Source organism: Salvelinus sp. IW2-2015, linkage group LG2, assembly GCF_002910315.2.
Source record: "Salvelinus sp. IW2-2015 linkage group LG2, ASM291031v2, whole genome shotgun sequence".
In the NCBI taxonomy this organism is placed as follows: Eukaryota; Metazoa; Chordata; class Actinopteri; order Salmoniformes; family Salmonidae; genus Salvelinus; species Salvelinus sp. IW2-2015.
In genome coordinates this window covers 34,995,436-35,046,674 of record NC_036839.1, presented here as the reverse complement: position 1 = coordinate 35,046,674, position 51,239 = coordinate 34,995,436, and the positions used below count along the sequence as shown (strand labels likewise).

The 51,239-nt window shown below is 44.2% G+C and overlaps 1 protein-coding gene across 2 annotated transcripts; it reads left to right on the top strand.

The window, feature by feature from the left end:
- The first annotated feature begins 15,195 nt into the window (after positions 1-15,195).
- LOC111979005 (atypical chemokine receptor 3) lies at positions 15,196-29,855 on the top strand. 2 transcript variants are annotated; one of them, XM_024009276.2, is made up of 2 exons: positions 15,196-15,340; positions 26,828-29,855. In XM_024009276.2, exon 2 carries the CDS (start codon positions 26,878-26,880, stop codon positions 28,012-28,014), a length of 1,137 nt encoding a protein of 378 aa, XP_023865044.1. In that variant the 5' UTR covers positions 15,196-15,340; positions 26,828-26,877; the 3' UTR covers positions 28,015-29,855. The 2 variants fall into 2 exon arrangements, with proteins under 2 accessions (XP_023865044.1, XP_023865052.1); XM_024009284.2 differs by having other exon boundaries at positions 15,196-15,367.
- Positions 29,856-51,239: the final 21,384 nt, after the last annotated feature.

The window sequence follows — 51,239 nt, the reverse complement described above, 5'->3', positions numbered from 1 at the left end:
CTGATGTCCATCCAGGTTTGATTTCTATTGATAACTGTGGCTATTTTCACAAAAGAAATCCGAAACCTAATCCTGCTATCCTCGACCTGCTCAGTTTTCCACCAGAAAACACCAGAAAATTTCCAAAAAGAGTAGAACCAGCTCACCTGCTTTTAGATTTTCAATGTTCTTTTTTTAAAGGAATAGTTTCACTATATTAAAATGAGAGTTCATGTTGGGGTTGACCTTAAAATGAGTGACAGACGTAAATKAATCACTAATTACATCTTCAGAAATGACTTCGTCAAAGCAACAAAATAACTAGRGCTTTACAATGATGGTGAAACGGAGGGACAGGTCAAAATGGTGGATTTTGGCAGTTTAGCAAGCCTTTATTCGCATAAAAATGTGAATGCTGCATGTGGTCTACAGTATGTTACATCATTTAATATATAAGGCTTTTAWAATTCAATGTTGGTGCACAGTTTCTACTTAAATTATCAAAGGGATGCAAAGGCACTCTTTCCGTGGAACGATCCAGGAAAAGCCAGGTGAACCCTCATTTGTAGAGGTCATACTCAGGTGAATGAAGCTCGAGACATAATGTCTTTTCTCCAGTTATTAAACTGTGATGATAGAATGATAGACATCCTCAGGCTGGATGAGATGTGTTCAAGATTACAGTACATAGGGGCTCTGAGTGACTGAACAAGTGAGCACTACTGGAGAGGGAGAAAGAGTGAGAGAGAGAGAGAAGAGAGCGAATGCGAGATAGGGAAAGACAGAAAGAGAGAAAAAGTTGTCACTGTCTCTCTTTCGCTCTAAGACATTTCAAGCGAAAGGTAAACTAAGAAGAGGTAAGAAATAAGTATTTCACACCTGTATACCTCCATAACAAAGCGGCTTGGTAAACTCTGGCCTTTCCTGCATGTTTGACATTTAGTCATTAATCAGGATTCAACTGTGGTCTATTCATGGTCACTGTGAGGGACACAGTCAGTGTATGGAATGTCTTTATGACCGTGCTACATGACAGGAACACACTCTCTCTGCCAAACATACACCTGCATGAGTCTGACCCAGAGACACAACATAAGATCACATGACTCTCCTCCTACACACACGCAAAACAACAACAGGAGAGTGTGTCACGTTTTCTTATGACACACACAACGACATGACATCCACAGAAATACAATATCTATGATAACACCTGATATCTCTTCACCACACAAAAGCATGTAATTACGTATGTTGTCTCATCGCTAGGAGTTGAGGAGGGTGAGAGAATATGTGGAGAGTGAGAGTGGGGGTGTGGTGAGAGGACAGAGGTAGAGAGGGGGTGAGGTTGTGTGTAGCAGGAGGGTGGGTTGTACAGTGGAGACAGGGTTGAGAGGGTGAGGAGTATGGAGTATGGGGTTGAGGAAGGTTGGGGAGTAAAAGAGTGGGTCAGGGTGAATAGAGTACATGGGGTTGGAGAATTGGAGAGGGACCCTCTGAATGGAGATTTGTACCTCTGTCTCAGCCCCCCTTAATAACTCTTAAGGATCTTTTTTTCAATTTTCACCTAAAATGACATACTCAAATCTAACTGCCTGTACCTCAGGACCTTAAGCAAGGAAATGCATATTCTTGATAATATTTGAAAGGAAACACTTTACAGTTTGTGGAAATGTGAAATTAATGTAGGAGAATATAACACATTAGATCTGGTAAAAGACAAAAAACATGCGTTTTTTTTTGTATACCGTCATCTTTGAAATGCAAGAGAAAGGCCATAATGTATTGTTCCAGCCAAGGTGCAATTTAGATTTTGGCCACTAGAAGGCAGCAGTGTATGTGCAAAGTTTTAGACTGCTCCAATGAACCATTGGATATYTGTTCAAAATATTGTATCAAGACTGCCAAAATGTGCCTAATTGGTTTATTAATACATTTTCAAGTTCATAATTGTGCACTCTCCTCAAACAATAGCATGGTATTCTTTCACTGTAATAGCTACTGTAAATTGGACAGTGCAGTTATATTAACAAGAATGTAAGCTTTCTGTCCATATCAGATCTGTCTATGTCCTGGAAAATGTTCATGTTACTTACAACCTCATGCTAATCACTTTAGCCTACATTAGCTTATTAACCGTTCCGTGGGGGGGACACGGATCCTGTAGAGCAGTGGATCCCAAAMTWTTTATAGTCCCGTACCCCTTCAAACRTTCAACCTCCAGCTGCGTACCCCCTCTAACTCTRCAATGTTGGGTTGTATTGGAGAGTCTCAGTCTTAAATCATTTTCCACACACAGTCTGCCTGTATTTAGTTTTCATGCTAGTGAACGTGGTTGCAAAGGGCATCAGTGTCTTAACAGCGCAATTTGCCAAGGCAGGATATTCGGAGCGCAGCCCAATCCAGAAATTTGGCAGTGGCTTCTGATTAAATTCAATTATCAATGAACCGCTTGTTGCAATTTTGAYGAGGCTCTCTTGTTCAGATATCGGTAAATGCACTGGCAGGGCATGAAAGGGATAACAAATCCAGTTTGTGTCATCCATTTCGGGGAAGTACCTGCGTAATTGCGCACTCAACTCATTCAGGTGCTTCGCTATATCACATTTGGCATTTTCTGTAAGCTTGAGATCATTTGCACACAAAAAATCATACAGTGATGGAAAGACCTGTGTGTTTTCCTTGTTAATGCAGACAGAGAAGAGCTCCAACTTCTTAATCATAGCCTTAATTTTGTCCCACACATTGAATATAGTTGCGGAGAGTCCCTGTAATCCTAGATTCAGATCATTCACGCGAGACAAGGCATCATCCAGATAGGCCAGTCATGTGAGAACAAGAGTTCAGGGGCCTTGCTTTAACAGAGTTAACCATTTTCACTGTAGTGTCCAAAACATCTTTCAAGCTGTCAAGCATTCCCTTGGCAGCAAGAGCCTCTCGGTGGATGCTGCAGTGTACCCAAGTGGSGTCGGGAGAAACTGCTTGCACGCGCGTTACCACTCCACTATGTCTCCCTGTCATGGCTTTTGCGCCATCAGTACAGATACCAACAAATCTTCAYCACCAAAGTCCATTTGATGTCACAAAGCTGTCCGGTGTTTTTAAAATGTCCTGGTTTCCAGTGGTTTGCAGAAGAGGATGTCTTCCTTAATTGACCCCCCATAAATGTAACGGACATATACCAGGAGCTGTGCCAGGCCCGCCACATTTGTTGACTCATCCAGCTGTAACGCATATAATTCACTGGCTTGTATGCAAAGCAGCAATTGTTTCAAAACATCTCCTGCCATGTCACTGATGCATTGTGAAACAGTGTTGTTTGATGAAGRCATTGTCTGTATAGTTTTTTGGGCCTTTTCCCCCAGCATTGTCCCAGCCATATCCGCGGCAGCAGGAAGAATTAAGTCCTCCACAATAGTATAGTGCTTGCCTGTCCTAGCCACTCAGTAGCTCACCATATAAGACGCTTATAGTCCCTTCTTATGGTATCTGTTGTTTTTATACATGTCTACTACTCGAAATCCTCTTAATTCTCGCTCAAAAACCCACGTGGCTTATTTTTCATATTGATATGTTTTGTTCTAAATGTCTACACAAGAGTGAAGGTTTCATTGAGTTGTGAGATAGTACTTTTGCACATATAACAMACTGTGGCTGAGGAATGGCCCTACTCCCAATATAAGTGAACCCCAAATCATGTAGTTCTCATCATATTTGCGCCTCTTTGATGGTCCAACGTCTCTGTCTGTTGTTCGGTGCTTTCCCGGGTMAGGGGGCAGTAGCTCTTTGGCTTCATCAGATTCACAACTTTCAGTGTCCATAATAGCTGGGCTAACAACAAATGTAKAATTACTTTTGCTAGCATTGGATGTGCTCGTGGAAGCAAAACAACTTGTGTCTTTGACAGGTGCAGGTGTAGTACTGCTGCTAGTAGTAGTACTACCAGTAGAGCTGGAATGTGTCTCTATGGACACGGTCCTTACTTTTGTAAACTATTTATCMATTTTCGAGCAAACGGAATGAGCATCAGCTACGTTTGGCTACATTTGGCAGTGAAACAAGGCTACTCAGGCACGAAAAAACCTCACCCAAATGTATAGCTCCGTTCAGAAAATATAAATGAACATTTCGAAAATGTGAAGAAAAATATAATAATATATATATATATCTTTAAAAAATAAAGATTTGTATTTGGCGTACCCCCGACGGCATTGCAGCAGCCCTCCTCTACTGCACCCCTCATCATCAGCCCCTCTATGTAACACTCCTCAGCCTCTCTACTGCACCCCTCTATCAGCCCCTCTATTGTAACACCTCTCTCAGCCCTCCTCTACTCACCCCTCTATCAGCCCCTCTAATGTGAACACCTCTCTCAGCCTCCTCTACTCACCCCTCTATCACCCCTCTATTGTAACACTCTCTCAGCCCCTCTACTTGCACCCTCTACAGCCCCTCTATTGTAACTCTCTCTCAGCCTCCTCTACTCACCCCTCTGATCAGGCGCATGCGATAGTGTATTGGATCAACATCTCTATGCAGCCTGCTCACTCGAACACACCTCTGATCGAATCGCCGCCTCAATTGCAACGAATCTCCTACAGTCCCTCCCTGTCGATACGTCCACCCCGGTGCCTATGGCAGGCCCTCATTTCAGCCACCTCTCTCCGCCTTCCGACTACTGGCAGCCCGCTACTATCAGCCAACCTCTGAGTCAATCAGGGTAACACTCTACTCAGCCTCCTCTACCTGCAACCCCCCTCATCAAGATAGCCCCCTCTGTAACTGAGTGTAACTCTCTCAGCGCCTCATGCTCTGACCTCGACCCAACCCTCGCGTAAATACGAGCGCCCTTCTAATACTAAAACACTCTCTTTCAGACAAACTCCATTCAATATAAGCCAGCTCGCCTAACGATATCATAGGGCTGAGGTCCTCCTGCATGAACTGAGCCTAAGAGATGACAGGTATCACCTCTCCACGTGCGTCCTCATACAACACTCGCACAATTTCTGAAGTGTCAGCCTGGCCTTCATCAACTTGGGTCAAGACAACTCTCTCAGTGCTCCCATCATGCATCCCCTCTATCGAGGCCCGCTGCTAATGATACTCTCTCTGCAGCACTCCTCTTCACGACACGCGCGCGTTCGTTCAAGCCGCCTCGTATTTGTAACTCCTCTCTCCAGGCGCTCCATCTACGTGCAGCGCGCCGTTCGTATCCATCCGCCAGTACGTAGAGTTGTAACCTCACTTTCATCCTACCTAGCTGCAGCACCGCCTACTATCAGAAGACCCCGTCCTTGTAACTCTCTCTCACCTCCTCTAATCACCCCTCATATCATGCCCGCTCTACTTGTAACTCTACATCTCGAGACCGTCCTGCTACTGCACAACGCCCTGCGGATGCAGCCCCCTATGTACTCTCTCTCAGCCTCCTCTACTCGCTCTATAACACTGTTCAACAGAGCGTTATCCTCGCGCATATCTTGTAATCGATGTCCCCTCTAATGGTTAACTCCTGTCTCTACGAAACCAGTCGGTACCCGTACGTGTCATCATGCTTCAACTCATACTCAGATCCCCCTATCCCTGTGATGTCCACATTGCCTCCAGAAGTTGCGTATGATGCGCAGTTACAAAGTAGGAAACCACGCTAGAAGCGGAGGCTTAGAAACATGAAGAATTCTTCACGTCGCGTTCGTCTGTTCTAGTCTCCATTTGTATCGCCCCGAGCGGAGACTAAAGAATCAAGAACGTAGTAGTGATAGGGATGTGACAAGGGATACTGTCCCTCATCTGTTTGGATCAAAGACCCATCCTTCCATGAAGAGGGCTTAACATGAAGGATTCTTCACTCCTTCTCTTTCTTGTTTCTTTCTCTCGTGGTCTGTCCTCCATCTCTCCCTGTCTCTGTCTCTAAACCATCATGACCTTGAGCAGTGCCATATGAGGATAGTTTACAGTGACCACCCTGTCCACTGTTGAACATTACTAAACTACAAGATTGCAGATAAAAACAGCTCCTGTTGAACAAGTGTATAAGTAAACCCAAACTGAGAGAGAATGTCTTGTATGCCAGTTGAGAAATAAACAAACCCGCAGGCCAACAGAAACAGGTACCTGGGCTTAGACTGAGACACTACTTTGGATTTCCTTCTGTCTCCTTCTGTCTAACTCTGTCTCTAACTCTAACTCGGTCTCTGTCTCTAAGGTTGCATATTTTGGGGAATATTCAGAGGTGGAAACTTTCCTTGGGAATTAACGGGAATATATGGGAATTAACGGAAATATATGCAAATTAATATTAATACCATTTAAATGTAGATGGTTTTTGCATTGGATATATTTACCATATCATATGGAGACAGAAACATAAACCTTTTACCTTATCATAAGTAGACATAATTGCAAATGATTACGAAGTTAAGTTACGAATTTAACTTTAATTAAATGAGTTGACACTTCACATGGGATGATTTCACTGAACAACAAAAGAAAGGGAATATTGAATGATCCCCAGTGATCCATCGCATCTCCCAAAAACATTTTCAACATACATCTGTAAAATGATAGTCTAGAAACTAAAGCTTTGGTTGTCTTCCTCTCRGGYWTCCATGTCTTCTCCCTGGACCTCTTTAATGTCCACCTCTTGSACATCAGACTGAGRCCTCATCTTCACTGTCACTTTCCAACCTTGTTGAGGATGGCTCGTTGTCAGGCTSAAAAAKCCCCAAATTTGCCCGGATGGCTCCAATTTTTCAACCCTTGTATTGGTCAGCCTGTTGCATGCTTTGGTGTGTGTGTGTTCTCAAACAAGGACCAGTTGCACTCTGAGGCGGCTGATGTTGGTGGGATTTGGAGGATGATGGATGCAACAGGAGAAAGAGCCTCAGATCCACAAAGTCCCTTCCACCAGGTGGCTGATGAGATATGTTGGCACGACTGCCATATTATATTGCATCTCCATCCCAAAGCCCTGGCTTGAAAGTGTACTTCTCCAGACTGCCAAGAACCTTGCCCTCATCCAGTCCAAAGTGGCGAGACACGGTAGTGATGACACCATAGGCCTTGTTGATCTCTGCACCAGACAGGATGCTCTTGTCAGCATACTTGGGGTCCGTTCTATCAGCTCCCTCTACTGCACCGTTCTATCAGTCCCCTCTACTGCACCGTTCTATCAGTCCCCTCTACTGCACCGTTCTATCAGCCCCCTCTACTGCACCGTTCTATCTAGTCCCCCTCTACTCACGTTCACCGTTCTATCAGTCCCCTCTACTGCACCGTTCTATCAGTCCCCTCTAACTGCACCGTTCTATCAGTCCCCTCTACTGCACCGTTCTATCAGTCCCTCTACTGCACCGTTCTATCAGTCCCCTCTCCACTGGCCACCGTTCTATCAGCCCCTCTACTGCAACCGTTCTATCAGTCCCCTCTTACTGCACCGTTCTATCAGTCCCCTCTCACTGCACCGTTCTTATCAGTCCCCTCTACTGCACCGTTCTATCAGCTCCTCTACTGCACCGTTCTATCAGTCCGCCTCTACTGCACCGTTTTATCAGTCCCCTCTACTGCACCGTTTTATCAGTCCCCTCTACTGCACCGTTTTATCAGTCCCCTCTACTGCACCGTTCTATCGTCCCTCTACTGCACCGTCTATCAGTCCCTCTACTCCACCGTTTTATCAGTTCCCCTCTACTGCACCGTTTTATCAGTCCCCTCTTACTGCACCCGTTTTATCAGTCCCCTCTACTGCACCGTTTTATCAGTCCCCTCTACTCCACGTTCTATCAGTCCCCTCTACTGCACCGTTCTATCAGTCCCCTCTACTGCACCGTTCTATCTGTCCCCTCTACTGCACGTTCTATCTGTCCCCTCTACTGCACCGTTCTATCAGTCCCCTCTACTGCACCGTTTTATCAGTCCCCTCTACTGCACCGTTTTATCAGTCCCCTCACTGCCCGTTCTATCTGCCCCTCTACTCACCGTTCTATCAGTCCCTCTACTGCACCGTTTTATCAGTCCCCTCTACTGCACCGTTTTATCAGTCCCCTCTACTGCACCGTTTTATCAGTCCCCTCTACTGCACCGTTCTATCAGTCCCCTCTATCTGAACCGTTCTATCAGTCCCCTCTACTGCCACCGTTCTATCATCCCCCTCTACTCCACCGTTTATCAGTCCCCTCTACTGTCACCTTCTATCAGCCCCTCTACTGCCTTCTATCATCCTCTACTCCACCGTTTATCAGTCCCCTCTACTGCACCGTTCTATCAGTCCCCTCTACTGCACCGTTCTATCAGTCCCCTCTACTGCACGTTCTATCAGTCCCCTCTACTGGCACCGTTTATCAGTCCCCTCTACTGCACCGTTCTATCAGTCCCCCTACTGCACCGTTCTATCAGTCCCCTCTACTCACCGTTTTATCAGTCCCCTCTACTGCACCGTTCTATCAGTCCCTTCTACTGTCCGACCGTTCCTATCAGTCCCATCTACTCCACTATCGTTCTATCAGTCCCCTACTCCACCGTTCTATCAGTCCCTCTACGCAACCCGTTCTAACATCAGTCGTACCAGTTCTACAGTCCCTCTACTGCACCGTTCTATCAGTCCCCTCTACTCCACCGTTTAATCAGTCCCCTCCTACTTCCACCGTTCTATCAGTCCCCTCACTGCACCGTTCTTATCAGTCCCCTCTACTGCACAGTTCTAGTCAGTCCCCTCTACTGCACCGTTTTATCAGTCCCCTCACTGCACCGTTCTATCAGTCCCCTCTACTGCACCGTCTATCTGTCCCCTCTACCTCACTATCGTCCTTACGCAGTTCTATTCAGTCCCCCTCTACTGCCACGCGTTTATCAGTCCCCTCTACTGCACCGTTCTATCAGTCCCCTCTACTGCACCGTTCTTTTGCCAATTTTAACGCACACTTGTTGTTTGTGTACATGGATTTTAATAATGTCGTATGTTTTACCCCCAACACCAACTTTCAATCAATTTGTATAGCAGGACCCTCATGCAAATTGAGTCGAAGGCTTTTTTGAAATCAACAAAGCATGAGAAGACTTTGCCTTGTTTTGGTTTGTTTGGTGTCAATTAGGGTGTGCCAGGTGAATACATGGTTTGTTGTACGGTAATTTGGTAAAAAGCCAATTTGACATTTGCTCAGTACATTGTTTTTCATTGGAGGAAATGTACGAGTCTGCTGTTAAATGATAATGCAGAGGATTTTCCCAAGGTTGCTGTTGACGCATATCCCACGGAGTTATTGGGGTCAAATTGTCTCCACTTTTGTGGATTGGGGTGTCAGTCCTGGTTCCAAATATTGGGGATGCCAGAGCTAAGGATGATGTTAAAGAGTTTTAGTATAGCTAATTGAATTTGTTTGTCTGTATATTTGATCATTTCATTAAGGATACCATCAACACCACATGCCTTTTTGGGTTGGAGGGTTTTTATTTTGTTCCTGTAGCACATTCAGGTAATTGGAGAATCCAGTGGGTTCTGGTAGTCTTAATAGTTGATATCTAAGATTTGTATTTGATCCTGTACCAGTGGGAGAGAACAAGTATTTGTATACACTGCGATTTTGCAGGTTTTCCTACTTACAAAGCATGTAAGAGGTCTGTAATTTTTATCAATAGGTACACCTTCAACTATGAGAGACGGAATCTAAAACAAAAATCCAGAAAATCACATTGTATGATTTTTAAGTAATTAATTTGCACTTTTATTGGCAATGACATAAGTATTTTGAAGACATCAGAAAAGCAGAACTGTAATATTTGGTACAGAAAACCTTTGTTTGCAATTACAGTAGATCATACGTTCCTGTAGTTCTTGACTAGGTTTGCACACACTGCAGCAGGGATTTTGGCCCCACTCCTCCCTACAGATCTTTGCGCAATCTTCAGGTTTCCGTGGGCTGTCGCTGGGCAATACGGACTTTCAGCTCCCTCCAAAAGATTTTCTATTGGTTCAGGTTGGAGACTGGCTAGGCCACTCCAGGACCTGTTGACGATGCATTCTAACGGAGCCACCCTTAGTTGCCCTGCGCCTGTGTGTTTCGGGTCGTTGTATGCTGAAGACCCAGCCACGACCCATCTTCAATGCTCTTTACTGAGGGAAGGGAGGTTTGTTGTGTAGATCTCTCGATACATGGCGCCCATCCATCCTCCCCTCAATACGGTGCAGTCTCCTGTCCCCTTGCAGAAAAGCATCCCCAAACACAGAATGAGTTTCCACCTCCATGCTGTCACGTTGGATGGTTGTTCTTGGGTTGTACTCATCCTTTATTCCCCAAACACGGCGAGTGTGGAAGTTTAGAGCAAAAAAGCTCTAATTTTGTCTCATCAGACCACATGACCTTCTTCCCATTCCTCCTCTGGATCCATTCCAGATGGTCATTGGCAAACTCAGGACGGGCCTGGACATGCGCTGGCTTGAGCAGGGGACCTTGCTGTTGCTGCAGGATTTTAAGTCCATGACGGCCGTTAGTGTTTAACTAATTGGTTTCTTTGAGACTTGGGTCCCAGCTCTCTTCAGGTCATTGACCAGTCCTTGCCGTGTTAAGTTCGGGCTGAGTCCCTCAACATTCCTCATATCAATTGATGCCCACGAGGTGAGATCTTGCTGGAGCCCCGAGACCGAGGGTGATTGACCGTCATCTTGAACTTCTTTCATTTCTAATAATTGGTGGCAACAGTTGTTGCCTTCTTCATCCAAGCTGCTTGCCTATTGTCCTGTTAGCCCGCATCCCCAGCCTTGTAAGGGTCTACAATTTATCCCTGATGTCCTAAACACAGCTCTCTGGTCTTGCCATTGCGGAGAGGTTGGAGTCTGTGACTTGAGTGTGGTGGACAGGTGTCTTTTATACAAGGTTAACGAAGTTCAAACAGGTGCAGTTTACATAAGGTAATGAGTGGAGAACAGGCGGTTCTTAAAAAAAACTAGACAGGCTGTGAAGATCCGGAATTCTTTAACTGGTTGGTTAGCATGTGTGAATCAAATACTTATGTCATGTCCCGCAATTAAAATGCAAAATTAAATTATTTAAAAAATCATACAAATGTGTATTATTTTCTGGATTTTTGTTTTAGATCTCCGGGTCTCTCACAGTTGTAAGTTTGTACCTTGGAAGATAGATAAAATTTACAGACCTCTACATGCTTTGTAAGTAGGAAAACCTGCAAAATCGGCCAGTTGTATACAAAATACTGTTCTCCCCACTGTATTTGTTTTGCTCTTTATTCTTTTTAAGAAGCCAAAAAGATTGGATAAGTGGTTTTTACCATACATTCTCCATTTTGGATAGATAATTTTCTCCATTGTTGTTTAGTGTTCTTCCAATTTTCCCAGAAAAGTGCGTTAGATAGTTTGGATCTTCAATTACAATGAGCTGATTCTGAAGTGCTGTTCCTCCTTTTTTGTAGTTTGTTATTTCTGTATTGTTTTTAGTGATTCACACATAGTGAAGGCGTAGGACTCAGGTTTTCTGGGTCTCTATGTTTTTGGTTGGATAGGTGTTACTCAATTTTCTTTTAGATTTTTGCATTCTTCATCAAAACTATTTGTCATTGTGTTTGCATTTTTTCTTCGGTTTTTCTATTTCGATTTTAGATTTCATAGGGAAGCTGAAGAGGTCGAATATACTGGTTAAGATTTTATCTACTGCAAGTTTTACACGCTTCACTAATATACAGTGGCAACGTCTTTAGCCGAGGAATAGTTTTAAGAGGGATTGAATTGTTGGTTGCCTAATTGTTTTTGGTAGGTTTCCAAATGCTATTCCTTCCCATCTATAGCATTTCTAAAATGTACTCAGTTCTTGGCTTTGATGCCTCTGATCTGAGTATTACTCTGTTTCAAGTAGATGTGCATTTTGCTGTGGTCTGATAGGGGTGTCAGTGGGCTGAACGCTCTGAGAGACTCTGGGTTGAGGTCAGTGATAAAGTAGTCTACAGTACTACTGCCAAGATATGAGCTATAGGTGTACCTACAATAGGAGTCCCCTTGAAGCCTACCGTTGACTGTGTACATACCCAGCATGTGACAGAGCTGCAGGAGTTGTGACCCRTTTTTGTTGGTTATGTTGTCATAGTTGTGCCTAGGGGGGCATATGGGGGAGGGAATGCTGTCACCTGCAGGCAGGTGTTTGTCCCCCTGTGTGCTGAGGGTGTCAGGTTCTTGTCCGGTTCTGGCATTTAGGTCGCSACAGACTAGTACATGTCCCTGGGCCTGGAAATGATTGATTTCCCCCTCCAGGATGGAGAAGCTGTCTTCATTAAAGTATGGGGATTCTAGTGGGGGGATATAGGTAGCACACAGGAGGACATTTTTCTCTGTTAAGATCATTTCCTTTTGAATTTCTAGCCAAATGTAAAATGTTCTTGTTTTGATTAATTTAATGGAGTGAGTTAGGTCTGCTCTATAGCAAATTAGCATAMCCCCTGAGTCTCTTCCCTGTTTCACACCTGGTAGTTTGGTGGATGGGACTACCAGCTCTCTGTAACCTAGAGGGCAACCAGCGGGTCCGTCTCCTCTATACCAGGTTTCTTGTAGGATGACAATGTCTGTGCTTCCGATTTATTTGGTGAAGTCCGGGTTCCTGCTCTTTAGGCCAAAGGCAGATGACCTCAGGCCTTGGATATTCCAGGATGATATAGTGAAGGCTTTGTGTTCCATAAAGTGTCCAATGTTGTGTGGTTTGGCCTCAGGACAGTAAGTGTGAGAAGAGCCTGCTGAGCATCTGGTACATGCCATTGGCTTGGGCTAGTGTAAGAGTGGGGGTTAGGCCTGTTTGCCCACTCACTGCCTGGGCGTATGTGTGACTTCCATGTTGAGGCCCTCTTTGCGGGAGTGGGGTGCATGGGGTGGGCAGGAGGGGCATAGGTCTGATCTGAGGGGGCCTAAATGGGGTGAGGGTATGGTTGAAGTGGGGAGGGTGTTGATTGGTGGGGGTGTGGATGTGGCTAGGGTTGCTGTGGTCTGGATGTAAGTCCTCTTGGCGTGGGTCCTCTATGTGTAGGTCCAGGGGGGGTCCCGCAGGTCTGGGATCGTGTCTCGCTGGTCTGGGCGGGGTGTCTATTGATCTGTTGCTCCTGTGTGAAGTGTTGGGGCTACGTTTGAGAGCGATGTCCTTAAGAGTCCGGGCGAAGGCGGGCACTGCTGCCTTGTAGAGGTGGACCTGGTCATAGAGGCTGTTCAATTCCAGGGTGGAGTGGTGGGCCAGGTAAACATTTGGGTTTGAGGCACAGTCACGGGAAATACTTGCGTTTATCCGCTGTATTGTGGCAGGGTGGAAGTCTTTTCGTGGTAGCAGGGTGGAGATAACCACTTGTGCGTTGGGGAAAGTAGAATAAGCTTTTYCAATCACTCCCTTCAGTGCTGTGGCCACCTTTTCCTGCTGTGCTCTCAGGTCGTTTGTGCCTGTGTGTATTATTATGTGGCTAGGTGAACCTAGTTGGTCCTCAGACAGAAGGTCTAGGGCGCGCTGGGTGTATTATTATGTGGCTAGGTGAACCTAGTTGGTCCTCAGACAGAAGGTCTAGGGCGCTGGGTGTTTGGACACCAGAGTTTAGACACACTGTGTTTGGGACAAAGTTTTTTTTTCTTGTATATATTTCCCATTTGAGTCCATAAGGAGAACAATCTGTGTCTTGTGTATATTCCTSAGTGGGTGTGGGGGGGTTGTCAGAAGGGCTATCAGGGTCTATATTAACTCTATATCTAACTCTGTCTCTGTCTCTAACTATTTCTCTGTCTCTAACTCCGTCTCCGTCTCCGTCTATAACTCTGTCTCTGTCTCTAAACTCTGTCTCTTTCTATAACTCTGTCTCTTAATCTGTCCTCTTATCTGTCTCTCTGTCTCTAACTGTCTCTTTCTCTAACTCTGTGTCTGTCTCTAACTCTGTCTCTAAACTCTGTCTCTAAGTCTGTCTCTAAGTCTGTCTCTAAGTCTGTCTCTAATCTGTCTTCTAAGCTCTGTTGTCTCTAAGTCTGTCTCTAAGTCTGTCTCTAAGTCTGTCTCTGTCTCAAACTCTGTCTCTGTCTCTCAAACTCTGTGTCTGTCTCAAACTCTGTGTCTGTCTCTAACTCTGCTGTCTTCTCTAACTCTGTCTATGTCTCTAACTCTGTCTCTAACTGGTTCTCTAACTTTGTCTCTGTCTCTAACTCGTCTCTAACTCTGTCTCTAACTCTGTCTCTTACTCTGTCTCTAACTCTGTCTCTAACTCTGTCTCTAACTCTGTCTCTACTCTGCTCGCTTACTCCGGTCTCTACTCAGTCTTATCTGTCTTATGTCTCTACTCTGTCTCTAACTCTGTCTCTAACTCTGTCTCTAACTCGGTCTTTAACTCTTTTTGTCTCAGTCAACGTTTTTTGTCATATTTTTGCACATGATTTTGCCGGTGTTTCTTGACTATACCACATCCACTGCGTTTGACATTGTGCTCAGGATGTCAGACAGACCTCAAAGTAATAGACAGTTTATAACTGCCATACATTCTTTTCAGTTGGTACATCTTTTAATCATATTGGGTGGTTTTGGTCTCACATGTCTGGAGAGGCTGGGTTGAGCTAATTTTTGTGGTTGCTCTGAGGGAGTGGAGGGCTGTGGGTGTGAGTCTATGGGTAGCTTTATGTTGTTGACCTCAGTTTCATAAATAGTCACTAACAGTTGAGAGGAACTGAGAGAAGACGGGTGTGGACTGTGAACTTTATTTGTGTGGAAGGGAACAATACATATTTTCATACTCACAATTGAATAACACATTTTAAATACAGTATTCATGGTATAGGGTACAACCACAAGCTTGAATTGGCAAATGCAATACATGTTAGATGGGTCTATCACCCAAACCACAAGAATGAAAATGACAACAAAATTAGTCTAGTTGCTATACATTGAAATGAGGAATGTGCACACAAAAAAGTATAGATTTCTATCATAAACATATCTCAGATGATATATGACTACTATTAGCGTCTCTCTTTGGCAGTCTGCACACCAAAAATCCAGCTGTGTACAAAGCACAAACGTGTTTCAGTCTCTTGGGCAATTGTTTGTGGGATGTAAAGTGGAAGGAAATCTGACGCATTTTCCACTCTTGTAAGATACATCAATGAATGTGTTGCGGGACTTGCCTTGGAAGGCGTATCACTCACTACGCAGTATATTAACAAGTGCAGTGGGAGGTATGAGGCCAGGTTCACTATCGCTGGGAGGAGACGGGACACTCACCCACTCAGTCAAAGCCAGATAGCGGAGAGCTCACAACCACCATCTCTCCCCATCTCGGACAAAGCCTAACGTAACTGAACATCACTTCGCACTAGAGACACTGTGCCATTTCTTCGAAGAGGCCACAAGTAAGGGATTTTTTTCTCAATTTACAAGTAAGGCATTTTACATAAATTGTAGTTTATTTTGCTAACCACTTGACAGGAGCATCTCCATAACAAGAGGCTGCGGACCAAAGAGCTGCACTCCTAAAATGTCGGTTCCAGAAACACTTTTTGTTTAACCAAATGCCCAATACGCAAGTTTTATGTTTCAGCAAACACTGCATTTGTTATGCTAATGGTGTATTGTTGCAGCGGAGTTTTGGGTAACATATTAGCCTAATGTGACTACTGGCCTCTGAAACTCCTCAAGTCATCCTAGCCATAGATAGAGACATCCTGTTTCGCAGCGGGGCGCGCGGATTAGCTGTGCCCATTCAATGAGCGCCGCCAGTTTACTACACCGAGTCCCCTGGCATTTGATAAGGAATGTGGTTTGTTGTCACGGCAGATTTTAAACCTGATTACAATGGGACTGAATTGAATGTGCACTCAGATAGGCTTCAGGTCGTGTGTAAAGGTGTCGTTCCACGAAATGAGTCCCTTTTGCGACCCGTTTATATTTTATTTTGTARAAATTGTGCACCTATATTGCATTTTAAAACCCTGTCATATTAAATGTGAAGTTCCCGTTAATATTTACAATACATGGACAATTCTATAAATCAGATTTATAATATGAACAGAGACTTTATAAAGTGCAAAAATTGGCCCTCTGTGCAACCTCTAAGAAGATTTTAACCCACTCAACCCCAACATTTCTCCAATCATTTTAAAGCCCAATCATTTTTGTTGCTTTGTCAGTCATTTCTGAAGATTATTATTTATTTCATGCAGTTAATGATTAATTTAAAACTGTCACTCATTTTGCAAACTGGTCTCAGTGCATTTTGTATTATTCTGTACATACACACCCTTTAGTATGATATGCAGGGTTGGGGAGTAACGGATTACATCTAAGGGATTACAACAATTACACAATTAAAAAAAAGTGTAATCCGGTACGTTACCAACAAAAATATTGTAATCAGATTACAGATACTTTTGAAAAGCTAGATCATTACTTCGAGGATTACTTTTAAATTCAGAAAGGATGTTTGCGGATTTTTTTTTTTTTTTACACTTCTCTGTTTTCCCAATGACATTCAAATCAGCATTGGAAAAAAGCGCAAATTTAAATTTGTTCCACCTGAGCGAGTCTGATCACAAATCAGAGACCACTATGATGACACACCAAATGTGTTTGATGGATCGCGGGAAAATAGCAGGAACAGGCTTTTGTAGGCTACAGTCCAAGCTATGTCTTTCAATGATGCTGTTGGCATCCAAAGATGATCCAATTTTAATAAACGCTTGGAGGTAAGGATGACAGCAGTGGTGTAGTCTACGGCGATACAGATATCACTTATTATTGATATCTACATAGCGCATTGATGTAAATCATTGCTGCGCTCTCATTTAGCTATTTGCGCCTTACGGACTGTGGTTGTTGTGGATAGCTGTTCACAAATCTAAATGTGTATTTGAAACCAATAGTCGTTGAATTCAAGAAGTTTAAGCTGCCTATCATCATTGTTTTTGAAACCAGTGGACAGACAGTGAAAAATGCACTCTTGCAACAGCTGCACAGTGCAGATCCAAGCCTATGGAATAAAAGTGGGGCTTTTATTGCTCCATCTAATTCATGCTGATAAAATAAATAAATCCATAGGCCTAATGGACACAAGCTCAAACTCGCACACTTTTGATAGACTTAAAGAGGCAATCTGTAGTTGCTACATCCATTTTTGGACTAATAAATATCCATTGATTACTGAAGAATATAACTTATAAATGCCTCATGAGCTTAGTTCAACTGTCACACTCCATGAGAACCCAAAATATAAGCTTGTTTTCCTACAATGTTTGTAAACATTGTAAATGTAAACAAACACTGTATAGCCTCATAACATGGTTAAAACAATCATTTTGATATCATGTATGGTCAGTCTTCACATCCATAGCTCTGACTATTAATCTGAGAGTGGTTACATTTCTCCAGGCCCATCCCTCAGCTTTTTACCCAAAACAGAGGCGGGGCGACTGTTTTGTTATTGTTTCATCTGTGGATTTGCCCTTTAAACAGCTGCATATTATCAAGATATCAAAGTGTCACTAACAAAAAGATAAACAATAGACCTATAGCAATTGCAGCATATGGCATTCATTTTTCACATGTAAATAGCACTTTTCAGTAATGCTCAAAGCATGCCATTCCATGAGCGCAGCATTTATTTTTCAACTCTAATCAATGACCCCAATCAGTCCTCAATGACAACAAAATCATAAACAGAGTAGCGCTGGCTAATGTCCTTAGTTTTGGGGTCATTCTCAGGTAAAACAATTTGGCTAATCTATACTTCCATATTTCCAAGTCCTATTCTTGAAGATCAAGGGGTTTAACATTTATTGGAATKACTGGAATTTTTATAGACTGGTTTTTAATGTAAAGATATCATTTAATTGTATTATTATATGTAGTAGAAAGTGATGGGTTAGAAGAAACCTACATAACCAACCCATAAAGTAAAATGTAACATCCATATATGAGAAGCTATGTGAAGTTGAACATTGATTTATCCTGCAATAATGTCGTTCAATTGGTAACATACATTTGTCTTCTTCTAATGCCTCTTAAGGGGAAAGTAATCTAAAAGTAACGKAATGTAATCAGATTAAGTTACTGAGTTTGGGTAATCCAAAAGTTACATTACTGATTACAATTTTGGACAGGTAACTAGTAACTGCAACGGATTACATTTAGAAAGTAACCTACCCAACCCTGATGATATGTTACGTTTGGTATGGTTACATAAGACAGATGGTTACTTAAGGCAAAAACAAAAGTAGGGTGGTTGGTCGGATTGTATGGGTAGGTGTATAACGCAAACGTCTAGCAACCCAAAGGTTGCGAGTTCAACTTTCATCACATACAACTCCTAAACTTAACCTTAACGCCTAGCTAACGTTAGCCACTTAGCTAGAATTCGTAACATATCATATGGTATGCAAATTTATAACATTGTATGTTTCGCAAATTTGTTACATATTGTACGTTTTGCAAATTCGTAACATCCTGTTATGTGAACTGAACTCTCGTTTTAATATGATGACACTAACCCTTATTAAAAGAAAAAATCTAAAGAAGCCTTGAACGTCTATTAGTCAAATGTAAAAGCAGGTGAACTGGTTCAACTCTTTTTGGCCATTTTCTGGTGTTTTGTGGTGGAAACTGAGTGGGTTAAGCATAACATGTCAACCCTGTTACCCATAGATAGACGGGCTAAAAATGTTTGAACAAGAAAAAAACATTGAGGCTTGCATTCAATTACTGCTCGCTGTTGCACACAACAGGTCACAAGGGGCACGTTCACATAGCACTTTAGCCCAGGACTAAGAGCCTCACCAGCCCTGGACTAAGGGAGATTTTAGTCCGTGGCTAATGCAAGTGTTCACACTTGCACATTCTAATGTGGGATAGCACCAACCCTAGCCCAGAAGCACGGTGCCACTAAGTAGCCAGTGTGAAACGGGGTCAAGAACAACACATACAATGTTCTCTGTATAATCACAAACACATGAAATGTTCTCTGTATAATCACACACACATAAAATGTTCTCTGTCCAATCACAAACACATGAAATGTTTTCTGTCCAATCACAAACACATGAAATGTTCTCTGTATGATCACACTCACATAAAATGTTCTCTGTCCAATCACAAACACATCAAATGTTCTCTGTCCAATCACAAACACATGAAATGTTCTYTGTCCAATCACAAACACATGAAATGTTCTCTGTATAATCACACTCACATAAAATGTTCTCTGTCCAATCACAAACACATCAAATGTTCTCTGTCCAATCACAAACACATGAAATGTTCTGTCCAACTACAAAAGCTGCACTTAATTTGCACATCCTGTGATGCGTTCCTCACACTATTTTAATAAGTCAATGTATACGATTTCATCTTTCCATCTGAGGACAAAAACCTGACAAAAAAACGAAATACTTTCGTCCATGCAAAAACATTGGTTGCTATGGTTAACAAAAACGGTTGCTATGGAGGCTGGCTGACGTCTTATTTTTCTAGCCAACTGCTCCACAAATTCTACAACTGAACGGGCAGAAAACGCTCAATTGTCATCAGTTTTCATAGCTTTTCTATTGATATTTAATTGGATATATGCTAGCAAACCATTATAATAATAATATTGTTGCATGATTTCGCATAGATCAGAAAAGTTAATGTCTCGTCCATGCACAGCATTCTCTGTACAGGGGCAACATTACATTTCAAAAGCGAAACATTTTTTTCCGAGGTCTGACAGGCAGACAGGAAGGTTTATACAAACCATCGCTGTTGGAAATCGAAGTCTAGAAGCAAGAGGAAATAATGGGTTAATAAATGCCTTAATGCTTATAACATTGGTCGCTTGGTAGAGATAGAATGTTGGTTCCATGTGTGTTCGTCTGTTAGCCCAGGACGTTGGTATACAAGTGTGAATCCTTAGCCCAGGGCTAAAGTTTAGCCCGGGTTAACAAATGCTTATATGTACAGGTTAAGCCTGGGGCTATGAACAATGCAGTGTGAAAAGGCCTAAGGGGATTTATGGCTGATTTAAGATGAACTCCAACCCTGTTACAGTCAACAATGTTACTTTATTTGGCAATTAATAGGGACGTGTTATAGTCATTTTATTATTTAACCTCTTGAGATGGGAAAACATGTTTTTATGAAGTAAAAAAAAAAATCCACCAAGTTACACTACCCTCAAGGGACTCATGTCGTGGAATTACCCAAGACAATTGTGTGTTTTACTCAACATAAGTGTGTCTCACTGATTAAAATGTAGTAGTTCCCTTGCCTATAAACAATTATTTTCTGATAGAATTATAAGGCATTTATAAAATAATAATTGTGACACATGGATAATCTAATAGTATAGTAAAAATGTAATAAATGTGATTCGATTTGAGGTGCTTGGGTACAAAAAGTTCCCAATATAGCAAATATATAACTAAGACTAAAGAGTTCCGCTTCCTCATCTCATTTTGCTTTAGCAGCTACACTATATATACAAAGTATGTGGACACCCCTTCAAATYAGTGGATTCGGCTATTTTAGCCACATCTGTTGCTGACAGGTGTATAAAATTGAACACACAGCCATGCAATCTCCATAGACAAACATTGAATGGCCTTACTGAAGAGCTCAGTGACTTTCAACGTGGCACCTCTATAGGATGCCACCTTTCCAACAAGTCAGTTCGTCAAATTTCTGCCTCGCTAGAGCTGCCCCGGTCATCTGTATGTGCTGTTATTGTGAAGTGGAAACGTCTAGGAGCATCAACAGGTCAGCCGCGAAGTGGTAGGCCACATAAGCTCACAGAACGGGACCCTTGAGTGCTGAAGTGCGTAGAGCGTAAAAATTGATAGTCCTTGATTGCAACACTCACTACCGAGTTCCAGTTTGCCTCTGGAAGCAACGCCAGCACAATAATTGTTCGTCGGGAGTATCATGAGATGGGTTTCCATGGCCGAGCAGCCGCAAACAGGCCTAAGATCACCATGCACAATGCCAAGCATCGGCTGGAGGGGTGTAAAGCTCGCTGGCCTGCACAGAGCCCTGACCTCAACCCCATCGAACACCTTTGGGATCAATATGGAACGCTGACTGCGAGCCAGTACTAATCGCCCAACATCAGTGACTAACCTCACTAATGCTCTTGTGGCTGAATGGAAGGCTGTTATAGCAGCAAAGAGGGGACCAACTCCATATTAATGGCCATTATTTTGCAATGAGATGTTCGACGAGCAGATGTCCACCTACTTTGAGTAATTTAGTGTAGATGGATGTTTGTGGGCCATCCCGTGATCCCTCTCCTTTGAGTCCTTTCTTTTACAACACAAAAGCCTAAACCAACAGGAGAGAACTCTTCCAGCAAGAGAGACTGTCAATCTTTTATTGTCGCACCTGCAGCATTCTCTGGTCTTGGGCTAACACAGATAAACAGCTTTCATTGCTCTCTTTTTGTCTTGTATTGTAATGCATCATCGGCCCTGCATGCTGCTTGCCTAATGTGTAATCATCAGCGATAATAAGATACAGCCACCCTTACAGTGGTGCCAAATATAATAATATAATGCTCAAGTTCATACATACTGGCTTTGAGCAGGGCATAACATTTACTTTTTGGCCTTACTTTACTTTTTGGCCTTACTTACCGTGTCAGGTAGATTAAAAAATCTACCTGTCAATCAGATTTTTTACCAATCAAAATATTGTTTTCTGGCTAAAATTACACAAATGAAACACAAACTGATGATCATGCTTTGTAATGTTTCTAGAACAAGAACTGTGTTACTAGTAAGAAGTCATGTGGTATATTGTTTAATTTTATTTTAAAAAACAACTTTTTAACCAAAATATATTTGTGTAATGTGTAACTCTGTGTTGTTGTTTTTGTCGCACTGCTTTGCTTTATCTTGGCCAGGTCGCAGTTGTAAATGAGAACTTGTTCTCAACTGGCCTACCTGGTTAAATAAAGGTGAAATAATATTTTTTTTTAAATCACAGACGAGACCAGCTTGTTCACCTGCCCCCTTAACTGCGGGAGGTTACCGTGGTAGCGCGATTTGAGTCATGTTTGCACTTGTGAGATCGAGTCTGACTAGACTAGAGGCATTGTCTTCTCATCCGTAGCAGTTGAAACTCAAACATAGAAAAACAAACTAGCTTGTCAACAAAACAATGTAAATAGCCAAGAAACACAAGGACAAAATGTCACTTCTATAGACTTTTGTTTCAAGTAAATTAGACCAACTGTTATGCCTGTGCACAGCGCTTCTAAAAATCGATCTTTCAATCAGCACTTCACGTGTTCACAGCCGCCAGCCAGGCAGTTGTAGTGCGATTCATTTACCAGCTATGAAACAAAACGGCAGAAATACTTTGAAAACAGCTACTGAGGCATTTCTTTAACTATAAATAATCCTACTTGACTATACATGTGATCACACTTGACTATTTTTATTCACAAAATAATGTGAGTGAAATGCTCACAATGTGAAGCCCTGACAGACATCTTACCTGCCAGTGCTAAAATCTACCCGCATGYGTTAATTTTAGGCCCTGCTAGCTCTCATGGTAGGTAGTCTATCTATGTTGTAACCAGCTCAGCCTCATTGGGTGTTTGGAGTGTGGTGAAACTAAAGGCTTGTGATCTGAATTTTCCCCTTTTGCTTTGAGGGGCAGATGAGAGGGGGAGGAAGGAGAAAGAGCAAGAGAAAAGTGTGCAGCTGCTGCTATTAGGGAGAATGACAAAACTACTGTAGTAAAGGGCAAGAAGTCACGGACACCGACGGCTCGCTTCCAGACAAACTAAACACCTTCTTTGCCCGCTTTGAGGATAATACAGTGCCACCGACGCAGCCTGCTATCAAGAACTGTAGGCTCTCCTTCTCCGTGGCCGATGTGAGTAAGACATTTGAACGTGTTAACCCTCGCAAGGCTGCCGGCCCAGACGGCATCCCAAGCCTTAGAGCATGTGCAGACCAGCTGGCTGGAGTGTTTACGGACATATTCAATGTCTCCCTATCCCAGTCTGCTGTCCCCACATGCTTCAAGATGGCCACCATTTTTCCTATACCCAAGAAAGCAAAGCTAACTAAACTAAATGACTATCGCCCCGTAGCACTCACTTCTGTCATCATGAAGTGCTTTGAGAGACTAGTCAAGGATCATATCACCTCCACCTTACCTGTCACCCTAGACCCACTTCAATTTGCTTACCGCCCAAATAGGTCCACAGACGATGCAATTGCCATCACACTGTACACTGGCATATCCCATCTGGACAAGAGGAATACCTACTGTATGTAAGAATGCTCTTCATTGACTATAGCTCAGCATTTAACACCATAGTACCCTCCAAGCTCATCATTAAGCTTGAGGCCCTGGGTCTCAACCCCGCCCTGTGCAATTGGGTCCTGGACTTCCTGACGGGCCACCCGGTGGTGAAGGTAGGAAACAACATCTCCACTTCACTGATCCTCAACACTGGGGCCCCACAAGGGTGCGTGCTCAGCCTCCTCCTGTACTCCCTGTTCACCCATGACTGCGTGGCCATGCATGCCTCACACTCAATCGTTACATTTGCAGATGACACAACAGTAGTAGGCTTGATTACCAACAATGACGAGACAGCCTACAGGTAGGAGGTAAGGGCTCTCGGAGTGTGGTGTCAGGAAAACAACTTCTCACTCAACGTCAACAAAACAAAGGAGATTATCGTGGACTTAAGGAAACAGCAGAGGGAGCACCCCCCTATCCACATCACAGGACAGCAGTGGAGAAGGTGGAAAGTTTTAAGTTCCTCGGCGTACACATCACGGACAAACTGAAATGGTCCACCCACACAGACAGTGTGGTGAAGAAGGCGCAATAGCGCCTCTTCAACCTCSGGAGGCGGAAGAAATTTGGCTTGTCACCTAAAACCCTCACAAACTTTTACAGATGCACAGTTGAGAGCATCCTGTCGGGCTGTATCACCACCTGGTACGGCAACTGCACCGCCCACAACTGCAAGGCTCTCCAGAGGGTGGTGCAATCTGCACAACGCATCACCGGGGGCAAACTACCTGCCCCCCAGGACACCTACAGCACCCGATGTCACAGGAAGGCCAAAAAGATCATCAAGGACAACAACCACCCGAGCCACTGCCTGTTCACCCCGCTACCATCCAGAAGGCGAGGTCAGTACAGGTGCATCAAAGCTGGGACCAAGAGACTGAAATAAGCTGTTTATCTCAAGGCCATCAGACTGTTAAACAGCCATCACTAACACAGAGAGGCTGCTGCCTACATATAGACTTGAAATCATTGGCCACTTTAATAACTGGATCACTCGTCACTTTAATAATGTTTACATATCTTGCATTACTCATCTCATATGTATATACTTTATTTTATACCATCTATTGCATCTTGCCTATGCTGCTCTGTCATTGCTCATCCATATATTTATATGTTCTTATTCCATTAATTTACTTAGATTTGTGTGTATTTGGTAGTTGTTGTGGAATTGTTAGATATTGCTGCACTGTCGAACTAGAAACACAAGCATTTCGCTACACTCGCAATAACATCTGCTAACCATGTGTATGTGACCAATACAAATTATTTGATTTGAGGTTGTGTGCCAGAGGTGAAGTGGTCAAGTGCCAAATAGCACTGAAAGGGGCTATCGATTGAATAGCGCCATGATCGCTGAAAGAATGAGCTGAAACCACAGACAGCCCTAACACAACACACACATCTACTGGCACCTGCTCCAGGTACATGCACTAACACACTCAGTCACAGATATCGCAGACAACTTGGCGTGGGCAACGTGGTGTTCTGCGGTCACACACTCTCACACAGCTCTCACACACCCAGCTGCTCTAAGCGGTCACGTTTCAATGCACTTTAACACGCTGTGTCGCCCAGCGGCGCTGACTGTCTTTGACCGTGGCTGGACCGGGTCTAAAGTAGTTAAACCCCCTGGTAACCCAGTGTTTTCCAGAAGCCCACAGAGTAGCCAGCCAAATAGAAAAAGTAGCCAGCCAGGATCCTGAAAATGTATTCATTCAGTGTATTGTTTGTTTTTTKGGATATATTCTAGGCTTATATGATCAGGACTATTTTTTAGGTAAGACAACTTAAACCTTTTTTGACAATTAACCTGTCCTCTCTTGAGATTAAAGTATTTTATAGTAAGATATGAATTGCCACAATTATGGCTCCCCAGTGGGCGGGCCTGGCTGCCAAGTGGTTGGGCCTATGCCCTCCCAGGCCCACCCATGGCTGAACCGCTGCCCAGTCATGTGAAATCCATATACTAGGGCCTAATTAATTTATTTCAATTGACTGATTTCCTTAAATGAACTGTAACTCAGTCAAGTCTTTGAAATTGTTGCATATTGCGTTTATATTTTTGTTCAGTATACGTGGAAAATGTACCCAGCTGGAAATTAGTGTGTAACCTGTTGTACAGCCGGCACTAGTGGCAAACACTAATAACCYGGCTCTGATGTCTCAGTCTGTGGACATGTGTGCCAATTAGGAGGAAAAGGAGAGGTTATATCACTCATGGTTTTGTCACGGTTGTCGTAAGAACGGGACCAAGGCGCAGATGATGTTGAGTTCCACATATTTATTTCAAAGTGAAACTTAAGCAAAAAAACAATAAATCAATAAACGAACAACGATGCGTGACTACGTGGTGCTACATGCACAATACAATATCCCACAAACACAGGTGGGAAAAATAGCTACTTAAATATGATCCCCAATTAGAGACAACGATTACCAGCTGCCTCTAATTGGGAACCATACAAAACACCATTATAGAAAATATAAACTAGAACACAACATAGAAATTTTAAACCAGAATACCCCCTAGTCACGCCCTGACCTACTACACCATAGAGAAACAAGGGCTCTCTATGGTCAGGGCGTGACAGGTTTTCATGTTTAGGGTTTGTTCTTMCATCCCTCACATCCCTCCCGTCATGATGTGACTGTCAGGGGAAGAGAGACATCATACCTGAGTGTAAGAGGACCAATCATAATCAGACATACAGAGAGGTCAGAGGTTGTGCTGTAATAAAATATTGAGCTGTGTGTGCGTGTGTGTAAGTGTTCATGATGCATGTTGCATGAGTGTGTAGGATCCCTTTGCATGTGTGTGTGTACTGTATATGATTAGTCTCAAATGTTTTCAGATTACATAGTTGTGGTTATGACAGAGCTGTCCTTTGATCCTCTTGCGATGACAGCTCTTCTCTTTCTGGAGTTGCAGAGGCTAATGTTTCCCTTGTAACGAGCACGAAAAGGGGGAGAATTATTTAAAACGGCATCGGGTTTCTCATCCCGACTGACGCTGGATCTGGGAATGCAAGGAAAGTTGAGAAAATACACAATGTTTGGGTTACAGATCCCACTTCCTCACATTTTAATCGGGATGTTGTGTTTTTTGGACAAATGGCAACATAGCTCTCTGACTGGATGGCAAAAGACAGCTTTGGCAGTCACTCCTCAATCATCCCAAAACAACAGAGCCATTATGAATGAATGAATAAATCATTGTTTTAAGAGTTAACTACATTTAGATTTCTTCAGATCTGGTGGTGTATATAATAAAAAGCTATGTGTGTTTTTTTTGGTAATTTCATTTGGGTGCTTATTAGATCTCATAACATACTGTAGAATGCAGGGCTCTGTGAAGAAGTGAATTGCTTTTCTGATCTAGCTCTGCCCCAGGAACGGAGTGAGGTCAGGACTGATGGGTTGAGATCTTGTTAATAAAAGTCAAAGGAACTCAGGGCAGCGCTCTCTAAATATAGTTCAAACATTTACTATGACATGGCAAACAGACAGATTGAGATCAGGACTGATGGGCTGCTGTCTTCTTGTCTCTACAGATCCCAGATCAGTGAGGTGTGTGTGATTGTTCCCAGCAAACGGCAGAAGGATGAACAGCTTCGATCTGGATGAGCTGTTCGACACGTGGGAGGACCTGAACCTCACAGGCCTCCTGGAGAACGGGACGCGCGTGGAGATGGGTGGCTGTCCCACGGCCTTCGACCGCAGCGCCCTGCTCCACTCCATGTGCATCCTCTACGTCTTCATCTTCGTGGTTGGTTTGGCCGCCAACGGCCTCGTCCTCTGGATCAACATCCGCGCCCAGCGCACCACCTCCGGCTCCTCCCCTCGCCACGAGACCCACCTATACATCGCCCACCTGGCGGCAGCTGACCTGTGCGTGTGCGTCACGTTGCCCGTGTGGGTGAGCTCCCTGGCACAGCACGGCCACTGGCCCTTCAGCGAGTTGGCGTGTAAGCTCACCCACCTGCTCTTCTCCGTTAACCTCTTCAGCTCCATCTTCTTCCTGGCCTGTATGAGCGTCGACCGCTACCTGAGCGTGACGCGGCCGGCCGACAGTGAGGATGGGGGCCGGCGCCGGAAGCTGATTCGCCACGGCGTGTGCATGGGGGTGTGGCTCCTGGCTCTGGTGGCTTCCCTGCCGGACACTTACTTCCTGCGGGCTCTGAGGTCATCACAAGGGGAGGTAGTGCTGTGCAGGCCGGTGTACCCAGAGGAACACCCTAGGGAGTGGATGGTAGGGGTCCAGCTGAGCTTCATACTGCTTGGCTTCATCATCCCCTTCCCTGTCATTGCTCTGGCCTATGCCCTCCTGGCCAAAGCACTCTCCTCCTCCTCCTTTTCCTCCTCGGCAGTGGAGCAGGAGCGTTGTGTGAGCCGCAGGGTGATCCTGGCCTACATAGTGGTGTTCCTCGGCTGCTGGGGGCCCTACCACGGGGTGCTCCTGGCCGATGCCCTCTCCCTGCTGGGCCTGGTTCCTCTGAGCTGTGGGCTGGAGAACGCCCTCTACGTGGCGCTGCATCTCACCCAGTGTCTGTCCCTGCTCCACTGCTGCTTCAACCCCATCCTCTACAACTTCATCAACAGGAACTACCGCTACGACCTGATGAAGGCCTTCATCTTTAAGTACTCCACACGTACAGGCCTGGCCAGGCTCATAGAACAGACCCATGTCTCTGAGACAGAGTACTCTGCCGTCGCTGTGGAGAACACACCACAGATCTGAGACTGAACTCTAGAACACACTCTGGAACTCAAAAACACATCAAGAACATTTAGAACATAGTCTAGATCAGTGGTCACCAACTGGTCCATCTCCAAGGATTTCCTAGTCGATCGCCAAACATTTCTGTAAAAAGCCCAACGATAAAGCCTTGCGTTCTTAATTGTCACGCTGTTTGCGGTWGGTGCACTTCATTCAGCTGCCCGAAGTGCCGCGAAGTGGTAGGCCACACAAGCTCACAGAACGGTCTGTCCTAGCATTGCCTGTATTCGAGCTGCAGCAGTGATTGTATATAGAGTTCACCCAATAGCTGCATTATTTTTTAAACTGCTAGAGGTGTGTGTGTGTGTGTGTGCGTACGCTATGTGTGGACCTTAAAGTCCACTTTGTAAATAGTTAGAAGGGCATTGAAATACTGTACATATATTATCATTGTGAGATTGTTATTGTTCAACTTTAGATATATTATAACATATTTATGGTATGCTTCGACTTTCCAATTTTGTAATTTCTATGTTTTTAAATCATTGTGTTGTGTATTCAGAAGTCCATTTCAGTAATGTCTGTGTTCATAAAGCTGCCTCATTGTAAATGAGAGTCCCTTGCTCTGTGACACCAGTCTTGCTGTCTACTTCAATCTCATAATACTTTGAACCAGCTCCCTTTCCTCATCTCCCTCCTTCTGTGACCCCTGACCTAGAATGACTAGAGAGGTCCCGGAATTGTCTCAGAAAATGTTGAGTTTTCAGAACAGTGATCATTTAAGGAGAAGAGACAAGGAAAGGAAGCTAGGTTGGAGTGTTGACACAGCCTCGATATCTCTTTCACCACATATAGCATAGCTGTAACTATACAATACGTTATGGCTAATATTAGCATTAGAGATAATAGTGAGACACGTGTGCTTCATATGGCATCAGGGACGCTGCATCAGCACACAGACCACACCACAGCACAGACAGTGAGGGCTTTATGACCAATAACCAAACACAGCTTTACTGCATCCATGTGTAGGCAGCCACAGCCACAATGCTGGACAGATGTGTATAAATGCTGCAGACTATCAACACGAAAAAGAGCAAATTGAATTAAAACAAATTAATGTTTTTGCATCTCCCCCTTTTTCTTACAAGCAAATTATCATAATCCGTTGGATAATTTGTCAAGTTTCACTTATTTTCTGTTAGTCTGCATTCCAGTTCCACCTCAGACACCGCCAAAACAACCACTATGCGGATGTCGGCTAAAGCGGAACTGATTGAAYAGAGTCCTTAAGTAAAAAAAACACAAGTATTTTCAATATCCTGATATCCAACAAAAATGTATGATACTATTCAAATATTGAACAGATGTCAAACCTCTATCCCTAGTTGGATATGTCCTAAACATTTATGTGTACAATGCTATTTCTGTGTGGTAGCAAACATATTTAGTTTGATACGTTGTCATGAGTCATCGTGTTATCTGATTRGATGCATATGTATGTGCTTCTACACCTGCATTGCTTGCTGTTTGGGGTTTTAGGCTGGGTTTCTGTACAGCACTTCGAGATATTAGCTGATGTACGAAGGGCTATATAAAATAAACTTGATTGAACTTGATATTACATTGTAAGGGTTCCAATCCTAGCAGTGATTATTAAAAAAATAAAGAAACAAAGACCGACATGTCTACAAGAAGAGGCATTCCATTATATTTTATAGAGATATTTTATGTTTACTGTATGTTATGGATTTTGTTACTCATTAAATACCAAAAATGTATACTATGTCTGAAGATCTTTTGCTTTGCGTTAGTACTTTAATCACAGCTTTTTAATTAAAGTAACAAATGGTGAAATGTAACCAGTGTTTATTGCATTACTGGACAGCTTTAGTATAGCAGCTCTGACTGGACACCTCCGGTGGATAAAGTGAGCTATATTTAAGCAATAAGGCTTGAGGCGGTGTGGTACAGTGCATTCGGAAAGTATTCACACCCCTTGACTTTGTCCATATTTTGTTACTTTACATCATTATTCTACAATTGATTAAATCGTTTTTTTCCCTCAATCTACACACAATACCTCATAAAGACAAAGCAAAAACTGTTTTTTTTTTTTTTATGTTGACACATTTGTAAAATAAAAAAAAAACTGGAAATATTACATTTACATAAGTATTCAGACCCTTTACTCAGTACTTTGTTGAAGCACCTTTGGCAGTGATTACAGCCTCGAGTTTTCTTGGGTATGAAGCTACAAGCTTGGCACACCTGTATTTGGGGAGTTTCTCCCATTCTTCTCTGCAGATCCTCTCAAGCTCTGTCAGGCTGGATGGAGAGTGTCACTGCACAGCTATTTTCAGGTCTCCATAGATGTTTGACCGGGTTGAAGTCCGGGCTCTGGCTGGGCCACTCAAAGACATTCAGAGACTTGTCCCGAAGCCACTTCTGCGTTGTCTTGACTGTGTGCTTAGGGTCTTTGTCCTGTTGGAAGGTGAACCTTCACCTCAGTCTGAGGTCCTGAGCGCACGAGTAGGTTTTAATCAAAGATCTGTGCTTTGCTCAGTTAATCTTTGCCTCAATTCTGACTAGTTTCCCAGTGCCTGCCACTGAAAAACATCCCCACAGCATGATGCTGCCACCATCATGCTTCACCATAAGGATGGTGCCAGGTTTCCTCCAGATGTGACACTTGGCATTCAGGCCAAAGAGTTCAATCTTTATTTCATCACACAAGAGAATCTTGTTTCCCATGGTCTGAGAGTCTTTAGGTGCCTTTTGACAAACTCCAAGCAGGCTGTCATGTGCCTTTTACTGAGGAGTGGCTTGTGTCTGGCCACTCTACAATAAAGGCCTGATTGGTGGAGTGCTGCAGAGATGGTTGTCTCTCTGGAAGAATCTCCTATCTCCACAGAGGAACTCTGGAGCTCATATATAAAATGTGGAAAAATTCAAGGGATCTGATTACTTTCCATATGCCCTATATATTTAAGCATTAAGGCCCGCCAATATACCACGGCTAAGGGCTGTATCCAAGCACTCTGCGTTGCATTGTGCATAAGAACAGCCCTTAGCCATGTTATATTGGCCATATACCACACCCACTCGGGCCTTATTGCTTAAATATACCATGGATAAGGACTATTCTTATGCACGACGCGAAGCCGAGATCCTGGATACAACCCTTAGCTGTGGTATATTGGCTATGTAAACCCCTGAGATGCCTTATTGCTCTTATAAATTGGTTAACAACCTAAATAGAACAGTAAACAAGTATTTTTGCAGTCTGAATGATCACACCAAAACAGTAGTGAATATGATCGGGTGAAATTATGAAGTGAGTGGACAGAGAAGTACAGCTTCACTCTATCCAATCAGAGAAGCAGGATCAACATACAGCCCGCCCTTCTCTTTACAGACAGGCAAACTACCAAATGGAGTTATTTAGACCACCTAGCACCTCACTTGACTGACTGACATGAGAAAGATGCGTGTTGGCACACAAACATTTCTTTTTTTTCTATCACAGATCATTTAAAAAAAATACTCGGATCACAACCTTATCCAGAAAATTGCCCATATCCGTTACGACTACTCGGCACAACTCTAATGGACATTGTTATTCTGCACCACATGACATTCAAAAGTCTTTCCTACCAGAATTATGATGACAATCATAACATTTACTGTAGCTATAAAATCTAGATGGAGTGATACCTCTATGGTTTAAAAAGTGCATCAACATTAGTAGAGAACAGACAAGAGCCTCCATGTGGTTCTACAGCATGTGTTCAGACTCTCATATGGTTCTGATTCTTCAGGCAGGGCCGGAAACACACTGATTGGGCTAAACTGCAGTAACACACAGTAACACACAAACTCCAGCTGCTTCACAACTCTGACTGAAGAGCATGTGCTTTCTTTGGCTCACACTGTGTCGAGAAGTGTTTTCGCTTCCCTTCACGATTCGTCAGTTATGATTCACTTTTGATTTTCTATCGTGCCGTTGGATGTGCTTAGTGCTTACACAGGACGAGTCAAAGTGTAGTATTCCAGATCCAGCCATCATTACATAACTAAACACATTGATTCTCGGTAACATACGCAGACCATCCACTCTGGGGCAAACTCTGTCAAGTGTCCTGTCAGAGCTGTCTACTTTAGAGACAGCACTCTCGCTTATAAGCAGGCTTCTGTTCTCACCGTTATGAAAACACACATTAAATATCTGTGAAATACTCCTCTATTCACATGTTCACACATATTCACATGGCTCGCCCACAGATATGAAGGATATACAGCACAGTCACAGTACATAAAGCACAGCAAGGAGGCTGAGTACGGTACTGTAAGTGCCACATATGGTTTGTATATGTTGAAATCATCTGTTGTTTGACTTGATGTAAGCCATTCTCTCTGTGTGTGTGTAAGACTTACAGTACAGCCTGTTTGATTTAATATGGACAGATAATGGGTCAGATAAGATATTGGTGGAGGGAGGTTTACTTTACATAGCTATGGAGCAATAGAGCTCATGGTTCATGCCCTGCTGATGCCCTGCATATGTAAGGGATACTTGATTGGTTAGGATTGCCTCTTCGCTGACCCAGTCAATCAGTAAACAGAACCAAGACATTCTAAGGAAGGTCCAATAAACCTCCTTCTGTCTGGCCACTCTACCGTAAAGGACTGATTGGTGGAGTGCTGCAGAGATGGTTTTCCTTCTAGAAGGTTCTCCCATCTCCACAGAGGAACCCTGGAGCTCTGTCAGAGTAACCGTCGGGTTCTTGGTCACCTCCCTGACAAAGGCCCTTCTCCCACAAGGGCCTTTGTTTTTTTGGTGGTTCCAAACTTCTTCCATTTAAGAATGATGGAGGCCATTGTGTTCTTGCGGACCTTCAATGCTGCAGACATTTTTTTGGTACCCTTTCCCAGATCTGTGACTCTACAAAATCCTGCATCGGAGCTCTACGGACAATTCCTCATGGCTTGGTTTTTGCTCTGACAAGCACTGTCAGAGCAAGTGTGGGACCTTATATAGACAGGTGTGTGCCTTTCCAAATGTTGTCCAATCAATTGAATTTACCACAGATGGACTGCAATCAAGTTGTAGAAACATCTCAAGAATGATCAATTGAAACAGGATGCACCTGAGCTCAATTTCAAGTATCATAGCAAAGGGTCTGAATACTTATGTAAATAAGGTATTTCTGTTTTTTATCTTKAATAAATTAGCAAACATTTCTAATAACCTGTTTTCGCTTCGTCATTATGGGGTATTGTGTGTAGAATGATGAGGAAAACATTTAATTTAAACCGTTTTAGAATAAGGCTGTAACGTAACAACATGTGGAAAAAGTCAAGGGGTCTAGATATATATATATAATCCTGATATGTCACTATATATATATACATATGTATATATATATATATATATAGTATACATATCAGTTTATTACTATGCATACTACCTCTTTTATTACGTGTTATTGTTATTATTGATATTGGTTATTGTACTGCAATGTTCAGGAACTAGCACACAAGCATTTCACTGCACCTTATATACCTGCTGTTAACTGTGTATGTGATGAAGCAATGATTTGATGCACGCACGCACGTACAAACCACTTTAGACCTACGTTACTTCTGGCTGAGATCCAAGTATTTACCTTAGATTAAATTCTCAGTCAAGCCCACACTTGCTTCAGTGTGTTTGGGATGAATTCCACATGAGAATGTATGGCTGTGGAAGGTCCTGCATTATTAATGATGTTGAAGAGGATTTTGTGGTGTGAATTTGAGGAGAAGAGACTATTCCGATAAGGGATAGGGATAGTTTAGCACCCCAGGACACCTCACTCCTCCAGGAGAGCAGAGGATGTCCAGTCATACTGCCAGGCAGATGTTGGACAGATGTTCTGCAGAGAGAGACAGGGAAATGAGAGGTGAGAGACCATGAAATCCTGAGTTTGATCAAACATCAGTAATCATGCATATTAATTTACACAGCCACGCTTCATTTAACCTCCTGATCAGGCTTTATAGCATTTGATTAGTAGTGCCTAAATGTTTTTGGCTGAGTACGCTTGGAGGTGGAGGACTGCAATACTTTTATTGAGATGACCTTGTCCACACCTTTAGACGTTGGGATTAGTGAGAGTAGACGTGTGTAATTTCCTAATTTGTATGTCAGCATGATTTACTTTGTATCCAGAGAAGGAAAGGAAAGGAAAAGGGGGATACCTAGTCAGTTGTACAACTGAATGCATTCAACTGAACTGTGTCTTCTGCATTTAACCCAATCCCCCTGAATCAGAGAGGTGCTGGGGGCTGCCTTAATCGATGCCTGGGGAACAGTGGGTTTACTGCTTTGCTCAGGGGCAGAATGACAGATTGTTACCTTGTCACAACAATCCTTCAATGTTATAGTAGCTTCTTTATATGTGAGTGTACCATGGCCTCTGCCAAGTGGTACAATATGAACCTTTATGGCACTGGTGGTAGTCAGCTCATTCTGAAACTGCATGGTTGCTGGTTCAAATCCCGCTCCGGCTGCTTCGCCTCAATCGCTATATTTCTGTCAGTGGTGGGATCCACATGGTCTTTCACGTCTTTTTCTCACCTTAACCACGTAATCGTAAACAAATTATTGTACCATGCTTCTTTATCCCTTTAGCTATAGCCTACCAGCTGTGCACCATACCCAGCGCTTCATCCCCTCATAGATATCGCCACGTCTCATGTCTGTGTAAAGTATGAGCTTAACCAGATCAAAAGGCTATGGCGTGGACAGGACACATGGTTTTGAAAGCCGGCGCTAATAATGTTGATATATATTGCTCATACGTGCAGAGGCTATGGATCCGGTATTTAGACATCGCTTAATTCACCTGACCCCCCCATTCCACTATATAGCTCTACCGGCACCCTCATACACTTTCTGTCACGCCCTGATCTGTCCTTGTGCTTGTCTCCACCCCCTCCAGGTGTCGCCCATCTTCCCCATTATCCCCTGTGTATTTATACCTATGTTTTCTGTTTGTCTGTTGCCAGTTAGTCTTGTTTGTCAAGTTTACCAGCTTTGGTCCTGTCAGCTCCTGTCTTTTCCCAGCCTCTCTTTTTCACATCCTCCTGGTTTTTGATCCTTGCCTGTCCTGACCCTGTACCCGCCCTCCTGACTACTCTGCCTGGCCTGACCCTGTACCCGCCCTCCTGACCACTCTGCTTGTCCTGGCCCTGTACCTGCCCACCTGACTACTCTGCCTGTCCTGACCGGACTGTACGCCGCCCCGACTACTCTGCCTGTCCTGACCCTGTACCCAGCCTCCTGACCACTCTGCTTGTCGCTGACCCTCTACCCACCCTCCTGACTACTCTGGCCTGTCCTGACCCTGTACCCGCGCCCACACTGACTACTTCTGCCCTGTCCTGACCCTGACCACACCCTCCTGACTACTCTGCTCTGTCCTGACTCTGTATACCGCCCCGACCACTCTGCCTGTCCTGACCGCTGTATCCCGCCACCTGACTACCTGGTCTCTGCTGTCCTGACCTCTGTACCCCCGCCTCCTGACTACTCTGCTTGTCCTGACTCTGTATCACCGCCTGCTCGCAGACCACCTCTGCCTGTCCTGACCCTGTACCCCCACCACTGACCTACTCTAGGCCTGTCCTGACCCTGTACCCGCCACTGACTACTTCTGCCTGTTCCTGACCCTGACCCACCCTCCTGACTACTCTGCCTGTCCTGACCCTGGTACCCAAGCACCACACTGACCGCACCTCTGGCTTGTCCTGGACGCTCCGCTGTATACGCTCCCGATCCGTTGTTCGTCCACTTGACACTCTGCGGGCCTGTCCTGACCTGCTGTACCGCGCCACCGCATCCGACATTCTCCACTCTGCTTTCCCTGACACTGTAGTTCCGGTGTCACATACCGGCGCCACGCGCTGACTACTTCTGCCTGTCCTGGGAACCCTGGTAAAATCCAGAACCGCCACCCTGACTACTACTGGGCTTGTTCCTGGGGAGACCGGAGGGTCTGGGTACTGACCTGCTGGGGTACACACGCCAATTCGTGACCACTCTGCCTGTCCTGACCTGTACCTCGCCCTAACCTGACGCGACGTCTGTGCCTGTCCTGACGCCCTGTCCCCGCTCCGACTACTCTGGCCTGTCTCTGACTACCTGTACCCGGCCCACTCTGAACACTCTGGCCGTCCCGAGCCTGCCTGCCGTCCTGTAAGCCTTGGGCCTCTACTCTGGATTACCCACTTCTGCGTGTCTGTGTGTGACACCCCTCTGCCTGACTGAAACGTTGAGGCGCTGCTGCTGTCCTGTACCTTGGCCTCTACTCTGGATTATTGACCTCTGCCGTGCCTTGACCCTGATCCTGCCTGCTGTCCTGTACTTGGCCTCTACTCTGGATTATTTGACCTCTGGCCTGCCTTGACCTGATCTCTGCTGCCGTTCCTGTACCTTGGCTCTACTCTGGTATTTGACGCTCTGCGGTCTTGACCCTGATCCTGCCTGCTGTCCTGTACCTTGGCCTCTACTCTGGATTATTGACCTCTGCCTGCCTTGACCATGATCCTGCCTGCCGTCCTGTACCTTGGCCTCTACTCTGGATTATTGACCTCTGCCTGCCTTGACCCTGATCCTGCCTGCTGTCCTGTACCTTGGCCTCTACTCTGGATTATTGACCTCTGCCTGCCTTGACCCTGATCCTGCCTGCTGTCCTGTTCCTTGGCCTCTACTCTGGATTATTGACCTTTGCCTGCCTTGAGCTGTCGTTTGCCTGCCCCTGTTGTTACAATAAACACTGTTACTTCACACAGTCTGCACTTGGGTCTTATCTTTATTCCTGAAACTTTCCCTCTTGCACACCTCACCCTATCCTGCACACCCACACATTGTCAGAGCAGCATGCTAGTGTCAGGCTAGAAGTTTCAGCGCCTGTGAAGAGATGGTAGCTGTTTAAACCTTTAAGAAGACACGAAACTTGAGCAAAACCATTTATATGATACTCTTCCATCACATTATCAAAAACGTGATTTTGACTGTTGCCTATTTTACTCATCCAGCTTATTCCTCTTGATCTTTTATTTTAGATAGAAAGAGATAATGGGAAATATATTAAAAGTCATATCAATAAAGGGACTGTAGGGGACGGATAGAGACCGTAAGTGAGCTGCCAACCAAACTCATGGTCCATATAACCCTTTTCCCTCACACCATAGTAACCCTATGGGATTCCATATTCTTTTTTTTATTTTTATTTTTTTAAATTCAAACAACTTCATCCACTAAGATTGACACTTCATGTAACTGGTACAGTATAATGAAGGGCATACCTGGTGTGCTGGAAGTCTTCGTGTGACAGTGATAGACTAGTTAGAAATATAGCACAGAACAGTGTGAAAATGACAGTGAGGTTTATGTTTAACTTCAGACTCATAACTCTTGGGTATGTGGAAACATACTTTTGAGTGACATGACGTCCGTGGTGAAAAACAACATACTGTATTCTATGGGCTCCTCTGAAGTCTTTAAAGAAACACAAAGAGATGTTTGGCTTACGTTCACACATCTCCAGTACAGTCGGGTCCATGACAATATTTAAGCAGACGAATGTCCTCCTCTCTTGCTGTGTTCCTGTCTGGGGCAGGGTTTGGTTTCCCCCAGTAAAAACAGGTCTGTTTGCTGAGACACACACAGACAAACAGGCCAAACCATGCAGTGTGCAGACAGCTTTATAAAACTATTTTTGTCTCACAGGCCTTTCTTTCCATGTACAGGGAGACATACCGACTTGGTTTCTCTGAAAACGGTCTGAAAAACAGCCAAGCCATAGAAGAGAAGTCACACTCTTACACAGAGTTATTCACACCAACAGGCCCACACACACTGTTACACAGAGTTATTCACACCAACAGGCCCACACACACTGTTACACAGAGTTATTCACACCAATAGGCCCACACACACTGTTACACAGAGTTATTCACACCAACAGGCCCACACACACTGTTACACAGAGTTATTCACACCATCAGGCCCACACACACTGTTACACCGAGTTATTCACACCAACAGGCCCACACACACTGTTACACAGAGATATTCACACCAACAGGCCCACACACACCGTCAGCATGGTAAATGAAACCAACAGAGTTACATGTACACTAACACTGACTCTTGCAGAGATAACCTGATTACTGTTGGTGATTACATATTCTCCTATGGATGCTTTGAGACACGTTACGAGAATTTACACACTAACAATTTACATTTTACAATTTACATGGGGCTCAGAGTGCTCAGATAGGAATGAATGCCAGTATCCACTTTGGAATAAAGAAATGCACATCCAATGCCAGAAACCTAATTCGTGTTATTGGCTTTTTGCCTGGAAATGATTACACATCTTTAAACCACTAGAAACATCATGTAAATCAATTGCCTCCCAAATCAAGCGGGTCGGAAAAACGCTAATGTTATTGACCTTATAACACGAAGGCAATAATTACGACCTAACCCTGGAGGCTCCAAGAAAGATGGTCTGGCCTCCAATGTACTGAAAGTGATGTTTTGTCTCTCAGTTACTGATTGCACCAAATTCCAACTATCTTTTCCCCCCATCAGGCACTCACCCACTTTTGTCACACACATTCTCTCATTCAGCATGTATATTGTTTATGTTCCTGTCTTGGACGTAGAGCTAAGGATGTCTCAGCTTATCTGGAGTGTGTGGAATATTGCGCTTCATGGTATGGGCCAGACAAATGTCTTCTGTCTTATATAACACACTATAGGACAGTGGAATATCTCTTCTCTTCTCTCTCTCTCTCTCTCTCTCTCTCTCTCTCTCTCTCTCTCTCTCTCTCTCTCTCTCTCTCTATCCACCCACCCACCCAGCAGGATAGAGACAGGGCCTGGTATCACAGTGAGTATCAGCTTACAGGGAGTTTCTCTCTCATCCCCACACACACTTCTCACCCTGTGCTCTGGCCACATTTCAGTAAACACCTATGGAATAGAGAAAATAGCCAAAAAACTTGGAAGATGATCCCTGGTGTTCTGGTCCTGTTTTGGCTTTCACAGAGACGTACCCCTCCCAGTTACTGATAGTTTCCCCAGATTCCCTCCTCTGGCTCTTTTGTCTTGCACTCAAGCGTCCCTCTATTCTCATGTTGTTGTCGCAGCTCCTCACTCGCCAAGGCGCTCAGTGTTACACCCTGTGCACCCCACTGTGATAAGATTGTGCGCAAACACACACACATGCCCGAGTGAATGCACACACATTCACACACACACTCTCATGCACTCACCCTCACAGAGAATAAAGGCTGAACCCCCTGTAGTGTGGTTTCCTCCTGTGCTCATAATAAAATTGACTATTTCCTCTCCACTGTTGCTGTGGGCTTAATATCTGAGGACGTAAAAGTTAGACAAATTAGTTTGCAAAAAAGCTCCATAGAAATAAAAGTGCATTGAATTGAGATGAATGGAGCGGAAGCTGTAGTTTTTGGGGAGGGGGAAGGAGGAGGGGGAAAGGAGGCAGGGGGGTTAGAGTGGGGGAGCCGTGTATTTGAAAGGTATGTTACACCCAACACATCCGACACCGAACGCTATTGAGATAGGTTATCTTAAAACCACATCACTGTTGGAATCTTAGATATAACAGGTTATTAATCAAGCCCATGGTACAGTATCTTAACCCCAACCACATCTCTATGCTAAGTTATATCTCTCCACTCTCCCCTCTACACACACACAGTGCTTCACACAGGTCGGACACATGATTCCCAGTATTCCGACTTAGTGGAAATAGATGTGTGATCGTGATAACCCATAGTTTTTTCCTGCCAACAGTAACCAGGGCTACCCAGCACATCAAAGGCCCTCCGGTGACCAGAGCCAAGAAGTGTCGGAGACGGAGGAAAAGAAAGATGGAGGGAATGAAAGATGGAAGGAAAGTAAGCCCTTATCTTTCCCTACAGAGTCCATATGGGGAGTCTGCTACTGAGAACCCCTTTGGAAAAAAAAATCTGATAATTAACTATCCTGAAAGCACAATTTCATTAAAGGACAGTTCAGGAAGTAGTTTGAACCTGGAAACTTTAATTCCAAGCTTGAACCAAGAATGATGTACTTCACCGCTTCCTTATTGTGAAGATTCTTTAGGAAATAAAATCTCCATTATTACTCAGAATGACACCGGTATTCTTTGGAGTCCATGGTTTCCTGGTTTTGTCCTTTTGCATACCAACACAAAGCCAGCTAATGAGGCAAACAGGAACACCTAGAAACAGTCCCTTGTTCCTTGTTGTTGGCTGTAAAGTCATACCTGCCTCTGTGTCTCTGTCTCAGTCATGATGAATGACCACTCCCTGCTCTCTGCTCTCTCCATCCTGACCTTGCACTTGGTTCCTGATCAGGCGGTGTTGCAGGAAGCGTATCTTAGCAGGGATGATTAGGACAGACACCAGTGTGTGTGCTACCTCCATGTCTCCCAGTGATTAATGGGCTTCCTTCACGTGTGTGTCACCTTGGGTTTCAATATAGCCGGAATAACAGCGTCCACAGTACAACGGTCATCAATAATTTCACACACATATTACAACACACACACACACCATCAATGAGCCTGACTAATCTGCCAACTATGACAAAGTCCACTACTGACTCTCCCAAGCACAGTCATCCATAACTGTCTGACAACAGCACACCTACAAACACACAGCTCCAGAACCTCAGGGCATCATTCAGTCAAAACTTTTGATATGGTAGATCATTCCATTCTTGTATGCCGGTTAAGGAGTATTGGTGTCTCTGAGGGGTCTTTGGCCTGGTTTGCTAACTACCTCTGTCAAAGAGTGGAGTGAATAAAAAGTCAGAACATCTGCTGTCTCAGCCACTGCCTGTCACCAAGGGAGTACCCCAAGGCTCGATCCTAGGCCCCACACTCTTCTCAAATTACATCAACAACATAGCTCAAGCAGTAGGAAGCTCTCTCATCCATTTATATGCAGATGACACAGTATTTTACTCAGCTGGCCCATCCCTGGATTTTGTGTTAATAAACGCTCTACAACAAAGCAGTCTTAGTGTCCAACAAGCTTTCTCTGCCCTTAACCTTGTTCTGAACACCTCCAAAACAAAGGTCATGTGGTTTGGTAAGAAGAATACCCCTCTCCCCACAAGTGTGATTACTGCCTCTGAGGGTTTAGAGCTTGAGGTAGTCACCTCATACAAGTGCTTGGGAGTATGGCTAAACGGCATCCCTAGGCTCGTCCTCCGAGCTTGTGCAGACCAGCTGGCTGGTGTGTTTACGGACATATTCAATCTCTCCCTATCCCTATCACCTCTACCTTACCTGTCACCCAAGACCCACTTCAATTTGCTTACCGACCCAATATATCCACAGATCCCATCACACTGCACACTGCCCTATCCCATCTGGACAAGAGGAATACCCATGTAAGAATGCTGTTCATTGACTATAGCTCAGCATTCAACAACATAGTACCCTCCAAGCTCATCATTAGGCTCAAGGCCCTGGGTCTGAACCCCGCCCTGTGCAACTGAACCTGGACATCCTGACAGGCCGCCCCCAGGTGGTGAAGGTAGGTAACAACACCTCCACTTCGCGGATCCTCAACACTGGGGCCCCACAAGGGTGCGTCCTCAGCCCCGTCCTGTACTCCCTGTCACCCATGACTGCGTGGCCAAGCACGACTCCAACATCATCATTAAGTTAGCTGACGACACAACAGTGGTAGGCCTGATCCCCGCCAATGATGAGACAGCCTACAGTGTGGTGCCAGGACAACAACCTCTCCCTCAATGTGAGCAAGACAAAGGAGATGATCGTGGACTGTAGGAAAAGGAGGACCGAACATCGACGAGGCTGTCATGGAGTGGGTCGAGAATTTCAAGTTCCTTGGTGTCCACATCACCAACAAACGATCATATTTTTAACACACCAAGACAGTCATGAAGAGGGCAGACAACACCTTTTCCCCCTCAGGAGACTGAAAAGATGTGGCGTGGGTCCCCAGATCCTAAAAAAGTTATACAGCTGCACCATCGAGAGCATACTGACCGGTTGCATCACCGCCTGGTATAGCAACTGCTTGGCATCCGACCGTAAGGCGCTACAGAGGGTAGTGCGTACGGCCAAGTACATCACTGGGGCCAAACTTCCTGGCATCCAGGACCTATATACTAGGCGGTGTCAGAGGAAGGCCCAAAAAATTGTCAAAGACTCCAGTCACCCAAGTCATAGACTGTTCTCTCTGCTACCACACGGCAAGCTGTACCGGAGCACCAAGTCTAGGTCCAAAAGGCTCCCTAACAGCTTCTACCCCCAAGCTATAAGACTGCTATACAATTAATGAAATAGTCACTTTACCCCTACCTACATGTACAAATTACCTCGACTAACCTGTACCCTCGCACATTGACTCAATACCGATACCCCCTGTGTATAACCTTGTTACCGTTGTGTAATTTTATTGCTTTTCATAATATTTTTTACTTTAGTTTATTTAGTAAATGTTTTCGTAACTCTATTTCTTGAACTGCATTGTTGGTTATGAGCTTGTAAGTAAGCATTTCACTGTAAGGTCTACATGTTGTATTCGGCACATGCAACAAATACAATTTGATTTGAACAACAAATACAATTAGGTTTATTTTTCTTCTGTCCTTGTTCTTACATTCCCTCTCTTCCTCTCTTCACTCTGATTATATACATCCCCCTCTCCTCTCCTTCCCTCTCTTCCTCTCTCCACTCTGATTATATGCATTCCCCCTCTCCTCTTCTCCCTCTCTTCCTCTCTCCACTCTCATTATATGCATCCCCCTCTCCTCTCCTTCCCTCTCTTCCTCTCTCTACTCTCATTATATGCATCCCCCTCTCCTCTTCTTCTTCCCTCTCTTTACCTCTCTCCACTCTCATTATATGCATCCCCCTCTCCTCTCCTTCCCTCTCTTCCTCTCTCCACTCTCATTATATGCATCCCCCTCTCCTCTCCTCTCCTTCCCTCTCTTCCTCTCTCCACTCTCATTATATACATCCTGCTCTCCTGTCCTTCCCTCCTTTCTCCCCTGCTCTCCCTGCTATGTGGACTATGTCTGCAGACTGGCTTATACATAGAGCTGAGGAGGTGCTGTCATAATGGAAACACTGATATAGTGATACCAAAGGCTTCCCCCTCACTCTCACGCTATACTCATTCATCAATGGAGGGAATATGTATTGTAAACGTGTGTGTGTTTGTGTATGTGTGTGCAAGTATTGTGTTTTATGTGCTCATTGCACCTCGCGTGTGTGTGTATGCGTATGCGTGTGTGTGTATATGTTATGCAAGCGGGTGAGAACATTATGGCTGGACTGTTTATACTTTCTCACACAGGCAGATTGGCTAAAAGCCTCTGGTGGGCCCTTAGCTGTGACACATTTTAACAAACGACCCAGAGTGCTTTGGGGCCTCTCGCTCATTACTGACTTCCCTGAACTACACTATGAAGTTAACCTCGACTCTGTAATCTAAAGATACCACAATGTCTTACTTAGTGGATCATAGGTAAAGATGTATGTGATGAATAGCACTGTGTTGGATAGAGAACAAGCTCTTTGTTGCCATTAGTCATTGTGGGAAATGAACTGTATTATTAGACCCTGTTAACCTCTCCCCTCTCTGTTTCCCATGTTCTGTTTCTTCTAAATCCCGTACTGGCCTGTCACTCTGATCATCTGACATTTTTACAGTCTGTGTTAAAAACTGACTGTCTCCTTTAGATAGGTGAAGATACGCTGAGATATACCGAGATACCCTGAGATATACCGAGAAACGCGGAGATATACCGAGATACCCTGAGATATACCGAGATACCCTGAGATATACCGAGATACCCTGAGATATACCGAGATACCCTGAGATATACCGAGATNAGATACGCTGAGATGTACCGAGATACCCTGAGATATACCGAGATACCCTGAGATATACCGAGATACCCTGAGATATACCGAGATACGCTGAGATAGGCTTTAGATGCCACTGGGGTCTAGTTGGAGTTCAGCCAGGGGGTAGTTTAACTGTCTATCATCCACTGTTCTGCCTGGGTCAGGGCTCAGGCTGACGTGTGTCAGTCACCTACTGCAGCACTGCTCTCTGGGTCACCACTGGGACAATTAAACACAGACCAGAGAGCAGAACAAATAGTCTACCAGAGCCTTTATAGGCAGTGGGCCGCATTGTGTTCATTGTTCATTGTGTCCGTTGGGTGTGTGTGTTCTCGTTCTCCAGGCCACATGGAGGACCTGTAAAATACTATAAAGTTTGATTGACAAAGACAGTGAGTTTGTGAGGTACCTTTGTGCGTCTCATTCCTTCTGCTTCTACACCTGCATTGCTTGCTGTTTGTGGTTTTAGGCTGGGTTTCTGTACAGCACTTTGTGACATCAGCTGATGTAAGAAGAGCTTTATAAATACATTTGATTGATTGATTGATTGCTTACGTGTGTGTGTGTTTGTGTCCCAATCATGCTTAGATGTGTGTGTTTGTGCGTGTGCACTGTCTGGGCTCTTGGAGAGCCAGCAAAGTCTCACACAGTGGGATTGACAGGAGCAGTAGTGACATGGAGGTATGGAGTGTGTGACGAGGGGGTCAGGCGTGTGGGTTCAGGGACAGGTCACTTAGAGAGTTCCACATAGGGTCAGCATGACCTCACCACACACTTCTGACCCTTCTTTGGACACTGTGTTAACAAACCTCCAGATGAGCTTCAATGCCATACAACACTCCTACTGTGGCCTCCAACTGCTCTTAAATGCAAGTAAAACTAAATGCGTGCTCTTCAACTGATCGCTGCCTGCACCCGCCAGCCCGTCCAGCATCACTACTCTGGAAGGTTCTGACTTAGAATATGTGGACAACTACAAATACCTAGGTGTCTGGTTAGACTCTAAACTCTCCTTCCAAACTCACATTAAGCATCTCCAATCCCAAATTAAATCTAGAATCAGTTTCCTATTTCGCAACAAAGCATCCTTCACTCATGCCGCAAAACATACCCTCTTAAAACTGACTATCCTACTGATCCTTGACTTCGGCGATGTAATTTACAAAATAGCCTCCAACACTTTACTCAGCAAATTGGATGTAGTCTATCACAGTGCCATCCGTTTTGTCACCAAAGTCCCATATACCACCCACCACTGCGACCTGTTTGCTCTCGTTGGCTGGCCCTCGATTCATATTCGTCGCCAAACCCACTGGCTCCAGGTCATCTATAAGTCTTTGCTATGTAAAGCCCCGCTTTATCTCAGCTCACTAGTCACAATAGCAGCACCCACCTGTAGCACGCGCTCCAGCAGGTATATTTCACTGGTCACCCCCAAAGCCAACTCCTTCTTCGGCCGCCTTTCCTTCCAGTTCTCTGCTGCCAATAACTGGAACGAATTGCAAAAATCACTGAAGATGGAGTCTTAAATCTCCCTCACTAACTTTAACCATCAGCTGTCAGAGCGGCTTACCGATCATTGCACCTGTACACAGCCCATCTGTAAATAGCCCACCCAACTACCTCATCCCCATATTGTTCTTTATTTTCTTGCTCCTTTCCACTCCGTATCTCTACCTGCACATTCATCTTCAAATCAAATCAAATCAAATTTTATTAGTCACATACACATGGTTAGCAGATGTTAATGCGAGTGTAGCGAAATGCTTGTGCTTCTAGTTCCGACAATGCAGTAATAACAACAAGTAATCTACCTAACAATTCCAAACTACTACCTTATACACACACAAGTGTGAAGGATAAGAATATGTACATAAAGATATAGAATGAGTGGTGTACAGAACGGCATAGGCAAGATGCAGTAGATGTATAGAGTACGGTATATACATATGAGATGAGTTACTGTAGGGTATGTAAACATAAAGTGGCATAGTTTAAAGTGGCTAGTGGCTATGTATTACATAAAGATGCAAGATGCAGTAGATGATATAGAGTACAGTATATACATATGAGATGGGTAATGTAGGGTATGTAAACATTATATTAAGTGGCATTGTTTAAAGTGGCTAGTGGTACATTTTACATAATTTCCATCAATTCCCATTTTAAAGTGGCTGGAGTTGAGTCAGTATGTTGGCAGCGGCCGCTAAATGTTAGTGGTGGCTGTTTAACAGTCTGATGCCTTGAGATAGAAGCTGTTTTTCAGTCTCTCGGTCCCTGCTTGATGCATACTGACCTCGCCTTCTGGATGATAGCGGGGTGAACAGCAGTGGCTTGGGTGGTTGTTGTCCTTGATGATCTTTATGGCCTTCCTGTGACATCGGGTGGTGTAGGTGTCCTGGAGGGCAGGTAGTTTGCCCCCGGTGATGCGTTCGCGAGACCTCACTACCCTCTGGAGAGCCTTACGGTTGTGGCGGAGCAGTTGCGTACCAGGCGGTGATACAGCCCGACAGGATGCTCTCGATTGTGCATCTGTAGAAGTTTGTGAGTGCTTTTGGTGACAAGCCGAATTTCTTCAGCCTCCTGAGGTTGAAGAGAGCGCCTGCTGCGCCTTCTTCACGACGCTGGCTGTGTGGGTGGACCAATCAGTTTGTCCGTGATGTGTACACGAGGAACTTAAAACTTTCCACCTTCTCCACTACTGACCGTCGATGTGGATAGGGGGGTGCTCCCTCTGCTGTTTCCCTGAAGTCCACAACATCTCCTTTGTTTTGTTGACGTTGAGTGTGAGGTTATTTTCCTGACACCACATCCGAGGCGCCCTCACCTCCTCCCTGTAGGCCGTCTCGTCGTTGTTGGTAATCAAGCCTACCACTGTAGTGTCATCCGCAATCTTCTGCACATCTCTGTGTTTAATTGCTAAATTGTAATTATTTCGCCACTATGGCCTATTTTATTGCCTTACCTCCCTAATTTACTACATTTGCACACACTGTATATAGATTTTTCTAATGTGTTATTGCTGTACGTTTGTTTATCCCATGTTGTAACTCTGTTGTTTTGTCGCACTGCTTTGCTTTATCTTGGCCGGGTCGCAGTTGTAAAGGGAACTTAAATAAAGGTGAAATTAAAAAGAAATAAAACAATTATGACCCCCTCCCTGTTTCAGTGTCCCTCAGGCACAGGGACGATAAGTGCTAATGCTTCTGTACATATCATGTCTGCAGTGGATTAGTTGAATTCCCCCCACACAATTATAAAGCACCTGAGACATACAAGAGGAGCTATGTAATGTAGTCCATTATTACACCGTTATAAACATGTGACCTCCGCCAGCTTCCTTTGGCAGCTGGCTCGCTGCCAAAGCCTCAGCTTTCCATGCCAAACAAAAACACATCAGCAAAGTTAATATTAGCCTTTTATACTGCCAATCAGCAGGAGGAGACCAGTCAAAAGAATGTGAAACCTCATAGGATTAATTAATCAGCAGGAGGGAGAACAAGACAAAAGCATGGTGAATAGCTCACAGGAGGAGAACCAGTACAAAAGGATGTGAATACCTCACATGATATTTAAACCAGCGTCTTCTCTGTCTGTCTGTCTGTCTGTCTGTTGTCTGTCTGTCTGTTGTCTGTCTGTCTGTCTGTCTGTCTGTCTGTGTCTGTCTGTCTGTCTGTCTGTCTGTTCTGTCTGTCTGTTCTGTCTGTCTGTCTGTCTTTCTGTCTGTCTGTCTGTCTGTCTGTCTGTCTGTCTGTCTGTCTGTTGCTGCTGTCTGTCTGTCTTGTGTCTGTCTGTTCTGTCTGTCTGTCTGTCTGTCTGTCTGTCTGTTCTGTCTGTCTGTGTGTGTGAGAGACAGGGATGAATCACTCGCTGAGGACAGCTTACTTTAACAGGCAGTTTTCTCTGATAACAGCAATCCAGTGGTGTCCATTGGTGATGTTTCCACCAGAGAGTAGAGCACAGTTGGACTCTACACTACTTTCACTTCTCAGGGTGCGGCAGAGATTAGCGTTCCAGACATGCCCTTTCCTTTCCCACTCATTCTCCCTGCAGGATATTATGGTGTGTGTATCATGTGTTAGGGTAGCAGACATGCTTTGGCCTAGCAGTATGATATTATGGTGGTGTATCATTGTTAGGGTACAGACATGCTTTGGCCTAGCAGATGGATATTATGTGTGTGTATCATGTGTGTTTAGGGTAGCAGACATGCTTTGGCCCGCAGATGGATATTGTGTGTGTTGTGTCCCAGTGCATGCGTGCAACCCTGTACAGCAGCAGACCCTGCCCCCAATCCAGCAGAAGATAAGGTCGTTCTATAAGAACAGCCCAGGAGGACCTATGTCGTGTCTGAGTGTGTCTGGACAGCCAGCCCTGCATGAGTTCATTACAACCCTGCTTGCCAAACTAGACACAGCTGCTTGTTCACCCGATTAGAGGTTCCACAGATGTGGAAGTCTGCAGCAGGAATTCCACATTCTGTTGTATATGTACAGCTCATAAACTGCTGTGTTATTTGACGGTTAACACGACTGTGTGTGAGAGGTGCCTACCATTATTGAGACAATTTGTGTGTAATGAGTGTTAGGTGGTTTGTGGTTGCAGTGTGTGTATATGATGTGTGTTGTATGATTAGGTGGTTTGATGGCAGTGGTGATATAATGATGTGGTAGAGAAGTTTAGGTGGTGTGAGTGAGGTGTGTATATGATGTGTTGTAGTGTTAGGTGGTTGTGAGTTGCAGTGTTGTATATGATTGTGTGTGTGTGGAGGATAGGGTTGTGATTGCAGTGTGTGTATATGATGGGTGTGTGTGAGTATAGGTGGTTTGAGTGTGCAAGTGTGTGTATATGATTGGTGTGTAGGTTTAGAACGTTGAGGTGTGTGTGAGTGCAGTGTGTTGTGAGTATGATGTGTTGTGGTTGTGCGTGGTTAGGTGTGTGAGTGGCAGTGTGTGTAATATGATGTGTGTGTGTGAGTGGTTAGGTGGTTGTGAGTATCAGTGTGTGTATATGACGTGTGTGTATGAGTGGTTAGGTGGTTGTGAGTGGCAGTATGTGTATTTGATGTGTGTGTATGAGTGGTTAGGTGGTAGTGAGAGGCAGTGTGTGTATATGATGTGTGTGTATGAGTGGTTAGGTGGTTGTGAGTGGCAGTGTGTATATGATGTTTGTGTATGTGTATGGTGTGATTATATGGGTACTGTAGCCTAGTGTGTGTGGTTTGTAGCTTCGTTGGGAAAACCCTCTGCTTTCTGTCATCCCCAGAGGGTCATAGTGGACAGATCCTACCCGGAGACTATTACAGTCCATCTCAGGGACAGGAAGATAGACTATCACGGCAAGTTAAGAGAGTGCGTGTGTGTGTATATGTGTGTGTGCGTGCTTAAACTCACAAGTCACACAAAGAGAGATTTAGGCTACTACACTTGATGGGGCAATGCTTTCTATGACAATTGCAAGCTTGGCTTGAACATTGGTCAACAGTAACAGTTAGTTACAGTTAGTTAAAGTACTACACCTGTGGGTGATCCAATAGCTTCTCTGACGTGGACACAGCACAGTCAGCATTCAGACAACCTCTACCATTGATGCTGTTATGAATTGGTGCCTAAATGAATCCTTTGATAATGTTGTTAAAGCCTCTATAGCTCATCACAGTGGGTCTACAACAGCTGGTTAAGCTACGTGGGGCTGGGAACTCTTCCTCTCACTACATCATGTGATACTAATAATATTTTGGCACTTCTGTTCGTAAGAAATAGAGACATATTTTCACTCTGCAAAGGCGGTTCACTTTTGCACCCAGTTGGTTTCCTACATGTTTCTGCTGAGCTATGGTGGCTGATATCAGTCTCACTCTCAGAACTACCAGGTCTAACAGAAGATCAAACCCCCATTGTTTTGACTTGAACCTGAAGAATGGAAAAGCCCTGACACGCTTTGAAGTGTTTGTAGAGGACAGTTCAAGATTGTACGTGTACTGTGTGTGTTTGTCGTAGTGTGTTGTTGTTGTGTGGTGGTGTGCTGGTGTGTGTCTGTAGTGTGTGTGTTGTGTGTGTGTGTGTGTTGTGGTGTGTGTGTGGTGGTGTGTGTGTTTGTTCTGCTTTGTTCTGTGTCTGTGTGCACATGAGTGAGAGCGAGAGGGAGTATTAGAGATCAGAGCATTGAAGAGATGTCACAATGAAAGTAGGAACGGAAACGTATTCATAAAAGTCTTGAGTGTGAAGGCTGTGAGTCTGTGAGTTCTCTCCGCAATCATTTAACCTGTAAGATTTATGACACCTGGAATTTTATCTCCTTTCATTAAACAACCCTTCACCCCAGAGCACTGCTGGGTGTATATATATGAAGACTGCCCGATGTGATATTCCAGTAGATTCTTGTAATTTATGGGAAAAATGCCAAAGGTTATTCGTTGGATAACATTCTACTGAAAAAGGGTTATAAAATTACATTAGGGCTTGAAATATATATTTTCCACCAATATATTAACTAGGGGGATTTACAAATTACAAGTTCACAAGATCACGCCTAGTAAGTCTGTGAAGCTTAGCTCACCTAACTACCCTATGATGTAGGATTTTCTAGCTGATGTACACAGGATAAACATTGAATTCACTTGATCGACACAGGCTGAATGAGGCAGCTCTTATTCATTTTAGTCATTTAGATGTATTTGCAGAAAGTCCATTCAGCAATAATTTGGCAATGTATCATTTCGTACCAGCACTAAAAAAATTCTCATTCTACCTCCCTTCCGCCTCTTTGAAATGACACATTCCAGTGCTTAAAGATGTAGAGTTATGACTCATGGAACAATCCATTTCCTCCCTGGAGGGGTTACACAGATGAATTCACTGCTGGCCACAGCACCCTCTGAAGTGGGGGGACAGTCAGGGCAGTTTAACTGGAATGCTGATGCTCTGGTCACGTGAAAGAAGTCTAATGAGACGGACCGTACATGACTCGGTCGATGATTAGGGTCCTGCATTGACCGCTGAGTATAATAATCCTTAAGATACACAGTGGAGATATATTGCCCTATAACTGGTACAAACACAGACTAAATCTTCTAGAGAGACTTTAGTACATTGTAAACTTAAAACTTGGAGAAAGAGCTAATATTGTCAACATCTCAAATTCACTCGTTAGTCCAAAGTGAAAACTCATACTGACAGGAGAAGAGAGGAGGAATACAGCAGTATCCGATATTCATCATCTTCATTCCTTTTATCCTGTCTCCTTCCCTCATCTCTCTTTCGTGTG

Coding starts and splice junctions, on each gene's coding strand:
- LOC111979005 (XM_024009276.2), top strand. CDS start 26,878: ATGAACAGCTTCGATCTGGATGAGCTGTTCGACACGTGGGAGGACCTG.